Source organism: Coffea arabica, chromosome 11e (genome assembly GCF_036785885.1).
Source record: "Coffea arabica cultivar ET-39 chromosome 11e, Coffea Arabica ET-39 HiFi, whole genome shotgun sequence".
NCBI lineage: Eukaryota > Viridiplantae > Streptophyta > Magnoliopsida > Gentianales > Rubiaceae > Coffea > Coffea arabica.
In genome coordinates, this window is record NC_092331.1 from 14,248,959 (window position 1) to 14,321,047 (window position 72,089).

Here is a 72,089-nt window from a genome sequence, read left to right on the forward strand (position 1 = left end):
CAATAAAGGATCCACTTTTGTGACAACTTTTTTTAGTCACAGAGAAAAGTTGTCACTGATGACCAATTTTCTTGTAGTGTCGCATAAACAAAGGTGCAATGAAAAACTATCGAGACAAACTCATGTGTAACAACCAAATGAAGAAACTGCTCACCAGTTTTTATAACATTCATAGCAAATGAATGTTTCCAACAAACCCAAATTTTGTTGGATATATTAAAAAGGCCTAGATGAAATTCAAGTGTCGTCACAAAATCAGATAGAATAGAAGAGTCAATCATAGGCTCCAGAAGTAATTTCTTTAGTCTATGGGATGTTGCACGACCTGCTACACCTCACACATTCCAGATGAGCACTTTAATCATTAAATCAAAGGAGACGTTATAGCTTGAGAAGCCTCAACAGCTTGTTGAGTAAGAATCGTCCTGGGCCGTCTTAAAAAGCATTTTTTCCTTGCCCGTTTTGTTTGGTATAGCTGTGTTAACATCTCTTGATCAATCAGGTTTTCAAAAGGTGGAATAGGAGCAAGCCTTGCATCTATCTAGACTTTGAATGTGCAAATTAGCTAGTTGATTAGCTAAGGTTAACGGCTTATCCATATCTAAAACCCAGTAAAAAACATAAGTCTATTTGGTAGACAAGTTCTTCTTAGGAAATCGTTTTGCTCGATCGAGTCTACAGTCATCGTAAAAAGAGAGAGAGAGAGGCTGCACATTGCGGTTAACAGCAAGATTAACAACAACCATCTACTCATTTTTCCCCCTACATTTGGTCTTCTGATAAACCAGAAGAGATTGACTAGACTGCAGGAGATTTCAGTGCACAGAAAGGAACCGAAAGAGATTGTTCGTTGCTGCAATTAACAACTGTCACTTGATCACCACTCTTTGGCTGAATGTCCAGCTGATAAACAAGAGAAGTTCAAGTAGACACTATCAGATTTCGGTGCGCAAACATAATTAATAGCATCTACCTGATCATTACCTTCCTGCTGGTTTTGTTCAGTTGATAGACTAGACGAGTTCGGGTGAACTGATCAGGTCTCAGAAGTTCCCGCTGCAATTTCTCTTTCACAATCCATGCCTTATCTTCATGAGCTTTAGATTGGTGTGATGCATTATTTTTTGGAGCCTGATCAACTTTATTCTCCACAACATTACCCGAGCTTTGGTAAGATTCAGATTTATGGCCTAGCTTCTGGCACAATGGACAATAATCTGATAGGTTATCATATTTCACGGTCTGCCAGAATCCTGAAGCTCTATTCCCAATCCAAAGTTTATCTGGTAGGGACTGTCGCAAGTCCACCTTAATGCAAAATCACACTACGTTGGGTTGGTTAAGATAGATTGTTGAAGTGTCAATCTTTAAAGGTTCCCCAATCAGTCTAGCAATCGAAAAAAGGTCCCTTATTAAAGAGATGAAATGAAAGTCATGGAAAAGATACACACGCTGGAGCTAATGGTGATTCGGTCTCTCAGAGAAAGAAGGTGTCTATTTAAAAATGGGTATTACGAGCCCTTGCAAAGACCAGATGCCCCTCAACCAACATCGCAAATAATCCTTTTCAAGCTCGAATTAGATGAGAACATGTCGTGATCTATTAAACCCAGCAAAAAAACCCCTTGAAAACCAATCGCTTGAAATTCTTTCTGGAACGCATCCATACTCGGTCTTCTTTTAGAAACTTCCCAACCAATGAGAAGCAAAAAGGGCTGGAAAGGGCATGAATATCATTTTCAGAGAAAAAAACCCGTTGGTTTACCTTTGTAGGTAGAAGGCTTATGAACTATTAAAGGCTGTTAAGGGGAAAAATTAAAAGCTTTAGAGGCCTTAGGAGCAACACTCTGCAGGTGTTGCGAAACAATGTCTGCAAAAGATTTCTTGGGGAGGAGGGATACAAGCCCTACAACCACAAGTTCGCCATGGAGGAACCCTAGCGATTACAATAGAAACCCTAGCAATTACAACTTCGTGCCTTTGAAGTGATATGTCATTTCTATTTGTAAGTTATAATACATAAATTTTAACTACTTTTCTAGTTGCAATGGCTATCACCCTTCATACTATGCTTTGAGTCTCCATCACCAAAGCAATTTTGTACTACTAACTAAATCGAGAAGAAGGTTGATTGGTCCGATCTGAATTTACCAACACTGGCTTCAGGTTGCATTATTATACCCAAAGGCAAATTCTTCGATGTTGAGCTTTAGTATGCATACGTGTAGTTGGAATTTGAACTCTAATATTGTAATACTTGAAAGTGTGAAATAGTAGTTTAGAAACAAAGATATGCCTTCAAATCACAAGAGTTAGTCCAATAATCAAGAGAGGACTTTAAGAGTTCTCCTCATTAGTAGATTCAGGATTCAAATTTTAGGCATGATAATTGAGGATGGAAAGGGTGAAGGAAGGGATGAAAGATAATAAAACAATGAAAAAGAGATATGCCTTCAATCTTCTTAATACACACAGGGGTTAAGGATGGATAGAAAGTTGAAAGAGTAAACCAACCATCAAAAGATGCTCCATTTCCATACACAAATTCTGTTCACCCTTTACACACAATTGATCATTGTCCCTTATACTAGTCAGTTGAGTTTTCCCTCATTTATAGAATATGATAGCATAAATCCTACTAATTGACAAAAAGAAGAAGAAGAAGAAGAAATTAAAGTTTTACACACTTTTGTTTTTTTTCTAATTAATCATTTTCAAACATATTACTAGTATACACTACACAAAAATGTTGTTTAGTATACAACCAAAACTAAACATCCATAATGTTGGGAAACCCATAAAACATTTAGTTGGAGATTTCAATGGCCTCAACCTCTTGCTTATTCATTTCCTCTATCGACATGGTGATGATAAGCATACCATTCTCCATACTAGCCTTCACCTCACCCATCTTGGCCTTGTCTGGTAGCTTGAACTTGCACAAGAACTTCTCGCTTCTCCTCTCTACCCTATGCCACTTGTCGTTCTTCTCCTCTTGCTCCTGGCTCCTTTCTCCACTAATTGACAACACCCAACCTTCCTTAACTTCTACCTTTCCTTTCCCCTTCTTCAATTTCAAAGATCTGATCTGAAGAAAATAGTGCTTCATTTGCCACGAAAGATGCTTAGAATGAGCGACATTTCTGGAATGCTTGGACTACTTTTTATAAAATTGATGTTAGATTCAAGAAAGCTTATTAAGCTAGCTGCTTGTATCAGGAGCTACAATTGTGACAGGTGCCGAACTTGTGCAATAACAAAAACCTAGCTACCATCAAAGGCAGTCAAGAATCAATTCCACGTACTGGAGTAGGGATTTTGGATGTGCAATGGGTTACTTTATTCACCATGGCTCTGAAAAGTTTGTTTAATCCGATATACCAGAATTGACTAGTTGATAGCAAAATATTAACTCGTAGACAGTGGCAAGTAGGGTTGTCTCCTCAGGAACTGGCGACAATTCGCTCTTTTTCAAGTCAAAGAGAAACAAGGGTATTGAGAATTAAATACTAATGAATTATTAACCAAATTAATCAACTGTGAAAAATAATTAAGAAAGATAATTACTGGAAAAAACTGTAACTAAGGACACACTTCAGAGATGGTTCATGTAACTGATTATTAATTCAAATATAGCTCTAACATTCATTAATAAACAAGTTTTTAATTGCCGATACGATCTGATAATTAGTTTCTCCTTACTGTTTCGATAACCAAGGTACGACTATTGACTATTTCTCTAATCTAGAGATAACCTAGGTATGACCATAGGATTTAATTTCCTGATTGCATTAAAAACTAGAGAAATCTTGCTCTAATCAATAAACATGCTACGAGAGTTTATTTAAATTAGATTATACACTTCCCTGGCACAAATCCAATTATGCCAGTCACTATCGGGATTAGAGCCGGCAAACCATTACGAATTCAACCAATCCAATTAGCAAATAGATTACATGAATAATTAAATATCGCGCACTATTCAATCATACACAATAATCATAGCCACGAAAAGTAGAAAATATACAAATACCAATGAATGAAAGAAGCAATTAAAATAATTTAGATCTCACAGTTATTGTTGAACCAAATCTTCAGTTGTTCCTTGTTTAGAAGTATGAAGTTAGTTCTCCATTAAAAGCATCTGTTGAAACTTTTAACTATTTTCTCTCAAAATCGGTCAAAAAGGAAAAGACAAAGCAAGAACACTCTCTTTTTGGTCCTACCTCTAAGATGATCTGCCGAATTCTCCTTTTTTTTGGCTCTCTCGTAATTGATTGGTCTCCTAATACCAATCAAATTCCTAAGGAGTTTTCTATTACAATTTAATTTCCTAAAAACTCTCCCAATCACTTGAGAATGATTTCGCAAAATCAGGAAGGTCCTGATAGCTATCAAATTAGGAAATTGATTCGGATTTGGAGATTTCCCAATATCAATCCCGACTTTCCGACTTTGAACAGTCAGTTTAGGCGTACTCACATGCAATAATTGGATATTTTTCACTAGAAAATCTTCATCTAAGCACTTTTTGCTCCACCTTCCTACAATTAGCACCAAATGCCAAATATAAGTAAAATCTATCAACTAAAATAATATTTGGTAATCTAAACGAGGGAAACAATCATAAAATTAATGATAGAAATGTAACCTATAAATTTCCCCTACACCTAAACCATGCTTGTTTTCAAGCATGAGAACAACAAATCAAGCAATCAAATTCAAACAATGGCTATTGCTGAAATCTTTTATTGCCATGATACAATTAAAACACATGTCAAGTATTAGTGGCAATTTTCAAGAAATATCTCTCCAATTAGTTTTCAAGATCAGGGACTCTTCCAATTCATGACTAACTAATCTAAGAATATAAAATATTTAACCAGCATCCATTAACAAAACGTTCAACTATTAAGCAAAATTTCAACATTAAAATTCAAGGATCAGCGGGCTAACAATTCATTCAAACACTTCCATATTTTTCACTACTAGCACATATACATTTTTTTTTCTTTTCTCGAATATCCCCACACTTGAGTGTTTTTTTTTTCCAGGGGAAATGCTTAGTCTTTAGCCATTTAAGTGTTTTGACGTGAACTCCGATATTTGCCAAATGAAGGAACCTGGTTACTCAACTTTTATCGTTAAAGGACCATATACTTATAGTTATCGTCACTTTTTGATACGAAAGTCGATATTTGTGGTGAACACTCCCAATTACTAAGCAATGATATCTAGCGTAGTATAGCTAAACATGATTCAAATAAGCACCAAAACTAAAATTAAAGACCACACAAGCCTACTTCATTTCTTAAACATGGAGAACTAAGATTAATAGTTGAATCAATTTGCACAAAAAATGCTAAACAAATATTTACAATACTTAGAAAAGTTAACCAAAAAGTGTAAAAGTTACAAACTCTCAAACATTCACCAAAGAGATATTGTTAAACTTAACCATGTTATACTTAACACCTTAGAATGTAAAATCTTAACAATAGAAAATTTGAGACATCTAATCATTGTTTGTCAGGAACAATCACAAATATGCATAAATATAGGTAAAAATTGGATAAAATTCGACAAAATCAAACAAAAAAAATTCCAACAAAATGCCTACACTTGAACTTTTTCAATATATTATCAATATACTGCTCCCCCCACACTTAAATCTTACATTATCCCTAATGTAAGAGATAAAGAATAGAATATGAAATAAAAAGGACAAAAAAAACTTTCTTGAGCACGTAATGGAGGGTCTCGAACAGCTATGGCATAGGTGGGAATGGTGGTATGAAGCCAATATGGTGGACCTTCACTGCCCCAAACCAAAATCGGAGATGCCAACAGATAGCGGAAATGGAGATGGTTATGGGTGGTGGCAAGCAGCAGTGATGGCGTGCAAGCGGTGATTGGCAGCCGCGTACATTCGCAAAGAGAGGGAGAGATAGCAGCGGCAGCAGGAAAGGAAGAACAGAGGAGGGAGAAGAGAAAGAAAAAGAAAGAAAAAGAGGAGAAAGTGAAAGAAAAGGGCAGCCTCCCTTTTTTTTTTGTTGTTGAACCACTGCGTTCGACATGGGTACGCCTAACTGCCCTCGATTCTTTTGACCAACCCTCTAAAATTAACTTCCTTAAGCGTGACCACCTGACGTGGGCACTCCTAATTATTGGAGTCTTCTGACCAATTCTCGAAAATTAAGTTCCTTAAGCATGACCACTTGACGTGGGCATGCCTAACTAGTGGGTAGTCTTCTGTCCGTCAAATTAAAAATTGCTTCCTTAGGTGTGATCACTAGATGCGGGCACGCTCAACTACTAGATTCCTGCCACAAAAGCAACAAATCACTAAACGCAACTAACACTTAACAAAAACTCCAAGAACATTAGAAAACTAAAACAAAGGGCCTTGGGTTGCCTGCCAAGCAGCGCCTTTCTTTAACGTCTTTGGCTAGACGTTAAACACCACTCCTCAATCTGGATGTAATTCAAATTTTCTTGTATTCAGTGACATTCCTCCGGGATCCAATTAGCTTTTGGGTGCAACCATCTTCTTTAATTTCTTACTCATTTTCACCTTATAAATTGCTTTCATCCCATGATACTTGTTCGCAGCAATTTTGGAGTTACCCCTACAATCGAATTCAGGAAATTCTTGCATTGAGGGATTAGTAGCATGAATTGCAAACACAGAATGAGAGTTAACAGGATGTTTCATTGTATCAAAAATATTAAAGTGGACTATTTCTTTATTAAATTCCAGTGTGAGAGTACCCTTACTAACATCAATCTTAGTGTGGACAGTACTCAAGAATGACCTTTCTAATATAATGAGTGATGGATTTGGAGCACTTCTATCATCCATGTAAAGCACATAAAATTCAGCAGGAAAATTTAATCTATCTACTTGTATTAAAACATCTTCAATTACCCCATTTAGATAGGCAAATGTACGATCAGCTAATTGAATTATTATCCCTATTTCTTTCAAAGGTCCTATTTAGGGAATCATAAATTGATTTAGGCATCACGTTAATAGAAACTCCTAAATCTAGCATTGCATCTCTAATATTATTATTCCCTATTCCACATGAGATTGAGAACATACCTGGATCTCTACATTTTGGAGGTAGCTTCCTTTGCAGCACTGCTGATACGTTCTCTCCTACCACAATTCATTCATCTCCTCTCAACTTTCTTTTATTGACGCACAAACCCTTTAAGAACTTTACGTACTTGGGCACTTGCTTGATCGTGTTCAGTAGAGAAATGTTTATTTGCACTTTGTGAAACACCTCTAGCATCTCCTTCTCCTTGTTTTGTTTTCTCGGCTTCTCCAACCTACTAGAGAAAGGTGGTGGATTAGACTTATGATTCACACGATAGTCAGAAATTATCTTGAGATTTGAATTTTTTCCACTTTTTTTCTCAAATTCTTTTTATATTTGCTCCTCACTCTTATCTTTAGGGACTACTGGCCGAGACCCTTCAACTTCTTTACCACTTCTCAAGGTCATGACACTCACGTTCTTTGGGTTTGCTTCGAATTGAGATGACAACTTCCCAAAAATGTGAGACTCTAAATTGTTGATTGCAGTTGCCATATGGCTTATCAGATTTTCCAGATTTTTCATGCCAAATCTTGTCTCCTGTTGTAATTGAGCAGTACTTTGCTGGAGGGGTGGTACTTTCCGTCAAACTCTTGACTAGATTTTCCAAAGAGTTTCCTCCATTAGAGGATGAGGAATGGGCCTTCGGCTAATATTGAGGCTGGAATCCTAGCAATCTATTCTAACCAAAATTTTGTTGGTGGTTCCCTCCGTAACTCAAGTTCGGATGATCCCTCCAATCCGAGTTATAGGTGTTAGAGTATGGACCATATTGCTTCCTTGGTGCGGGCATGTTGCCAGCTATGTTGATTTGTTCAAGACTCTCCTCTTGGAGCATTGGGCACATATCAGTAGTATATCCTATGTTGGTACATATCCCACAAATCTTAACTTGTTGTGTATTTTCTACAGCCAATTATCGGACAAATGAAATCAGCTCCGACAGTTGCTGCTGAATAGACAAACTTTCCATCTCATTCATTCGACGAGTGGGAATATTATCTCTGGGGCCAAATTGTTGCGAGTTATGCGCCATTTCCTCAATCAACTCCCATGCCTCTTCAGGGATTTTATTCACCAGTGCTCCACCACTTGCGGCCTCAATGATGTTCCTGTTAGAAAAAGTAAGACCCTCATAAAAATATTGAATTAACAACTAGTCACTTACCTAATGTTTGGGATATCTGATGCACAATTTGTTGGACCACTCCCAGTACTCATATAAGGTTTTCCCTGACTGCTACTTAATGATACATATCTCTTTTCTCAAACTAGCAGCTCGGGAGGCGGGAAAGTACTTCTCCAAAAACTTCTTCTTCACTTGAACCCGGGTGGTAATACTTCCTGCCGGCAGGTAGGACAACCAATCCTTGGCCGAGTCCTTGAGAGAGAAAGGAAATGCTCATAATTTAATCTGCTCTTCAGTTATCTCTGGAGGTTTCGTACTTGAGCACACTACTTTAAATTCTTGTAGATGCTGATGAGGCTCTCACATGAAAGACCATGAAAAGAAGGTAAGAAGTGAATTAATCCAAATTTTAATTCAAAAGAAGTATTTTCATTCAGATTAGAGAAGGTAATGCAAAGTGGCTGTTGAGTTAAGTCAGGAGCAGTCAATTCCCTTAGTGTCCTGTTATTTGCTATCATATACTCTTCTTGTTATGAATCGCTTGCAGTATATGACTGTCCTTCTTTGTGTTTCTTGGTCTCTTGTCTTTGTCTACATGCTGTCTTCTCAATCTCAGGGCCGTATATTAATTCACCTGTGCGGGAAGAACGAGACATACACTAGCAAAAATACGATAAAAAATAAAATTGAAATGAAATAAAATTAACTCAAAAAGGAATTAAAAAATCAGGCACCAGTTCTCGACAACGGCGCTAAAAATTGTTAGGTGTCTAGCCTATGCAATAATAAAACTAATTATCATCAAAGACAGTCAACAATCAATTCCAAGTACTGGAGTATGGATTCTAGATGTGCAATGAGTTATTTGATTCATCCTGGTTTCGAAGAATTTGCTTAATCTGATATACCAGAATTGACTAGTTGACAGCAAATTATTAATTCGTAGACAGTGGCAAGTAGGGTCATTGCCTCAGGGACATGGCGACAATTCGCTCTTTTTCAAGTCAAAGAGAAACAGGAGTTTTGAGAATTAAATACTAATGAATTGTTAACCAAATTAATCAACTGTGAAAAATAATTAAGAAAAACAATTAATGGAAAAAACTCTAGCCAAGGACACACTTCATAGATGGTTCATGTAACTGATCATTGATTCAAATATAACTCCAACATTCATTAATAAATAGGTTTTTAATTGCCGATACGATCTGACAATTAGTTTCTCTTTACTATTTCGATAGTCAAGGTACGACCATTGACTATTTCCCTAATTTAGAGATAACCCTACGTACGACCATATGATTTAATTTCCTAATTGCATTAAAAACTAGAGAAACCCAGCTCTAATCAATAAACACGCTACGAGGGTTTATTTAAATTAGATTATACGCTTCCCTGGCACAAATCCAATTATGCCAGTCGCTACCGAGATTAGAGCCGTCAAACAATTATGGATTCAACCACTCTAATTAGCAAATAGATTACGTGAATAATTAAATATCGCGTACTATTCAATCATACACAATAATCATAGCTACGAAAAATAGAAAACATACAAATACTAATGATTAAAAAAAGTAATTAAAATAATTTAGATCACACAGTAATTGGTTAACCCAATCTTCAGCTATTCTTTGTCTAGAAGTATGAAGTTAGTTCTCCATTAATGGAGATCTAGTCATGCGAAAAAGCATCTGTTGAAACTTTTAATTCTTTTCTCTCAAAATCGGTCAAAAGGAAAAAGGCAAAGTAAGAATACTCTCTTTTTGGTCCCACCTCCAAGATGATCTATTGAATTCTCCTTTTTTTTGGCTTCCTCTTAATTAATTGGTTTTCTAATACTAATCAAATTCCTATTACAATTTAATTTCCTAAAAACTCTCCCAATCACTTTAGAATAATCCCACGAAATCAGGAAGGACATGATAGCTATCAAATAAGGAAATTGATTCAGATTTGGAGATCTTCCCATATCAATCCCGACTTTCCGACTTTGAACAGTGAGCTTAGCTGCACCCACGTGCAAAAATTGGATGTTTTCACTAGAAAATCTTCATTTAAGCACTTTTTGCTCCACCTTCCCGCAATTAGCACCAAATACCAAATATAAGTAAAATTTATCAATTACAGTGGTAGCCATTGACTCTTCTGTATGATGCTTTTGATTTTTGGCTTTTTAGTTGAGATCAAATCAATTTACCTCGAAATAAAATACCCAATTATTGTATACTTGCATACTAAAGTAAGGGTTTGATTTGAGATTAATGGATTGATGTTAGTGATTATGACGGGAGATGTGTATATTGTGGACTGAGAAATTGGTTTTAGTAGTCTTAGATATCAATCATGTGGTACTTAGCATTGCTAACTAGTTTTAAGGAACAGAATGAAATTTTTATGATTATGTTGGGTGTGCATTCGGTGCAAATTCGGTAATTCGGTGCAATGAATTCGGTTATTCTACCTGTAAAAATTTAAACCGTTTTCAATTCCGAATTGGGCATGACCGAATTCATTCCGCAACCGATTTCAAATTCGAAAACGGTAATGAATTCGGTTAAACCGAATTCATCTATGATTTATAAATTATTACTGATTTGATCCCCTAAATTTATTCATAATTGAACACATTACTTATGTTCTAATCATTTTGTGGTTTAATTGGCATTTATTTGATCACTTATACCTAGAATCCTTAGTCTATGATTTAAGAAACACATAAAAAGTGATTAATTTAAACTAGAATAAACCTTAGACTATACAATGATTGGTGATAATTTATGAATTTATAATTTACAATGATTAATTATAAGCAATATTAGTTAGTAGTTACAATGAATTTATAATTTGCACTGATTAATAATAAGTAATATTAGTTACAAACTTACAAATTACAATGATTAGTGATAAGTTATTAGTTACAAACTTATAATTTATTTCAAATCAAAATAAAAACTTATTTACTTACACATGTTATTGTGAAAGTCAATACACTAATACATTGATTTGCAATTCACATACATTCACTTACAGTCTTACACTGCTTAGTTGTCTTGTCTATACTTAAAGCCTTAAGATTAGTAAATAGATAATATGAATTTTAACTTATTTGATAACTTATGCCTAAAATCATTAGTCTATGATTTAAGGAACACATAAAAAGCGATTAATTTAAACTAGAATAAACCTTAGACTGTACAATGATTAGTGATAATTTATGAATTTATAATTTACAATGATTAATAATAAGTAATATTAGTTACAAACTTACAAATTACAATGAGTAGTGATAAGTTATATTACTTACAAACTTATAATTTATTTCAAATCAAAATAAAACTTATTTACTTACATACATTATTGTGAAAGTCAATACACTAGTACATTGATTTACAATTCATATGCATTCACTGACACTGCTAATTACTTAGTTGTCTTATCTATACTTAAAGTCTTAAGAATTAAGATTAGTGAATAGATAATATGAATTTTTATGTTAAATATGTAGAGTACACTAATACTTGCAAGTTAGAGATTACGCATTCAAATATTCAATAATTCAAACATGAATGATGTATCAAATTACCAATATCTAAATTTAATTACTAATTACTAATTATGTTTATTGTTTAATATTTAGTATTATACATATATGTGTTAATTATTATCTAATTCTAGTCATGTTACTCATGTATAAAATAATAAGTATTATAGTTATCTTATATTGTTATGTATTACTATATATTGGTATTATTATAGTCATATAACAATTAACAAATACTAAAATAATATATTGTACATTATTATTATTATTATAAGTACATGATATGATGATAAATTGATAATACCATATACTAATTATTATTAATAGCATTTACCTATATAATATAATAAAGTATTAGTAGTATATACTAATACTAAATAGCATTTATCTATATATTATATAATTTTATATACCAATTCGGTAATTCGAATGCGGTAATGCGGTACCCGATTTCAATTACCGAATTTGAATGCGAAATCGGTTATTACCTAATTCATAATCTCATTACCTATTTCATACCATATTAGAATTCGGTGAATTTGGTACGTACCGAATTTGTACCAAATTACCAAATACCCGATTTCAAATTACCGAATCGAATTTGAAATCGGTTATGCATTCGGTAAGAACCGAATTTGCTCACCCCTGTGTTGATGCCAGTAATCTGATGATTGATGTCTAGCAATGGTGAATACATGAAGTATTTCTGAGTATTTGTACATATTAGCTTTCATCAGCCACTGGGATTATTATTTTGTGAAAAGTAACCACTAACGATTTCAATAATGAGTTCATAACTCCTGCCGAAACATTAGTATGAGTATTATGTTTTGCTTCAGCTGAGGAATTTGCCAATTTTCCCAAGAATTGCTAAAGCTTTTCTACAATAATTTTACTGATTTTCTGTCTAGCTTTGTCAAAAAACTGCTAATACCCTATAGTGGTACCACCAGAGACAGTTTTGACTAACTCTGAAAGATTTGACTCGTACAAAAAGGATTACTGGAAAAGATTTTCATTCTGGGTTTAATAAGGGTTTAAGTTATGTCAGGTAATGTTTTCTTTTTCCTTACCCCCCCCCCCAACACACACACACACACACAACAAGTGGACACTTTTTCCTTCTAAGTAAGTTGCTGTAGTAAATTCTATTTCAGTGTTCCCATAGTTACTGCTTGACTTAGTTTATGACTATGACATTTGATATGACATGTTGCTTATGCATTGGCATGATTTCTATTTTGCTGCCAGATACCTGCTAATATTACACTACTACGTGGAAACCATGAAAGCAGACAACTAACCCAGGTCTCTCTCTCTCTCTCTGTCTCTCTCCCAACATGTATGTTTCCAGTTTCCACAATGTAGAAGCATGGATTGCAACCCCTGTTCTTGAACCACATCCATGCAAGATGTCTAGTTGAATTATTGGCTTGAATGTATACCCCCCCCCCTCTTTTCCAAAAAAAAAAAAAAAAGAAAAGGAAAAATCTTTGTTGTTTACTTGAGAGGTTGTTAGTTCTCCAGTGTTATTCATCCTATGACAGTGGATAGATGGAATGAATTCCATTGGTGTCACATGATATGATTTTGTTGTATGTAATCCTGGATCTGCGTGATATTCTTTGGAGTTATGCTCCTTTTGAGCTTTTTAAAGTTCTTGGAAGACAGAAACCTTATATCTGAGGGAGATTATGATTTTTCCCCCCTTTTCTAGTTTTTTATGGTCAATTTCTGAAGTAAAGTCTTATATCTCAGAGAGATTTTGGTTTTTTCCCCCTCTCTTCTAGTTTTTTAGGGTCAATTTCTGAACTAAAGTCATTGAGGAACTTTGGGTACAAATACTAGAACTTTTTGAGAAATTTTTTGGGTTGTCTGGTGTAATTGGCCTGGCACTTTGTTTTGCTTTCTCTGATGAAAAGAGTGATCTTTATTTGGTTAGGATGGTGGCTTCAAGGCTCCAAATAGATGATTAATCATGTTGTGCTTTCTATCCTGATAGCTTGTTCATTAAATTTATCATGGAAAGTGTTTCCTTCGTTGTTAATCTGAGATACATGTTAATTAGTGCTTCTAAAACACGTACACCCTATTTATAGGTATTTCACCTTCCTTTAGTGCAAAGTTCTGAGGACATTCATTTTCCATCTTTATAGGTGTATGGATTCTATGATGAATGCCAGAGAAAGTATGGAAATGCTAATGCACGGCGGTATTGCACTGACGTTTTTGACTATCTAACACCGTCAGCTATTATAGATGGAACAGTAAGCTGGCTGCATCTCTCTCCCTCACTGTCTTTGTGGGGGTCTGCCTGTTACTGCTTAATGTATATTGATTATGATTTCTACTCTACTGAGATGTTTCATGAATCCCAGGTACTATGCGTCCATGGTGGCCTTTCTCCGGACATTAGAACTATTGACCAGGTTTGGGTTCTGCAAACTCATCATACTTATTGTGCATATTTTCCTGCAGCTTCATGCTGCACTAGGCACGTCATGCATCTTTTTTGATGAGAAATATTTTCTTGGTTTTTTAAGCGAGAAAAAAATACTTGGCAATTTGCACGTATAGCACATGATATTTGTGCAACTTTTGTTTTACCATGCTTTGAAGTATATTGGAAATCTTGCTTATTTAGGAAATAAATAACTTTAGTTTGATGATCCACCCCAATCCACAAGAAATAACTACAGAAATTGTTGATAATCCTGTCATATTTTCTGGCTCTTTGTCTTGCTCTATATCATCACGATCCAGTTGTTATCTTATGTAGGATGTTTTGGACATTACTAGGGCATCATTAAGCTGCCAATCCTGCAGAGAACAGAAAGAGAAAATTGTACTGATTATGAAATGGTATATTGTTACATTGTTTGCGATGCATGCCACTTGTACTTTCGTGATAATATGATCAGCAACCCAATAATGATACAGGGCGAAGTCTAGTTATTTTCTGGGCTTGTTCTTCTCTTCATAGACATGTCAACAAGGCGGTGTGTGCTAAAACTCCTTTGGAGAAACAATCACAAGAGACCTTTCATAAATCTACTGAAAGGGAGGATTGTGAAACTCTGCCCCTCTCTTTGTTTTCATAAGGTCCGATTTGTTGGACTGTATTCTTGCATTTATTGGTAAAGGGCTGGTTCAGACCAAATTTACCACCAATCGACTCCAAAATATGAAGTAATTTGGCAATGGAGCAGAAGGTGTTCAATGGGCTTTTTTTCAGTCTTGTGCAATAGTCAAAGATAAATGCTTTCTTTCTCCAGAGCTTGCCCTTGAGTCAACAGCTACAACTTTTTTGTCACTTTTCATACAAAACTAGGAAGTTAATTGCTTTACAGCTTTTCAAGTCCTTTCCTGTTGAAGTTTTTGGTAACCATGGAATTTTAGCAGTCTGTTAATGACATTTTACCTATTCTCTGCTTTGTTTACGTACTTGTAGTACTTTTTTGTGGCATGGGGATTCTTTGGAACTTTTGGACTATAGGATTGCTGATAAACTGATCTTGACAACAGTGGTTGATATTTTTCTCTAATACCTTTTTATTATTGAAGTACGAGTTCCTGAAACTTTTCTCCTTCTCATAACTATTGGTATGGTTAAAGAACTGACATTTTGTTTTGTTATTGGCCTGGCAGATTAGGGTCATCAAAAGGAAATGTGAAATTCCCCATGAAGGGCCCTTCTGTGCCCTCATGTGGAGTGGCCCTGAAGATATTGAAACATGGGCAGTCAGTCCAAGAGGAGCAGGCTGGCTCTTTGGATCCAGGGTTACTTCTGAGGTAAGCCATGTGTGAATGTGTGCACTTTATCATTCATCTTGTGCTAACTGTTTGTCTCTTTCTCCAGTTCAATCATATTAACAAGCTTGACCTAGTTTGTCAGGCCCACCAACTAGTGCAGGAAGGCCTAAAATACATGTTTCAAGACGAAGGACTAGTTACTGTGAGTTCTTTTCTCATTTCTGCCACTGAAATTTTGACTTGATTCTGTAGTTTAGACTACGTCATCCAATATATTTGTGTGCAGGTATGGTCTGCACCAAATTACTCGTCGTGGATATGTAGCGTCAATTTTGAGCTTCAATGAGAATATGGTACCAAATCCAACTTCTTATGCTTGTTTCCACCTCTCTTTTCTCCGTGACTGTCCATTTTAGTGATACATGTTTTTGGTCATAAAATTGGATCAAAGCGGTCATCTTTTCTTTCTAAGATCCATTTTCTTCGACCAAATGCATAGGCAATGAAAAGTGATTTAACTTGTATGTGTAATTTTTTTTCCCAAACAATGCCGAAGTTTCCCCTTTTTTTACATATATTGAACTTTGATTCTCGACTCTAATGAACATAAGTTTGGGAGGGGGGGGGGGGGGGAGGAATATAGAAATTCTGGTGATAATGAACCTTGACTTATGATAGTGGTGAATATTTTGGAGACTTGTTAGAAAGGACTCTGGACAACAGAAATGATATAAGAGGGGAGTAATTTTTCTTCGTTAGAACCAAAGGAGCTATGGAAATTGTTAAAAGGATAAAAGAAATTTGGTGATTTAATGAAGTGGAGCATGATTTATAGAAAGCAGATGTAAAGGCAAAACATGTGATATCACTTTGAATACTTGAATCATACATTTGTTCAAAATTGAGAAAACAAAAAGAGTTGAGAAACATACTCGGACAATAAGAAAAGCTATTTGCATATAGACTATTAGCAGTTGACACATAAATAGACACTTTCTTTGCTTATAACGGGAAGATAGTTTCTGACAATCCCCTGCAATACAACAATCATAGGGGAAAGGGGATACTTTATATTCTGATACAGGATTGCAGGGTAGTTAAAAATCGGACAAGGGGCTGGAGCGGTTGTCAGACAACCGCTTGTAAACTTTTCATGGCCAAGATGTGGTGGGCCCATCATCAACGGCCAAAACGAAATCGAACAAAATGGAGATGAGTGTAGAGGATTGTTGCTTCAATACAAGCTGAACTTTTAACTCCGTTTGGTCTGGCCATTAAGGGTATGAAAAATTCAAAATCAAAATTTGAAAATCAACTTTTGGTACGATCGGCGGGTTTTAAAACTCTTTCAACTTAAAAGATGTGGGAAGAAAATGGCGGTAGTGGATTTTCTCTGAACACAATACATTGTTGCTGTAGCTCCTTTTGTTCTTCTTCTCTCAACAAGCTCCTTCTGTTCTTCTCCTCTCAACAAATTATTTCGCATAACATAGACATAAATTTTTGTCTTCTTTAGCTGGCCATTTTGTGACTCCAACGGGTTTGAAGAAACGAAGTGGCAGAAAAACTAAGAAAGTATTGCGTAGTTGGGTGGACAGGTTTCATAGGCAAAAGAAGAACTCTAAATTGTCTGAGGCAAGCACTCCTGAGATGGTTAGTACCGAATCTTATTTTTTGACTTACATAACAATATCATTTTAATTGACTCTACTATCATAAGCCGACTGAGTTGTTGTATATTCTTCTCTTGTCAGTCATCAGAATCCTATCAACCTATCCAAAGCCAAACATCAAGCAAATGTTTGTCATCGAATAATTCTGTGGTAGTAAGTAGTTATTTTTATATTTTACATAATGTGCATTATAGTTCACTGTTAGTTATTTAGGTGTTACAAATTAATGTTTTACTTGTGCACATTGGTTATGAAGGTGTACATATTAGTGATAGGATATTCATCACATATTATATATTTTTGACACAGTAATATCATATTTTGTACATATTAGTTGGTACACATTACGGCGATCTCTTAATTTAATAGCATTTACATGTTGTTGTTTTATGTGTACAAACTGATATATATGGTGTATACGCATTGATTGATACCATGTACCACTGATTATTTTGTTTTGAAATATCGTTATTGCATTTGGGCACATGATTACACATTTGGATAAAATTTTTTACAAATTATTAATTTATTTGCTCACATTTATTTTTTCAATCGTACAAGTTACAATTATTTATCACCCGTTGTTTAGTTTTAACATCGTGTTATTATTCTGGTACACGGTGTATATTAGTTGGTACACAGTACGGAGATCTCTTCATTTAATAACATTTACATGTTGTTGTTTTTTTTTTTTTTTTTTTTTTTTGACATAGAAATTCTTTTTATTTATTCATGGAAAATATAACCAAATATTCCTCTTACATAATCCTCATTTTTCTAATTGAAGGTATCCCTATTCTGTCCAAACGGATTGCCCCACGAGCCAACCTTGGGAATTTACTGAAAGTATCGTAAACCTCAATTTGTTTATCTGGATGAGATATACCCACATTGGATAAAGCATCAGCAACTGTGTTAGCCTCCCGATAGCAGTGCGTGAATCTAGGTGGATCATCTAATAACTGCCAAATCTGGTTGACGTATCTTCGAATTTTCCACGGACACTGAGTACGACGTTGAATGATCCCAATTAAAACCAATGAATCTGATTGTACACATATGTTTCCAAAACCGTTATGTATACAGATCTGAAGACCAATAAGAAGGGCACAAGCCTCTGCACGGAGACATGTAGTTTCTCCCAGATATGCCGAGAAACCAATCATTGGTAATCCAGTGGAATCCCGGAGTATGCCCCCACCTCCACCTATTCCTGGATTACCCTTAGCACATCCATCAGTGTTAAGAGTATACCTCCCTGTCTCTTTGGTTTCCCAGCGGATACCTTGATATACAACCGTACCCCCAGGTGCCTTTGACCAATCATACAATTGACAAAAGGATTGTAGTCTTATCAATTGTTTAAAATGTATTCCTACCATGGATTGGATTTCTGAGAAGATGGCTTGGCGAATGGCCGAAGATTGCATCTGGACACCCTCAAACAGTGCTTTGTTCCTTGCCTTCCAAATCTGCCAGCAAATTACACTAGGAAGAATACGGCAAATAATCTTTCGTAACTCAGAATCCTGTGAATTCAACCACCAATCTACTATGCGTGCTCGTAGAAAAGATCCTGAGAATTTTATTCCACATAACCCTCCAAAATAATTCCAAAGGAATGACGCAATGTGTCCATTGGAGAATAAATGCTCAATAGACTCCTCGGAAGGCTCAGTACAGCAAAAGCACTTTGACAGCAAATGGAAACCAAATTTACGAAGCTTATCCGGTGTCGGTATTCTCCTCAGAAGTAGTCTCAACATGAAAAATGAAACTTTCAAAGGTATCAGAGAGTGCCAAATGGAAGCAAATACCATAGACGTGGGTCGGGTCTGCCTAATGTCCCCAAAAGCCGAATGTAGAGAGAAATTTCCAGTTGTTGTGGGCATCCAAAAGACTTCAGCTATACTTCCTTCTTCTGGGACCATTTGTTCTGAGATGGAATAAGCAATTTCCTTTGGCAATGTGTGGTATAGAAGATTCAAATCCCAATGGCCGTTGTTTACGAAGTTTCGGAACGTCAAATTTGGGATAACTGGAACCTTTAGAAACAATGCACCACTCCCCAACCAGTTATCGTACCAAAAATGACACGCCCCATATTTGGCCACCCATAATATTGAGAGTTCCACTTGCCGGCTCACATTGAGCATCCTTCGCCAAATTGCCGAATCCGTTGGCCTGAGTTCTACCTGACAAGGGTGCAAATATTTACAATACTTTGCTTTCATGAAGGTCGACCACAGTGATGATTCTGTTCGGAATTTCCACCATAACTTGGAGGAAAAGGATGTGTAGACGTCACATAATCTCCGAAATCCAATTCCCCCTTCCTCAACTGGATAGCACAATTGAGGCCAACGTATCCAATGAAGCTTCGATTCCTCGGGTGAGGATCCCCAGAGGAATGCCGAGCATGCCTTTTCTATAGTTTTAAACACCGAGCTGGGAATCATTGCAGCTGACATTAGGTGAACTGGTATTGATGATAATACATGCTTGATTAGAATAATTTTTCCTCCAAAGGAAAGTAACCTTGATTTCCAAGACAGAATCCTTGCTAGTATTGCGTGACAAACTTCTCCAAAATAAGATGATTTGCATCTTCCAATGTAGAGCGGAAACCCTAAATAGCGTATTGGAAATGACTTGCGGGCAAACCTAGAGATGCGATCAAGCAGCCGTCGTCTTGCCATTGATACAGATGGATGAACCAGATAACAGCTTTTTTGTACATTTAGTAATTGGCCCGAGCATCTTTGATAATCATCTAACACTTTCATGATAGCCTTCAGGGAAAATGAGGATCCATTTGCAAATATAAGAACATCATCCGCAAATGCCAAGTGAGTAATAGACGGGCATCCATATGGAACTTTGAAACTCACAAATCTTGGTTGCATGACAAGATTATTCAGTGCTCTAGATAACACCTCTGCCCCTATAATAAATAATGCTGGTGATAATGGGTCCCCCTGACGGAGTCCTCTCGAAGACTTGAAAAAACCATATGAGGATCCATTTATAATGACGGAAAACCAGACATTAGAAATCATTCGCCAAACCATATCAATGAATCTCTCACCAAAACCGAACCTTCTCAGAACATTGATAATATGACTCCATGCGACTCTGTCATATGCCTTAGACATGTCTAGTTTCATAACCACATTACCACCTCTATTCTTTTTCGCCATACCCGATATCACCTCCTGTGCAAGTAGGAAGTTTTCGGTTATATTGCGACCCTTCACAAATCCTGTCTGCTGGGGAGAAATAATTTTTGGCAATATTCCCGCCACTCTGTCTGCCAAGATCCTTGATAATAACTTGTTGAAGAAGTTACATAGGCTGATGGGTCTAAATTGAGAAAAATCTTGAGGATTTGGCACCTTTGGAATTAGAACAATTGAAGTAGAGGTGATGAAACGAGGTAGCTCTGCTCCACAGAAAAAACTGAGTACCGCCTTGTAGACATCTTGGGCGATTACTTGCCATGCAAAAGTAAAAAATTTTCCCGTGAATCCATCTGGGCCAGCAGCACTTTCTTCATCCATTGCCTTCAGGACTCTAAAAACCTCTTCAATTGAAGGGATTTCTTCCAACTTCACATTATCCTCTCCTGAAATCATAGGTGGAATGAGTTGTAGCATATCTGCAGATGATCCCAAAGAATCTGAGAAAAGTTCAGAGAAATAGGTGGTTGCTTCACTTGCTATATCAGCTTCATTGTCCACCCAAACACCATTGGCTTTTTTTATTCGATGAATCATAGCTTGAGCCCGTCTCTGTCTTACTATCGCATGAAAATACTTTGAATTAGTATCTCCCTGTCGAAGCCATTTTACCCTAGCCTTTTGCCTCCAAAATTGTTCTTCAATTGATAATGCATATCTCAGCTCCGCCTGAGCCTTTTTGAGTTCAATCTGGCACTCCTCCGAATCATCTTGATCTACCACTTCTTCTGCCCGTTGCACCGCCATTTCTGCAGATCGCACATTATCGATCACGTTTCCAAAGTGTTCTTTGTTCCATGTCTGAATGGCTTTTCTTGTTGCCAATAATTTAGAACATAGAGCACGCATCGGAGATCCATTGACATCTTGAGTCCAAGCCTGGCGTATTACCTCCAAGAGTTGTGGTTTAGTTGTCCACACATTCAAAAATCGAAATGGACGCGGCTTAGTATCTGATTGAGCAACAAATGAGAGCTTTAACGGTGAATGGTCAGATGGATGTCTAGCCAAGTGAAGGACAGAAATGTTATAAGAAAGATCCAGACATGCCCCGTTGACTAAGAACCTGTCTAACCTCTTTGAAATCCGAGCTCTACTTCGTCGATTATTTGACCATGTAAAATTGGGTCCTGAGAAGCCTACATCAAATACTCCATGTAGACACCAAATTTTGAATAATTTGTATGTGGCATCTACTTCATGATTTTTATTTTAGATCACTTGCATTTAGGTCATTGTTGTGTGTTTTGCATTTTTAGTTGTTATTTTATTTTAGTTTTATTCATTTTGCCCTTTTAGTTTGTCTATTCATTTTTATTTTGTCATTTCAGGATTTTAATCACTTTTAAGTTTTAGATTTTAGTTTTTAGTTTTTTTTAGTTTTTAAGTTTATAGAGTTTTTAGAAAGAAAAGAAAAAATCATTTTAGTCATTTTGTTTTTATTCAATGCTTTCTTGAAAGAAAAATGAAAATGAAAATGAAAAAAAAGGGAAAAAGGAAATTTGTTCACAAAAATATATTTATTTCTTTAAATGCAACCTTTTTGCACTTTAGTTATTTTTATTAAGTTATTTTGAAAAAAGAAGAGAAAAAAGGAAAAATGAAGAAAATTTGGAAAAATGGACATTTTTGTTGTTTTTATTTATTTATTTAGTTTGTTTTTTTTATTTGTTTTCATTCTTATTATTATTACTTGGTTTTTGGCAATTTGTTATTATTATTATTTATATTTTATCATTTCTGTATTTATTAAGTTTAAAGTTAAAAAAAAAAAAAAAAAAAAAAAGAAGAAACGCGTAGCATGAAGGCTGCGTTTTTGCCGCAGCTTGCAAATGGACTTTGGGGAGCTCCTTGGCTGCAAATTGCAGAAGAAGGACTGAAGGTTTAGGGTGAGGGAGGTGCCATATAAATAGCAAAAGAAAGCTACAGCCGCAAGGCAGGGGGGCATTAACGGGCAAAGAGAAAGAGAGTCTAAGGAGAAAAAGGGAGAAAAATCTGAACCAAAAGAGAGTCGGGGGGGGAGTGAATGAAAATAGAACAAAAAAAGAGAGAGAGCAGGGAGAGTTTGAGAGCTTCCTGAACGGCAAAACAAAAACACAGAAGGCTACGGAGGTTTCTGGAGAGCAAGAGAGTAGGCGGCGGCTGCATAAGGGATAGAGAGGAAATAGAGTAAGTGTGACGGGGAGGGAGGTAAACGGAAAAGAGAAAACAACAAAAGAGGGAGGTGGACGGAAAAAAGAGAGAAAGGTTGACGGTGGAAGAAGAGGGGGTAGAGAGGGACGGCGATAGAAAACAAAAGCTACGGGAAGCTTATGGAGTTGGCGGCTGTGAGGGTTTAGAAACAAAGAAAAACCAAAGGAAGAAGAGGAAGAAAAATCTGGGGGCTTCATCGTGGAGAGGGGCTGACGGAGAGGAAAGTAAAAACAGCAAAAGAAAAGCTAGGAGCTACGGCTGAGTGGAGAGCTGGGGGCGGCGAACAGAAAACCAGAAAAAGAAGAAGAAATTTTCTGCAAAATTTTCGGCAGAATGGGCTGATTTTCGGCACACCTTGCGGCATGATTATTTCCTGTCTGGTTGTGCAATCCGATTGGATATTTGTTTCTGCACCAAGTGGGGAGTAAGGGGAGTATTTCTTGTTCAGAAATTGTTCACAAATAACAATGGGAAGATCGTCAAATCTGACCATCAAGGAGCTGCTCTGCCACCACTGCACAGAACGAAAACGCAGCAGAAACTCTTGTTTTGGCCCAGCAATTCAGGTGATCGTTTCTGAGCCTCTTCCATACTCGTTTACATCCCTTATTGTTTATAGATGGAAACAATTTCTTTTGGCTGAAACTTTCATGAAATTTCAGAAAATCTTGCTTGAGCTTTTCCTTTTCCTTTGAATAAATCGTTTTTTTTGGATTGCTGGAGTCGTGGTTTGCTTAACAATGCTTGACTTGTTTGCTATTCGACTGAGATGTCGCGTGTACGTTGTGAAGCTTAGAGCTAAAGGCCATCAGTGTCTTGCATCTTGTTTAGCCAAAAAGTTTTTCATGTGGATTTGAGTCGCGGCTGCCAAAGTGGCAGCAGGCGCACTTTTGGTTGCTGATTTTTTTATATAGAGCCAATGATCCTAGTTTTCATTTGTTTTGATTTGAGCGGAGATGGACCGAAGATTTTGCATATACTTTGTTTGCCAAAGGCTCGTGAATGAAGTTTGCGAATGAAAATCTGCAGAGAGAGTTCTTGCTGCATTTTTTCCCTTTCTTTTGCTGTTTAGTTCTTGTCGCCCCTGATGGGTATCTCGAATGTTTGGCTGCATCCCTACGACGAGTTCATGTGCATTGGAGTTAGTTTTGATAACTGGAATCCGGCTGACTGGCGAGCTTTTGGCATGATTTAATGTAGAAAGCCGCAGCTGGAATATTGTAAAAGAAAAACCCTGCGGCATTTTTTCCCTTCTTTCTATTGCTGTTTTGCTGTTTAGTTTTACCTCTGGTGGTCAGTTTCATTTATTGTTTTAATCCTGCAATAAGAGTTGCTGTCTTAATCCTGCAATGATGAAATGGTTATGCTTAGATGAAATGTTTTTGATCAATGCTTGGAAATGGAAATGAGAAATGCAGCAAGCTTGCACTTTCCGTTTGCAGAAATCTTCTTGAGTTTGCATGAAAGGTTGCTGGAATTTACATCATCCCATCATAATTTGTTGGCTTGTGGAATTCTGTGTTAGTTTTTAGTTTAATGCCGATGGCTTTGATTGATTGGTGAGATGTTAGTTGCATATTAGGATTGTATTTGAGAAGTTTAGCATGTTGCAGATGAAAGGAACCAGAAAAACAAAGAGATTTACGTAGCATGCATGAAAGCTTTCTGAAATATTACACTTTGACCCCCTAAGTCTCTCCTAATGCCACTATGACCCAATTAATTAAAGAATTTCATCAAATTGGTCCTGGATAATTTTAATCTGTGCAACTTCATTGCTTGTTTGCTTCAATTAACTACCATGCTTAGTTTAAATTACACTTAAGTTATGACTTTAGGGACTTTATGACTAAGTAAGCCTTGTTTTGCCCATTTCTTTTAACTTTTCTTAAATAAAGTGGTGCCTTGACCTTTTTATTATTTTGGAGGGTAATTGAATAATTTCACTTCATTGGGGCGTCAATTCAAGGGAGGTACACTCTATCCCTCATTTGCACTACATTTGACCTTACGTGCTCCTACGTGTTATGTGAATATGCCTGTCTACTTCGCTTTCCTTATCTCCTTGCGTGCATTTACTTACTTTTACTTTTATTTAAGTTTTCATGGGGTATGTGTACACCTCTTGGCTTGTAATAGATAGTGCTCGGAGAGCATCTGGTCCATTTCCGCTTTCCCTTTATGCTTTTATGGGGTATGTGTACACCTCTTGGCTTGTAATAGATAGGGCTCGGAGAGCCTCTTGTCCATTTCCCCTTCCCCTTTATGCTTTTATGGGGTATGTGTACATCTCTTGGCTTGTAATAGATAGGGCTCGGAGAGCATCTGGTCCACTTTCCCTTCCCTTTGGTTGCTTGTTCTTGTTGCTACATGTTTAATTGCTTTATTAGGCTCTTGCATCTAGTCGAGCATGCTAAATGCTATGTGCTATGTGTTTACGAGTATTTTAGCATGTCTACTTGCTTTCATAGCCATGAATGAATGGAATGGATGAATGTACGTTTCCGCTAGTCCAACGCTAGTCGGAATTCATAGAATGGGCTAGTCCAACGCTAGACCCTTAGGGATTTCCCCTCATTAGCATATCATTTGCTTGTTCACCACATATCATGCATTTTTCTTAGTTTTATCACTTGGCATGCTCCTCGAACCCCTTTCCCCTCACTTTAGGACTTGCATCTCATGCTAGTTAGGGTTCATTTGCGTGAAAGTCCCCTTCTGATAAGGGAAACGAGCGAGTGTGGCTACTCGATAGCCTTAGCACGCTAGTTTTGCCTTCTAATCAAAGGGAAAATAAAGTCGAAAAGTTAGGAGTCAACCCCCGTACCCGACTTGTTGCATTCCTCTAGGGTCATACTCTAATTTTTATCACCTACATACTCTCTTAACCACATTTTTTCACATTTCTCAGACCGTACTTATTTTACTACATTTTACCTATCACTTGCTTATTTTCACCTCACAAATGAAATTCCACTTTACCTTATATATCTATTATTTTATTTTTATACACTTACACACGAAAAACATTTGAACTTTATACAATTTCACACAAGCACCTTTATACAATTTCGCACACTTGCACTTACATGTCTTGCATCTTTCATACACTTTCACACTTGCACACATTTGCATTAATCGACCTCTATGAGGTTTTCCTTTGTTGGCCGCCACAATTCATGTGGTTTGGGACCAAAAGCCTCACGAGAGACATCGTAGAATTTAGGATTGCATTTTTCTTTCCGTTTTGCATTCATATAGTCATATCCAACGTGCGAACATACATTGGGTAGAAAATTAGGAAAATTGGCTTAAGTCACGCAACTAGCCTTGGCTAGGTCGAAGGGGTGCCTTGGATTTTTATCCTTGCCTTCCCCTTCGTCAAATGTGACCCCCGATCCCTCTTTTGGTTACGCAGACCCAAAAGTTCTCAAAAAGGGTTTATTTACTTTTTATTCAAAAACAAAATCATTTTTGGGTGACTTGGTACACCCTAACTCTATACCAAGTGGCGACTCCATTTTTGATACAAAAAACCCTTTTGAACTTCACTTGGCCAAATCGTCGCATTCTAAGTCCCATGGCCTTTTACTTTTCATTTTGCACACGTTCACACCACACTTCACACACACATCACAACACAATTCACTACGATTCGAAAAGTGGGGCGCGACAGTTGGCGACTCCACTGGGGACTTCCTAAGTGGGTCCAAGCATTTGACTTAGCCATTCGTTTCCTGTTTCTACCCTTTTATGCATTGCATTTGGATATTAGGGTTGCATTTTTTTATTTTTAGGACTTTTTCGCCTCGCGCGCGTATCAAACTTTTCCCTCACTCACGTATGTGTGATTGGTTGATTGGATGTATGTTTACTTATTTATCTCGCGCTTGCATTGCATTTGGGAGGGGGTGTGTCACCTTTAGAGCCTCGCGTTGGTTCTCAACCCCTTCCCTCAAAATAGGGGAACACTTCATACGTGCACGTTTACTTGCTTTTATCCCATTTTATTTTGTTTTTCGTGGGCGTTTCCCACACCGCCTTGTAGGATTAGGATCGATTGCCTTGGGTAGGCGGCTGGTGTGCTCTGCGCCCATAGCGCTACCTAAGGGATCACTCGAGCCACCGATCAAAGGCCCTGGGAGTGATGACCCTTCGCCTTTAGGTCTGAAGGCTTGGGAGCCGAGACTTATCGAGTCTAGTTGCATTAGTGAGCCCCAGCCTCATGCATCCATGATAGAGTTTGCCTAGGTTGTTAGAGTCAACCTCACCCTTTTAAGCACGTTAGGCACGAGTGAAGGGGTTCCACCCCTTTTACTTGCTTTTATTGTATTTCTTTTCTTAATTGCTCCCAATGTGTTATGTGTACTATCAATTGCACTAACCATTCTTTTGTTTTCCTGGCTTGCATTCATATGCCTTAGCAATAAGAGGCCTCTTTGGCGCTCTTTTAGTGACTCACCCACTAGATGACTCACATGTTTAAATTTCAGTTATTGCATTTGATAAATACATTTCATTTTAGGCCTTTGTCCCCCGATGCATTATTTATACCCTTTAGGCCATGTTTGTCACATGTCTATATCGCTTTAATAAAATGGCATCATGCATAAACCATAGAAAGGGAATGCCACATAGGGAATCCCGTGTTTAGGAATAAGCCACCTTGTGTCTCGGATACTTAATCCAGTGAGACTTGCACGTTTACATTTTGTACCATCCAAAGGGGTAGTGCACAAGGTAAGGTAGGATCCGATCACCTTCATAGAGTGATCTTTGGAATATGAGCATCTAATAATCACTTTTTGGCCATTTTATCAAAATTGGTAAAAATCCCTTGCGCGAAGGACATTAATTTGAAGAAATTCACAAATGATTCCTCCTATTGAGATGATAAATAAATTGAGGCCAAAATTTGATTTTTAGAAGCTCATAGACTAATGCATCTCAATAATTTTGAAATAACCAATGGCCGGACAATTCAACCAATCCATTTTGCCAATTCATTCAATAAATCATTCATTTGACCAATTTACCCTTTTTAGGGTCATTCGGTCGATTTTGAATAAATCATCAAATCTTTTGACCAATCTACCCTTTTTAGGGTCATTCGGTCGATTTTGAATAAATCGTCAATTCATTTGACCATTCTACCCTTTTTAGGGTCTTTTGACCAATTTACCCTTTTTAGGATCACCTGGTCGATTTTTGAATAAATCATCAATTCATTTGACCAATTTACCCTTTTTAGGGTCTTTTGACCAATTTACCCTTTTTAGGGTCATTCGGTCGCTTTTGAATAAATTATCAATTCAATTGACCAAGTTACCCTTTTTAGGGTCTTTTTGACCAATTTACCCTTTTTAGGGTCATCCGGTCGATTTTTGAAAAATCATTCAATTCATTTGACCAATTTACCCTTTTAGGGTGACTTGGTCGATTTTTGCCTAAATCATCAATCTCTCTTTCATTCATTTGACCAGTTTACCTATTTTTAGGGCAATTTGGTCATTTTTAAATAAATCATCAATTTTATCCAATCCATTTGACCCGTTTTTTCCCTTTTTAGGGTTTAAGTCTAAGGGTCACCGAATAAATTAATTGAGACATTCCAATCAGCCCCTTTTACACATTATTTCATGCATCGATCAAAGTAGCAATCCATTCGGACTTTTCCCTCATTTTAGGACAAATGTCACTTTTCATTCCAGTGGGCCAAATTTTTTTTAAATTATTTTTCACTCCATAAGCTGATTGGATCCATCAGGTATTGTATAGTGCTTACCCTAGAGGATCGCATTTTCATGCTAGGCCTACCCTTGGCATAAAAAGGGCTCCCTAATAGGACATGCATCCGATTTTTTTTTGGATAGTTACTAACTCTTGCCTTTTTCTTTTCCTTTATTTTTATTGGAATATCTAAGCAAGGGTTGAATCTAAAGACAATTCCTTTCAAAATTCTCAGGTAATATTTAAACATAGCGTCTCGTCGAAACCCCATCATAACGCGATCCCGTAGTCAAGCCTAAAAGAATCGTGTAGACATGAGTACTCGGCCAGGATCGTCTGATAAGACCGCTGCAACTACCCAGCCGGAAGCCACAAGTCCCGGGATTCAGTTGACTGAATTACTCGCCAAATTTGGGGAAATGGCATCTGAAATGGCAACCCAAAGGAAGTTGATTGATGAGCTAATCAGCAGCGGAGTTCAACCTGAACCTGTACCTGACAGGCAGCCAGAGCCAGAATCATTTGTCATCCCTTCAACTCAAGTCACTGATACTCCATCATTCCCTATTCCACCCGAGGAAACTTTCGCCTATCCCACCACAAATTTGCCATACGCCTACCCTCCTAATCCTTCATCTTTTCTTACTCGCAGGCAAGGCTCACAACCCCAAGCTACTTCAAATATATCACCCAAGCTACATACCTTTTACTACCCTGCTGCTGAACCTTTCCTACCAGACCACACTGTTCAAACCAAGCCAGAAATGGGGGAATCTTCCACTCCCGTTGATATGAAGCTGCTCAAGCGCCTTGACCGCTTTGATGAGTTTATGGGGAAAAGTCAGGGGTTGAACAAGCAAGGAGTTTTGGATTACGATAAGCTTTGCCTTTTGCCGAATGTGCGGTTGCCCGAGAGGTTCAAAACCCCTAAATTTAACAAGTATGGTAGGACGGGTAATGTCTCTGCCCTCGAATCACAGTTGGATGCTTTACAAGGACAAAGGAGTAGTGGGAAAAAGCAACAATTCCAAAAGAAAGAGGGGGAAATTGTTTTTGTCTGGGATCGAAACCGTGTCCCAAGATCCAGGCCTAGACAACACCCTACCTACTCAAACTCCTACCCTTATCATTCGAACCCTCATCCTGTTCATCACCCTAATACCACTCAACCTCGCCCTAAATACACCAACTCGTCTATAGCCCCTTTTCAAATATCTCAGCCTAACTTCCAACAAGTTCAACCCCGACCTCCCTACAATCAACAATTTTCTCCACCAAACAGACCTACCTACAACTATCCCCAACACACTAAAACCTACAATCAAAGCCGTACCCGAACATTCACCAACCTAAGCAGGCCTCTGGACCAATTGTATGAACAATTAAAGGCTGCCGGTAGAATTGGCATAATTCCCCCTCCAACTTACTCTCATGGCGTCCCTGCCGGATACAATCCTCAGTACACTTGCGCCTATCATTCGGGAGCACCCGGCCACCCAACCACTGATTGTAGAGCACTTAAGCACAAGGTGCAAGATATGATTGAAGCAGGAGAGATTGTAATTAGAAGAAAAGAGGCACAAGCGCCAAATGTGGATAGGAACCCCCTGCCAGAATACGATAACACCATTGGGGTTATTATGGACCATACGGAATTTAAGGAGCCTGCTAAAAACTCATCAAGTGAGGCTGAAGTGTTTGGAAATGATGCAGAATTTCCCGATATCCCTGAGGGATCAATTTCTAATTGGACAGCCGAATTTCTACCCATTCAAAAAGGAGTTTCGGTAAACCTAAAGGGGGTTTGTCATTCATGCGAATTCATGAGGAAAAAACTTTTGCATCTGTAATTAGCTAATGAATATATCTTTACTTTTTTTTGCGCATGTAAATATTTTTTAAGTTTTATTTCATTTGCTTTCAATCAAAGGTTTTATGAAAATGCACAAGTCATTCTTGTCAGGTTATTTTGTTTATTCGTTTGTTTATATTTCGGTCATATTGCTTGTTCATTTGTTTGTATATTTGTTTGCTTATTATTCCAAATTCGTTAATTCTTTCAAATGACCAAAGATAAAATTATTTGACCCTTTGGATATCACTTTTCTGGAATTCAATAATGGCAATCTCTATCTCACTCACGACTTGAGAATTTTGGAACCCAAATTTCAAAGCGAGAGTGATAATGAGAAAGTATTTGATTCTTTTTCAAAAAAATCTTGAACAAAACGAGGAGAAATTCGAACCAAACCAAGAAGCCACAGCAATTGTTCACTTTGGCACTGAGAATAAGGTCAAAGGACATAAATCAGCATTCGTTTGAACAAAAGCAAAAAAGGAGATGATTAAGAGTTTGACTATGTGTCAAGGTGTACAGATGGTTGGAGGCAGTCTCGTTTGCAGTAGCAGAAATTCTATCTTTGCACATTCTAATGGGAGTTCAGCCGAGAATGCCGTTTGTCATGAAATGTTACAAACACGCCTGGCCTGAGCCTACGACGAGAAGTTTCATCAGCATACATTTTGAGGAAGGCGACAAAGCACTCAAGTAAACTTCGCCAATACAAGACGAAGGCAGAGACAAATTCGCCCAAAATCAGAAAGGGCCGTTCGTTGTCCAAAAGGTATTACCTGGCGGAATACTCATTTTGGCGGAGATGGATGGTCAACCATTCCCTCAACCCATCAAATCAGATATGTGCAAGAAGATTTTCATTTTGATCATGCAAATTTTCCTTAGAAATTCATGCAAATGGCGAAATGCAAGTCAGGCCCTCTTCTTTTACATTTAAAGCATTTTATCCCTACTTGTCCCCTTTGAGCCATCAGAATTGACAAATTTTCGTTTGGCAGCCCCTGAGAATTGCCAACCCCACACTGGGGCAAATTCATTTTGAAAAGAGATGATCGGAAAGAAAAGAGAACCCCACACTGGGGCAAATTTAGTTTTTGAAGAAAAATGCAAAAGTGAAAAATGCAATGAAAAGCACAAAGAGAAGAATTCAATTAAACTGGGGCAAATTTCCTCAGTTTTGTTCAAAATTTGGAGATGATCTCAAAATGATGCAATCTCAGGTTATTTCACACCTCTCATCAAATTCGCTTTCAAGCCTCAACTTTTCTTGAAAACACCCCACCTGACCTCATTACAAAAGCCCAAAGTCCTGGCTTTCGTCACCTGTTGTATTTCTATTGGAAAGTTTGCTAATCAACTGGCAAGTGATGTCCATAATGCCTTCGCCTAATCTTACAAGGGAAGTGCATTTTACTGATGCCAGCAATCTTCAACTTACATTTTTGAGTCGATTATGGACGAGCTCTTCCATTGCTTACTTAGGTGAAGGCCCGAAAGGGCACCTCAAAAAAAGAAAGAAAAACAACAGAAAAAAAAAACAAAAAAACAAACGAAACAAAACAAAACAAAAACAAAAAGGGTGGGGGCAACCTTGGTGAAAACCCGAAAGGGCGCCAAGGCAAGTTTTTTGCAACGAGCAAGCACGAGGAGGAACAGCTGGTGACTTGGTTCATTTGGATTTCTTCTTATTTTTGTCATACTTCTGCCAATATTAAATTCCAGAACAAAGATATCCAAAGATTTGAATATGACATCTGTTGGCCAAAACTGTGTCGCTTTGTAAAAATTTTCTTTTCCAAATACATTCTTATAAAATTCATCTGTCCTCATTTGCTTGTATTCATGGCATTTTGTAGGATTAATCATGGTTGGATGTGTTTTACATTCTTTGGCATTCCTGCATAACATAGGAAATCATTTTGCATTGATTTTTCATGCATCATTCTTTTACCATTGGATTCGGATGAATGATAAACCCTAAGGTTTGTGCAAGAGTATGGGATTCAATCATCTTTTAAAGTGAGTAAAATGCAACCAAGCTGCTACATGGATTTGGTGACATGGTAAATGCGCATTTTATTGGTCTCCGGAATCGAAAGGTTTCAATCAAAATTGCAAATTCAACCAAGGCAAATGCCGCAGCAAAAGTTGGCAAAGGCATCAAAAGACTCATGTTTACACGATTCTCAAGGCAAGCCGGATCGAACGATGGTGGCAAGTCCATTATTTCTTCTTGTCTTGCAGGAACATTGCATTTACAAACACAAACAACCACACTTCTTTTAGCACCTGAATCGACGTCAGAAAAGTTCCCCAGTAAGCAAAGACGGAGTGATAATTTGGCAAAGATTGGGTCATAAGGAACAACATCAGCTATCGTTCTAGCCATAGAGATCCAAATCTCCCTCTTGGTACAAAAGTTTGAATTACTCTCAGATAAGAACTCAATTCATTGTTTAAAAATCCCGTGGGTCTATCCCAATTTTAAATTTCTGTCCGGGTCTATCCCGTGGGTCTATCCCAATTTTAAATTTCTGTTCGGGTCTATCCCGTGGGTCTATCCCAATTTTAAATTTCTGTCCGGGTCTATCCCGTGGGTCTATCCCAATTTTAAATCTCTGTCCGGGTCTATCCCGTGGGTCTATCCCAATTTAAATTTCTGTTCGGGTCTATCCCGTGAGTCTATCCCAATTTAAATTTCTGTCCGGGTCTATCCCGTGGGTCTATCCCAAATTTACATTTCTGTCCGGGTCTATCCCGTGGGTCTATATCAATTTTAAATTTCTGTCCGGGTCTATCCCGTGGGTCTATCCCAAATTTAAATTTCTGTCCGGGTCTATCCCGTGGGTCTATCCCAATTTTAAATTTCTGTCCGGGTCTATCCCGTGGGTCTATCCCAAAGTTAAATTTCTGTCCGGGTCTATCCCGTGGGTCTATCCCAATTTTAAATTTCTGTCCGGGTCTATCCCGTGGGTCTATCCCAAAGTTAAATTTCTGTCCGGGTCTATCCCGTGGGTCTATCCCAATTTTAAATTTCTGTCCGGGTCTATCCCGTGGGTCTATCCCAAATTTACATTCCAGTCCGGGTCTATTCCGTGGGTCTATCCCAATTTTACATTTCTGTTCGGGTCTATCCCATTTTTTTTTTTTTTACATTCATGTTCGGGTCAGTCCCATTTTTTAGAATTCTTGTTCGTTGGAATCATTTTGCAGCCCCATAACACAGGTAAGTATTTGGTGTCTACTTCTTTGTCCCAAGTTTTTTCAAAACTCAGACAAAGAGGGGCAAACTGTAGACACCAAATTTTGAATAATTTGTATGTGGCATCTACTTCATGATTTTTATTTTAGATCGCTTGCATTTAGGTCATTGTTGTGTGTTTTGCATTTTTAGTTGTTATTTTATTTTAGTTTTATTCATTTTGCCCTTTTAGTTTGTCTATTCATTTTTATTTTGTCATTTCAGGATTTTAATCACTTTTAAGTTTTAGATTTTAGTTTTTAGTTTTTTTTAGTTTTTAAGTTTATAGAGTTTTTAGAAAGAAAAGAAAAAATCATTTTAGTCATTTTGTTTTTATTCAATGCTTTCTTGAAAGAAAAATGAAAATGAAAATGAAAAAAAAGGGAAAAAGGAAATTTGTTCACAAAAATATATTTATTTCTTTAAATGCAACCTTTTTGCACTTTAGTTATTTTTATTAAGTTATTTTGAAAAAAGAAGAGAAAAAAGGAAAAATGAAGAAAATTTGGAAAAATGGACATTTTTGTTGTTTTTATTTATTTATTTAGTTTGTTTTTTTTATTTGTTTTCATTCTTATTATTATTACTTGGTTTTTGGCAATTTGTTATTATTATTATTTATATTTTATCATTTCTGTATTTATTAAGTTTAAAGTTAAAAAAAAAAAAAAAAAAAAAAAGAAGAAACGCGTAGCATGAAGGCTGCGTTTTTGCCGCAGCTTGCAAATGGACTTTGGGGAGCTCCTTGGCTGCAAATTGCAGAAGAAGGACTGAAGGTTTAGGGTGAGGGAGGTGCCATATAAATAGCAAAAGAAAGCTACAGCCGCAAGGCAGGGGGGCATTAACGGGCAAAGAGAAAGAGAGTCTAAGGAGAAAAAGGGAGAAAAATCTGAACCAAAAGAGAGTCGGGGGGGGGGAGTGAATGAAAATAGAACAAAAAAAGAGAGAGAGCAGGGAGAGTTTGAGAGCTTCCTGAACGGCAAAACAAAAACACAGAAGGCTACGGAGGTTTCTGGAGAGCAAGAGAGTAGGCGGCGGCTGCATAAGGGATAGAGAGGAAATAGAGTAAGTGTGACGGGGAGGGAGGTAAACGGAAAAGAGAAAACAACAAAAGAGGGAGGTGGACGGAAAAAAGAGAGAAAGGTTGACGGTGGAAGAAGAGGGGGTAGAGAGGGACGGCGATAGAAAACAAAAGCTACGGGAAGCTTATGGAGTTGGCGGCTGTGAGGGTTTAGAAACAAAGAAAAACCAAAGGAAGAAGAGGAAGAAAAATCTGGGGGCTTCATCGTGGAGAGGGGCTGACGGAGAGGAAAGTAAAAACAGCAAAAGAAAAGCTAGGAGCTACGGCTGAGTGGAGAGCTGGGGGCGGCGAACAGAAAACCAGAAAAAGAAGAAGAAATTTTCTGCAAAATTTTCGGCAGAATGGGCTGATTTTCGGCACACCTTGCGGCATGATTATTTCCTGTCTGGTTGTGCAATCCGATTGGATATTTGTTTCTGCACGAAGTGGGGAGTAAGGGGAGGATTTCTTGTTCAGAAATTGTTCACAAATAACAATGGGAAGATCGTCAAATCTGACCACCAAGGAGCTGCTCTGCCACCACTGCACAGAACGAAAACGCAGCAGAAACTCTTGTTTTGGCCCAGCAATTCAGGTGATCGTTTCTGAGCCTCTTCCATACTCGTTTACATCCCTTATTGTTTATAGATGGAAACAATTTCTTTTGGCTGAAACTTTCATGAAATTTCAGAAAATCTTGCTTGAGCTTTTCCTTTTCCTTTGAATAAATCGTTTTTTTTGGATTGCTGGAGTCGTGGTTTGCTTAACAATGCTTGACTTGTTTGCTATTCGACTGAGATGTCGCGTGTACGTTGTGAAGCTTAGAGCTAAAGGCCATCAGTGTCTTGCATCTTGTTTAGCCAAAAAGTTTTTCATGTGGATTTGAGTCGCGGCTGCCAAAGTGGCAGCAGGCGCACTTTTGGTTGCTGATTTTTTTATATAGAGCCAATGATCCTAGTTTTCATTTGTTTTGATTTGAGCGGAGATGGACCGAAGATTTTGCATATACTTTGTTTGCCAAAGGCTCGTGCATGAAGTTTGCGAATGAAAATCTGCAGAGAGAGTTCTTGCTGCATTTTTTCCCTTTCTTTTGCTGTTTAGTTCTTGTCGCCCCTGATGGGTATCTCGAATGTTTGGCTGCATCCCTACGACGAGTTCATGTGCATTGGAGTTAGTTTTGATAACTGGAATCCGGCTGACTGGCGAGCTTTTGGCATGATTTAATGTAGAAAGCCGCAGCTGGAATATTGTAAAAGAAAAACCCTGCGGCATTTTTTCCCTTCTTTCTATTGCTGTTTTGCTGTTTAGTTTTACCTCTGGTGGTCAGTTTCATTTATTGTTTTAATCCTGCAATAAGAGTTGCTGTCTTAATCCTGCAATGATGAAATGGTTATGCTTAGATGAAATGTTTTTGATCAATGCTTGGAAATGGAAATGAGAAATGCAGCAAGCTTGCACTTTCCGTTTGCAGAAATCTTCTTGAGTTTGCATGAAAGGTTGCTGGAATTTACATCATCCCATCATAATTTGTTGGCTTTGTGGAATTCTGTGTTAGTTTTTAGTTTAATGCCGATGGCTTTGATTGATTGGTGAGATGTTAGTTGCATATTAGGATTGTATTTGAGAAGTTTAGCATGTTGCAGATGAAAGGAACCAGAAAAACAAAGAGATTTACGTAGCATGCATGAAAGCTTTCTGAAATATTACACTTTGACCCCCTAAGTCTCTCCTAATGCCACTATGACCCAATTAATTAAAGAATTTCATCAAATTGGTCCTGGATAATTTTAATCTGTGCAACTTCATTGCTTGTTTGCTTCAATTAACTACCATGCTTAGTTTAAATTGCACTTAAGTTATGACTTTAGGGACTTTATGACTAAGTAAGCCTTGTTTTGCCCATTTCTTTTAACTTTTCTTAAATAAAGTGGTGCCTTGACCTTTTTATTATTTTGGAGGGTAATTGAATAATTTCACTTCATTGGGGCGTCAATTCAAGGGAGGTACACTCTATCCCTCATTTGCACTACATTTGACCTTACGTGCTCCTACGTGTTATGTGAATATGCCTGTCTACTTCGCTTTCCTTATCTCCTTGCGTGCATTTACTTACTTTTACTTTTATTTAAGTTTTCATGGGGTATGTGTACACCTCTTGGCTTGTAATAGATAGTGCTCGGAGAGCATCTGGTCCATTTCCCCTTTCCCTTTATGCTTTTATGGGGTATGTGTACACCTCTTGGCTTGTAATAGATAGGGCTCGGAGAGCCTCTTGTCCATTTCCCCTTCCCCTTTATGCTTTTATGGGGTATGTGTACACCTCTTGGCTTGTAATAGATAGGGCTCGGAGAGCATCTGGTCCACTTTCCCTTCCCTTTGGTTGCTTGTTCTTGTTGCTACATGTTTAATTGCTTTATTAGGCTCTTGCATCTAGTCGAGCATGCTAAATGCTATGTGCTATGTGTTTACGAGTATTTTAGCATGTCTACTTGCTTTCATAGCCATGAATGAATGGAATGGATGAATGTACGTTTCCGCTAGTCCAACGCTAGTCGGAATTCATAGAATGGGCTAGTCCAACGCTAGACCCTTAGGGATTTCCCCTCATTAGCATATCATTTGCTTGTTCACCACATATCATGCATTTTTCTTAGTTTTATCACTTGGCATGCTCCTCGAACCCCTTTCCCCTCACTTTAGGACTTGCATCTCATGCTAGTTAGGGTTCATTTGCGTGAAAGTCCCCTTCTGATAAGGGAAACGAGCGAGTGTGGCTACTCGATAGCCTTAGCACGCTAGTTTTGCCTTCTAATCAAAGGGAAAATAAAGTCGAAAAGTTAGGAGTCAACCCCCGTACCCGACTTGTTGCATTCCTCTAGGGTCATACTCTAATTTTTATCACCTACATACTCTTTTAACCACATTTTTTCACATTTCTCAGACCGTACTTATTTTACTACATTTTACCTATCACTTGCTTATTTTCACCTCACAAATGAAATTCCACTTTACCTTATATATCTATTATTTTATTTTTATACACTTACACACGAAAAACATTTGAACTTTATACAATTTCACACAAGCACCTTTATACAATTTCGCACACTTGCACTTACATGTCTTGCATCTTTCATACACTTTCACACTTGCACACATTTGCATTAATCGACCTCTATGAGGTTTTCCTTTGTTGGCCGCCACAATTCATGTGGTTTGGGACCAAAAGCCTCACGAGAGACATCGTAGAATTTAGGATTGCATTTTTCTTTCCGTTTTGCATTCATATAGTCATATCCAACGTGCGAACATACATTGGGTAGAAAATTAGGAAAATTGGCTTAAGTCACGCAACTAGCCTTGGCTAGGTCGAAGGGGTGCCTTGGATTTTTATCCTTGCCTTCCCCTTCGTCAAATGTGACCCCCGATCCCTCTTTTGGTTACGCAGACCCAAAAGTTCTCAAAAAGGGTTTATTTACTTTTTATTCAAAAACAAAATCATTTTTGGGTGACTTGGTACACCCTAACTCTATACCAAGTGGCGACTCCATTTTTGATACAAAAAACCCTTTTGAACTTCACTTGGCCAAATCGTCGCATTCTAAGTCCCATGGCCTTTTACTTTTCATTTTGCACACGTTCACACCACAATTCACACACACATCACAACACAATTCACTACGATTCGAAAAGTGGGGCGCGACACTCCAGCCTCCTCCATGAAAGACAGAAATTCCACTCCTTCTGTTATAGCAAATGGACGACCTCCCCTTTTTTCATGAGGTGCCACAATAACATTAAAATCACCCCCAATACACCAAGGAAGAAAACTAGGCTTATCAGCTAACAATGAGGACCATAACTCACGCCTCTCGTCAACTGAGCATTTTGCATGAACAAAGGACAAAATTATTGGAGAAGGAATTAGGGGACTTTGTACATGTAGAGAAATATGCTGATCCGAATTACCAACAATCGAGCAAAGAAAAGGATTATTGTAGAACACCCAAATATCACTTGAACAATTAACAAGCACGTAATCAAATAATAGACGTAGACGAATGGTTTGTATTTTAGATACGTCTAACTTTGGCTCACAAATCACAACAAATTGGAGATGATGTGTCCGTACTAAATTGATTAATCTTCGTAGATTAGGTGCTTTAGCTACTCCTCTAATATTCCAAAAAATGCCATTAATCATGAGAAAGAACCTGGAATGAGTTTTTGGATGATGTCTCTGACCGTGAGCGCAAAATTCTGTCGGTTTGCAGATTAGCCCTCAAACCTTTTGTCCTTTTTTGTTTGGGATTACGGTCAGCCCCCCCTGATTGATCAATACTTGAAGAAGGACCTGATGATTCAGGCAAATTTTCTTGTGGGACACCCGGTCTGGGAGACAAATTTCCTGCAACAGTTGGTGAATTAACCTCCACTATCCCATGCTCTGTAGGACCGAAATTCTCCACTCCTCGCAACTCAACATAGAGATGCTCCAAAGAGTTATTGTCGGCCATGGACTGAAGTTTCTCTTTTGATGCTTCAGACGATGTAGCTTGGGTCCCTTCATCATTTCCATGGACCTGTTCTGAATGCTTTTGCATTAACAATTGTTCCCCAACAAGTGCTTGCTCCCTCATATGAGCCGTATTCAAATTCCCTTGCACATCATATGTTGTCGGCTTGGATGCAGCAACTATCACCACTTGGTGATCAGTATTTAGATGATGAAGAGAATTTTTGTCGGCCTTACTCTGAAGTTTGTCTGTGGGATTTATATTAGTTTCAAAACGGGTCCCTTGGTATTCATTCCCGTGGACCTTTTCCAGCTGGTTTTCCATTTCCCTTCGTTCCTCACGAACTGGCAGCTCCATTGCAAGATCATTTTGTGGTTGTTCAAATCCAGCAGAGGACGACAACTTAGTTACTCCAAGCTGAATTAGGTGATCATCAGGCTTACTAACTTCTTGAACCTTTGTGGCAGTACAAACTTCCTCCACCACTGCACCTTTTAGTTTTTCAGCATAATTGCCCATCTCAGTACGCTGCACTTCCTCGGAATCAGTCACTGCACCTTTGTTGTTTTATATGTACAAACTGATATATATGTTGTATGCATTGATTGATATCATGTACCACTGGTTACTTTATTTTGAAATATGAATAATTCCATTTGGACACATGATTATACATTTGGATAAAAAATTTTACACATTATTAATTTATTTGCTCACATTTATTTTTTCAATCATACAAGTTACAATTATTTATCACCGGTTGTTTAGTTTTAATATCGTGTTATTATTCTGGTACACAGTACGGAGATCTCTTGATTTAATAGCATTTACATGTTGTTGTTTTATGTGTACAAACTGATATATATGTTGTACGCATTGATTGATATCATGTACCACTGGTTACTTTGTTTTGAAATATGAATAATTTCATTTGGACACATGATTACACATTTGGATAAAATTTTTTACACATTATTAATTTATTTGCTCACATTTATTTTTTCAATCGTACAAGTTACAATTATTTATCACCCGTTGTTTAGTTTTAACATCGTGTTATTATTCTGGTACATGGTGTATTTTATCTTGTACACTACAAACCATATCATTTGAAACCTATTGCATAGTTACTTCAATCTAATGCATTAGTTATGTCTTATATTTATAGTAGCCCATAAGTTTGTAGTATAACTTTACAATTTATTCATTTATGGTCATGTATGTACTGAATTTTGATTTTTGTTTAGATTACTTTTGGTTGATTTTTGTTTACATATTGTTAATTCAGTTGAACACATTGTTATATATTATGTACACATTTGCATCATAATTTTCGTTCGACCTAACATCTTAAATTTTGGACACAATGTGTATTTAATTTTTACAAATTTGTTAGTTTGCTGTTATACACAGTGTTAGCATGACTTTGCAACTAATGTAATGTGCTACTTGTGATAATAGTTGTGAGGACTCGCAAATTCCTTGTGTTTTTCTTCAAAAATACCCTTTTATTTGAAAAATTATTATTTAGCAAAGGCCACTACCCAAATATTTCACATTAAGTGTAGATAGACCTAGAAAATAGGGTTTTACGCTTCGGTTTTAAGTTTGGAGCAAAATTTGGGTTTTCGCGATTTTTCGCCGGATGAATTTTCGGTACAGAGTAAGAATTAATTTGGGGATTAAAAGTGACTTTTAAGTGAGAAATAATATGTGACTAGTGGCAATGATATAAGGTTAGTGAATGGGAAGTGAAAAATCTAGTACGTGAGTTTTTAAGAAAAACGGCGCGATCCGGCGGGTCCCGCGCATTACCGGTTGAACGCACCACTTGACCACCACTTTCTTACCCTACAAGCTCATTGATAATTGAGCAAAATATCTTCTTATATTACAGCTAAGGGAACCGAAATTGGTGGCTTATAAGCAAGGGAAAGAAAGAGAAAAATGAGTGGCCAAGATTAGGCCAAGTGTTGGGCAATTTGTGGACATCATTAGTTCTAATCTTTTGGCTTTATTATAAGATAAACTTAGCCTCATTTCTCTTCATATTTCTGCCTAAGAGCCGAGAGGGAGAGGGAAGAAAACACCAAGGGAAATTTCTTCATTTCATCTTCAAATCCAACAATTTAGTGAGAAAATAAACAAAGTAAACCGATTAAACTTGTTCCTAAGTGACTAGGTGGTGATTTGTGGTAAGCTTTGGAAGGAGGAAGCTTGGGCTACTCTTTGTGATCTCTATTCAAGGTAAGAGAGTTTATCTCTCCAAGTTTTACTTCTAATCTTGTTAAATTAAGCCTAGTAACTTGATTTTATGGTGAGATTATGGATGATGAGCATGTTTTAGTAGTTTTCCCCAATTTATTTGATGCACTAGGGCTTATGGAAATTCTGCCCAAATGGTTGTATGATGTTTATATGATGCAATTGAGGTTTCATATGGTGTTGTGGTAGTGATTGGACCAAGAAATTAAGGAAAGATTCACTAGAAACTCAAAATTTCCAAAATCTGGAAAATGGTTCTAACATTCTGTCCGAATTTTTATCTATATGTTAGAGGCTGTTTTGGCCTTAGATCAAAGAATAAAAGTTGTAGAGAATGGAATTTTATAGGTGCCTACAAAATTTCAGCTCAATCGGAGCAACGCAGGACGTGAAAAGTCCAAAATACCCCTACTGTTCTAAGTATTTCCCAGCAGTCCGTTTCTTCAGTTCAGTCCAGTTTATCACGATTTTTGACCAGGATCCATTCTGATTTAGCTCTGGGCCGAAACATTAAAGTTGTAGTGTTCTGAAGTAGCTTTAAAATGCCTCAAAGAAGACCTGATTCGGACTTGTGTGGACTGAGTTATGACCATTATAGTGTTCTGCATTTAAACAGCCGACGAATTGGTTTCTGGTTTAGTAATTCGAGAATTTGACCAAGTTACATTAGAAACTGGACTTAGTGATATTCATGAACATTGTAGCCCTGAGTCTTAGCTTCGAAACGCCATAGGTTTCGTCTTAATCCGATAAGCGTAACCTCAGATAAGTTATTTCCGCTTTTATACGTCAAATCTGTCTTTTGGCTATATGGAATTTCTGCACTTGCTATTGATGTGAATCTTACTATTATGATATTGTGAGCCTATGGAATGGCTCTTGACATAAATTGCTGATATGTATGATGTTGGGTGGTGTTGAAGAAAAATAATGAAGCCTAAATGGCTGGAAAATTAGGTAAACACAAAGGGCATGCTGCCCAAATTTACGCTCGAAGACTAGAGAACTACTTGCAACTCGAGTATGGGTTAAGAGTGATTACTGCTTGAACCATCTAGGGTACTTGAGTCTGCGTGTTCCGAGGTATATAAGTAAGGACTTGGCCGAACTTGTACCCTTGGGAAATGAAATAATGATTGCTCGAAGTACGTTTTCCTTGTACTCTCGACTCACCTGACAACTTCAAGTATAAATGTTACAAAGCTTTATCGTTTAAAAAGCGAGCAAGTGTTTCATGACTACTGTCCAAGTGAATTTCAATTTCTTGATTCTTATTGAACGAAACGTCTAAGTTTCGAACTCTAGTCATGTTTCAAAGTTCTCAAATTGAGTTTTATCGCAGATTTGGACTCCGAACTCGGAGTATAACCTGAAAGTGACCAGTAAAAGCACTATATCTTTTGGTGAGTGCTTTCAAATACTGAATTGAACTTGATACTTGTGCTTGATACGTGCCAATATGATTACATGTCACATGCGTGAATTGTTAGGGCAAGAGTGTACTTTATCGCACTTGCCCTTACATGATATACACTTGTTTATTGTTGCAATTGACTTGACATACTTGTTATGATGCGCGCACTTCCTGGAATTCCAGATACCCTGTGGCGAGTTACTCTAGTCGGGCCGGCAGGGGCTTGGTCGATTGGGTAACGAGCCCTGGGTCTCTTGCTTTGTCGAGTGGAGTGATATCTTCTCGACTAATCGGTATACTCGAGTATTACCACCCGTGTTTATTGAGGATTTTGGGCCCAGCTGGGGGTTTGAACGGTGGACGGAGAGTCGTGTAAGTGGTGTTCTACTGGATTGGTTACTTACTTGAAAGTTGACGGAGTGTCAACTACTACGGGATCAAGCTTCTGGTAATGCCATGGGAATTTGGCTCCTGAGAGTCATCCGTATCCTTATACTTTGGAGTGATTATTGTTTTTTGGATTATTGTTTCTTTTGAAAAATCTCTACATTCGCTCATTTTAAGATTGCTACTTGACATGTTACTGTTCACATTTATGAACTCTTTATACTCGTTACTTTGCTATATCGAAAACTCGTACTTATAAATAATGGTCAATTTGCTATTTGGAACCTCACTGGGCTTTTAGCTCATTCCACTCCATTTGTTTTCCTTTCAGGGGTACGAGCGAGGTGTGAGATATGTAAAGTCTAGCATAGACTAGTTGTTTGATTTTTTTGACTTGTACTCGCGCTATTTCTCGGATGGAACATGTTGTACTGGGATTGTATACGTTTTGAACTAGTTTGATGTATTAAGACTTTGTACCTTGATTCCTATCAATGTAAATTATAAGCTTGAATTGTGAATGTTATTTATGATTCATGGATGTGTGTACATGACTCGATTGAGATAGTGAGTGAGTCCTGGCGAGAGCTGGGCAGGCGGTCCGCCGAACCCTTTGGTACGCCTTAGGGGGAGGTGGGGTCGTCACAATAGTCATTCAGTGAATCAAATTTTGGATCATCCCCAGTTATTCACTCAGATATGTAGTCTTGTAGGATGGTAAGTCAGATATTGCACTTGTGTGGATAATCAAGATTTTGGATAAATTTACAGTATCTTATTCAGTACAATACTTAATGGTAGCCCGGTGAAGTTGGAATCACTCCTCAAATACTGAGTGCTCATAATATCCGTATTCAAGATCGTAACAATCTCCCACTTTTGCTTTCCAACGATCCTGTGAGCAAGACAAAGTACACAAGTTTCACCAAATTCTTAATGGTCAGTAATTCTTTAAAAAGCTCATTATTTACAGTTATTATTTAGAGCTATTCTAACCTTGTTACAAGACTATTGTAGGGCATGCTTTTATGAACACTGAACTTTTGATTTAAATAAGTTATTGCTTGTTTCAATGATTGTCAGACCCCCATTGTGGCCTCTGTGGAAAGGTCAAAGAGCAGGACTCTCATGCAATTAAGCGATGAAGAAGTGCAACTACCTACAATATAAATGGGTAGAAGCTAATTGCCTTCCATGAATATGTATGCTAAACTGATGTATCTTGTGACCCTTTTGGAACTGGATTGGAACAATGTAATACTAAAATGATTGTTTTACTTTTATATTAGATAGTAGTTTGAGAATTGCAATCAATGCAGAATAGTTTTACACCTTTTACTTCTATTCAATTGATTACAAGAAGTTATATATTCATCGTGGTGTCCCAACCCTGTTTGCCGCAAACAAAAAGTGAAGCATGTCCCAACAATAATGAACTTTGCTCCCAACACAAAATTCTATATGTCCCACTAGTAGTAAAAACTTCATAACTAATGAACTTTGCTCCCAACAGTAATCCCAAAAGGAGATAATTCTACACAATACAAGTACAAAATTCTATGCAACACAACTCATAAATTACTAAATATTTGTCAATCATTTATTACAACAGGCTTTTTCGTCGGGGAGGGATATTTAACAACTCAATGATGGATTCGGCCCATTCGTTATGCTCGGTTGCAACCAATATAGACACATATTGCACTCGATACTTCCACATGTTATCCTATCCAAACATTGAAATAATCAGCACCACATGTTATACATTAGTCATCATAAAAATAATTGCTACCAAAAAATTTCTATAAATCAAAATAATATATATACCTCCGTAATGCGTATGCCTAATCTTCCATTCCAGTGCTCCAGAAATTTCATTATGAGCACACCACAATCATAGCTGAAACACGAGGTATACATTGTCGTGACAACCAGATTGTAGGACATACAAGTTTTACCTTACCATCCTAATAATATAACTTAGTATTTAGTTATATTTCTAGATACAATATAAATAAACTCTTATTTACAGGACATATACCTATTGTGTGGAGACTGTTGAGGCACATCTGCGACTTGCAATACAAATCTCTCGAAATCCACTAACTATTCATCGTGTTGTTGGAGCAAGCAAGCACCCACATGCAAAAATAACAAATAATCTCTTGAATTCATCCCCGACCTCCATGAATATTAGCTCATCTTCTATATCATGCTAATTATACTTCTTCTTCCTAGGATAATGTGGTTCGCTATCAATTCCACCATCTCCAGTATCTTCAACCGGCACTGGCCCCTCACCTGGAATTCCAAGAGCCTTTGCTATATATTCTGACGTTACAGGCAGTACACGTCCACCTTCAAGTTGTATGTATGAGTGAGTTGGATTGAAATTATTCACCAACCACATGCATATCATACTTGGAGAGATAACGTATTCCAAAAATAATTGTCTGAGTTTTGATTTTTTTTCACAACACACTAAATAGTCTGAAAAACAGCCTCCAATGTCGACAAAACTAAAACTATTTTTAACTTAATTATGGCATTTAAATTTATTCAGTTCAAAGACACGTATATGTATAAAAATATAGTGTTATCCTTCTTAGTTGATATTTCATTACTAGGAAATGAAAATTCAAAACTCAATATGTAATGCAACACTTAACTCCAAAAAATAATAAAATAAAAATCATACCTCAAATTTTGGTATGTTCCTCTTTGTTCCACCTTCAAATCCAAGTACAGGCAAAAATGCCAAGGTTGGTCCTTTAATGTCCACAAGAAAGTTCTGCCATGACAGTTATGGTCAAAAACTAAGTGCTTAAAGCGGATAAGTAACAGTGAGGCCATCAAATGTATACATGCATCTAAAGTTTGTATACCTGTATGATTGCGTTTTAGTAGATACAAGTTGTGGAATCATACCATGTTATAGATATACAAGCGTCACTAGTTATGGTCTCAAGAAATGATTTGGACACGGCACCCTCTTATTTATCAGATTGTTTCTCTAGATGTTTGTAGAAGCAAAATTTTTCTGATTGTGATCATAATATGTGGCAGGAAACCAGGAGAAGAATCTTTCGGGAAAGAGGAAATAAACAGAATTGCCTGATGATTATGAACCTAAAACTGGATGTGTTTTGGCTCATTAGCTTATTTTCTCGTAAAACAAAACTTCTACAACAAGTTTAGGGAAGAGAGGAAAGAGTAAATTTCACTGACAAGATAAATGCAGGTTTAATGAAAGCCAAACAAAAGAAATATGGAGTGCTTACATCTGATCCAGAATCTACCACAATCCCAAGAGCTGTATCTCCAGCGCACGGTACATACTACGAAAAAGAGTGCTCAAATGAAATTCAAAATGTTTTTATGACAAACACAAGAAAGTGTTCTTAGACAAGAATCTAAAAGCAAACAGTTTCTTAAATTGAACATCATATCCTGTCCTGGTAACAGTAAAATTAAGTGGAAAGTTAAAGATTCAAGAGTGTCATCTTTTAGTATTTGTATTCTACAAATAAACTGTCAGCTGAAAATCTCATACCAAGCACTTGTAGATATCATTTAGAAAATAAAAAGGCAAGTACGAAAAGTGGATGGAAAAAGAAAAAAGGAAACACTAAGAACATTGAGTTCATTAGCAATGACTTCTTCAGTGGGATAGCCATTGGGGGTAAAACTAGAGACATCAAACTCTGACACTAGACATATAGCTAGTTTACCAACTTAAGAACCCAATTATCAGCTAAGACATTAGATGTATCATCTTCACTAAATGTAACCATTATCATAGTGCATTATGAACCAGAACACACTTATAAAGAAGAGAAAGGGATTGCAATGATTGCCAAAACAAAAAAAAAACTTACAATTAGCTTGAACAGAATATAATGCAAAACTGAACAAAACAGGATCATATTTTTGTTGACAGTTTCTCAGCTTTTCCTTTCGTTCTTCTAATATTGCAGGTTCTTTGGACTGATTACTAGATTTTCAATAACTTCGTAATTAAATAAATTCATTAAAATCGAAATTAAACCACAACAACTTAGGTAGCAAAAAATTGACATTAAAAATTGAAAAATTCAATCAACATAATTGAGAGGGGTAAAGAAAAATCCTAGTGAAAACGGAGATATTACAGAGAAATTACTAGTTTGTTACAAGATAAAAATAAAAAATCAGGAAGAAGACATTACAAACCTGTAATTTCTCTTTAACAACGAAATTATTACTGATTACGAACTAGTAACAACGAAATTACTAGTTCGTAATCTAGTAACAACGAAATTACTAACTAGTAACAACGAAATTACGAACTAGTAACAACGAAATTACGAACTAGTAACAACGAAATTACTAGTTCGTAATCTAGTAACAATGAAATTACAGAGACATTACGAACCTCCTCAAAAGGTTTGTAAGCAGGAAGAAGACACAAAAAATAAGTACTAAACTAACTAAGCTTGCAACCTAAAGAAGAAAAATAAAAAAAGGTAACTTTTTCACAAGCATAATTTCAACAATTTTGTCCTGCCCAGCTGAGCTACCCAGCTCGAAATAAACTAAGCTCCAAAATTTCTTCAATCCATCCCACGAAAACTAATGTGAAACTTCAAGACTCACCAAAATAAGAAATTAACTCAAAAATCCCAGAAAATTTTGACCCTAATGAATTAAAAAAATGTCAAAAAATGAAGAGTATCAATGTTGCGGATAAACATTACAAGGGCAACATAGGAGCAGAGAGTATAAAAGATCCCATCTTGCCTTGGATTATGCAGTTTCTCCTCCTCCAAAAAACACCGTGGGTCTTCTTTAGGAGGAATTCAGGCAGTTGTTTTGGAAATTAACAGACAATGGGAGTGAAATGGGAGTGATTTTGTGGAGTGAAATGACAGTTCTTTTATGGAGTGATCTTTTGCATTAGCAGAGGGAAAAGGGTTTGGGAAATAGGGAAAATGAAATGGGGATTTTTGATACAAAAGGAACTTTTCATTAATAATTTGGGCGGGATAAATTTGACGCCGTTTGACGATGATGCTCCATCTGTTTCTATAATTTTTATTTTTTTATTTGCCACTGAAGAAAACGACGCCGTTTTCTTCAGCTGATATAACTTTGCGACGTGACTTTGTTTTGGCCGTTGATGATGGACCAAAACATCTTGGCCATGAAAAGTTTATAAGCGGTTGTCTGACAACCGCTCCAGCCCCTTGTCCTTAAAAATCGGCCCCTGGTAGAACCCACTACCCAGTATGAGCAGCATAGGCAGGGGGAGATTTTGCTGTTTTAATAATAAAAAATTGTGTTACTATCATCAAATCACTGTTTAGATTGTTGTTTCTATCTGATGCTTTTTTTAACTGGTCAAAACTTAATGAGCTTCTCGTTTTTCTCCACAACTGTTCTTGATTTGTGTTTCCAGGAGAGAGAAGTGAAGTTCTTCACTGAAACTGAGGAAAACAACCAAATGAGAGGACCCAGGACAGGAGTACCTCACTTCTTGTAGTTGGATACTAGTGCTTGGTCTATTGATAATGAGAATATTTTTAAGAGGTGGTGGTGTGATTTTCCCGGTGGGGATTACGAAGAAATGGTAAGAATGTTTCTCAAGTGGCGCTGAGTACAAGCTCAGAAGACGGCTGCGCACCTAGGTGATTATTAGGCCGAAATTGCATTTGCATAGTTTGTGTTGTGTATTAGAGATGCTTGGAGATTGTTACTTTTTGATCTTTATAATTAAAAAATATGTAAGATGATTGGTACGTTGTTTCCATATGTGAGCTAGACTAATTGTTTGCCGTTGTGGCTTAGACAAATAGTTTTCCAAAGCTTTGGTTTTAGGCTGGTGGTAAGTTGCCTATAGGAGAGCAATAATTTCTTCTTCAGTGACCAATGTTTTGTTGTTGATCTTATCATTTTGAGAGGATCTATATCTGGACTTAATTTCTGTAAAGTTTCGATTGATCTTTTTTATTTATTTTTTCTTCCCCTGTTTGGTGTCTATATATTTGCATGTGCATTTTCCTTAACTGGAACTTTTCTTTGTTCCTTTTTAGTTAAGTTTGCAGTTTCTATCCTGCGGCTGCAGATACACAATAAATAAACAATTTTAATTGTCTACAGGTACATTTTTCTTAGGGGTGAGCAAAATTACTCACTAACCTGAAAATCAGCCGTATTAATCCGATCCATAAATTAGGATATTTAATCTATATTATTTGATTGGGTCTAAAGAGGATTGAGTACTTACTTAAATGTGCGGAGGGTTATGGTCACATAATTAAAAATTCGTGGGTACACGATCTGCTTTGTGTGTGTGTGTATATATATATATATATATATATATATATATATATATATATATATATATTATTTTTATATACATTATAAAATAATATTTTTAGACCTGAATAAGCAATTTCATTGAATAAATTGCATTATAAATATGAAAGATTATAGTTTATTTACAAGATTCATTTGTAGAAGTATGATCGTATATTTTATAGAAAAGAGTTTAATTAATGTGGAACATATATTTAAAAAAATGTGTTATTTATTTCAAACTTTTATTGATTTTGAATTCTTTTGATTTTTTTCCTTTTTCTTGTATTTTCTTCACATGTTTGTTTCTTGGTGTGAGACTTTTTTTGAGAAAAAAATCTTTATTAAATGTTAGATGAATGTGTAAAATATAAAATTAAATTAGTATAAGTCATATTTTAAAAAATTTAAATGATAAATGGACCGGAGCGAATATCCGTTGACCCGTTTCATCGGATACTCGGTACCCTATAATCGGGTTCCTGTTAATATACGGAACGGATAAGGGTCAGAAAATGGTTGACCCGCAAGGTGCGTATTGGATCAATATGGTGGACGAGGCGGGTATCCAATCCACGTTCACCCTAGTTTTTCTCGCCAATTTTATTGTATTTTATGGTCAGCCAAACCTTTCCTGTCATCATATATATTAAGAAGTGAGGGTAGAGAAAGAAACCTAATTGTTTCTTTGTTTGAAAACTCAAATTAAGAAGTATGAACAAGAAAGAAAATAAGGTAACCCACATGTGATAACCCGTTGGCTTGTTCAAGCTGTTCAGGTAACAAAGCCAAAGATTCACTTGTTTCTTAGCTCTGTTGAAGAGCATGAACTAGAAAATTAAAGGGTAGTAGGTTACGCCTGGGGACTCTTGTCGCTAGTGAGGAGTTTGAATCCAGGCCAGTCAAATATAGAGAGATGATATGCACTATCATGTTGGAACGAAAATGCATTAATCCCTGCCAATAGCAATATTTTTCGGAGGGGGTGGGGGGTGTTTGGAGAGGGCTCAGAGTTAATTATAGAATTCATGGTTACTCAATAAAATTTGCTTCAAAAGTTTGATTAGTATTGCTTTTTATACACTAAAAGAAAAGGGGGATCAATTACGTACAAAATGTCTCAAGATATTCTTAGCTATAAGATTACTAAATTATTAATTCAAAAGAAACAACCTCAACTAAAGTTTTAGTTGATTATAGAAAGTTACATAATATCATTGTATGGAGACACATAGAGAATCTTGTCCAAAAAGATTGTAAAGGAGAATTCAACAATTTAAATTACATTTTCTTAAAATTGGAGTAATTGGCCACTTGAACATAACCCGCCCATATCGAGGCAACACTTTTTTTTTTGAATCTTCCTCAAATTAGTGATGTTCTTAGATGTTAGAGAAAAGAAATTCAACATGAAATTTTCAAGTCTTGAGATTGTTAATAATTTATTAAAATTTTAGGACAAGTGGTGTAATTTGTATTCTACTTTCGAGATAGATCATAGTATTCTTGATGAACTATTTTGAAACGTAGTATGCAAACAAATAACTGACAAAATAAAATATTTACTTATAAATGTGAGTGTGTTTCTTTTGCTTCCGCTTTTTATTTTTTATTTTTATTTTTTCTGAAAAAGCCATTTGAGATGTACTCTCTCATAAGTTATTAAATAAACTTTTGAGGTTAAAAATAAAATTCACTACAGGACATAGAAAAGTAAATGAGAACACCACAAACAGAATTTATCTCATAAAACTTGGAATTTACTATTTTAAAGAACATGAAAATAGCAATTTTTTGTTTGTATGGGGGGGTATTCTAAAAAATGAATAAACTTTTAGGTCATCTGAATTTTATTCCTAAAAGTTTGACTATTGAAGTTCTCCGTTTGGATTAGCTTTTTTTGGGGGTATTTTTGAGAAATTTTATTGTAACAGAGTTTTTAGAGTATATTTTGGAATATTTAAGGGTAGTAGAGTTTTTAAAATATATTTTGGGATTTTTTTGAATATTTAAAAAATTTAGACTACTTTTTAGACTACTTTTTAGAGTATTTTTTAAAATTTTTTTATAGTATTTGAAAAACTAGTTTTTGAAAAAATAGTGAATCCAAACTGATTACTTTAGTGTTTACCTACAATACCTTGCGCAAAGCAAAGATCAAATTCTTGAGAAAATATAATGAGTTTAACCACTTAATCCAATGATTGTTCTTGCTGAAACTTTTAATTTCAAAGCTGAGGAAAAAAAAAGATAAAAAGATAAAGGGAAGAGGTAGAGTACAAAATTCAATCCAATATAAAAGTAAATGATGTCTAATCCAAATTACCACGTCCTTCAATTGTATATTAATCAAATTTCCATAAATTTCAATAAAACCCACCCCTCATAATATAGTAAATCACTGCCGAGCCTCATTATAACCCTAGGCTAGTTTGGGAGTTTATGATAAAAAAGAAAAGAAGAGCAATGGAATGATAAGTTATTAAAGAAAATAAAAGAAGGGAAAGGAGAAGAAATTTTGATATTATTTGAGAGTTTTTAGAAGGAAACGATTCTGGATATACATATCAATAAAGTTTCGTGAGGATAAAATGGACAATTTGAAAGAAAGTTCTGTAAGCTTCCCATGCGTTTTCCTTTGCCTTACGCCCCTTTTTGGTCGGAAAAAGATCTACAAATTCATTTCCCTTTACTTTTCGCACTTGAGATGCTTCAAAATCCGTTCGTTCCATTTCTTTTCCGTCTCACTTGTAGGTCCCAAACATAACGTTTCCCTCCTTTTTGTTTTCTTCTCTCTCTTTTTTTTTGTTTTCGCTGAAATCTCACCTTCTTTAATTATTTTTCCACTTTTTTCTCAAAGAATTTTCAACTTCGTACCTCTCCGCACATAATTTATTCAGACGCTATACTTCTTCAATTGCCTTCCTCTCCCTTATGGCTGTTATCTCTAGTATCATTCTCATTTTTTTTTTCCTATTTTCGAAACAGCTCTAAATTCTAGGTTTTACGTTCAATTCGTGTAAGGATCGAAGACAACCTAAGAGGGGGTGAATTAGATTGATTATAAAACTAATCAAGTTATGGGCACTTTTTGCTCAATATAAAATTTACCCTCTTTTTCTAAATAATCACCCAATGAATCAATCAATAAAGGAACAATATCATTTTAGAGAAGTAGAAGAGATATACAATTTAAGAATCACAAGTTAATAATCAATAAATAAGAAAAGAAGAGTTGCAAACCAATTGACTACCAAGCTCCTCTTGAGCTCGAAATTCAATTCACAAAACAAATTTCTTCAAATTGATGAAATACAACCAATCTTGTGTATAAAAGAAGGCTCACTTAAGGGTGGGCAAAATTATCCACTAATCCGAAAACCCGTCATATCCGATCCGATCCGATCCGAAAATTAGGATATCCGATTTTTATTATTTGATGTGGACGGGTTAGGGTCACATAATTAAAAACCCGCGGGTACTCGATCCGCCCAGCATATATATATTTTTTATTTTTATTTTTATTTTTATACACACACTATAAATTAATAAGTTAGAACTAAATAAATAATTTTATTGAACAAATTACATTACAAATATGAGATATTATAATTTATTTACAAGATTCATTTGTAGAGGCCATGATCTTGTATTTTATAGAAAAAAGTTTAATTAATATGGAACATATATATTAAAAATTGTGCTATTTATTTCAAACTTTTATTGATTTTGAATTCTTTTAATTTTTTTTCTTTGTCTTATATTCTCTTCACATGCTTGTTTCTTGGTGGGAAACCTTTGTTTAGAAAAAAAATTTATTAAATCTTAGATGAATGTATAAAATATAAAATTAAATCGATATAAATTATTTTTTTAAAAAATTAAATGATAAATGGGTCAGGGCGGGTACCCGCTGACCGACCCTATCTCAGCGAGTACCCGATTATAGAGTACCCGCTGATATACGGGGCGGGTAAGGGTCAGAAAATGGCTGACCCGTAAGGTGAGGGTCGGGTCAGTCAAATGGTGAATGGGGCGGATATCCAACCCGTGTCCATCCCTAAACTCACTTCCTCCTTGCCCCAAGTCTCGCTCGGTCAAATTAAAAAATTTTACTATCCTTCAGGACAACCCTTACAGAGCTACACTATTGAAGTATTCACTCACAAATGAAAAGTTTACAATGAATTTCACACTATCAAGACTACAAATCTTTCTTGGAGAGTGTTTTCTCACTAAAACTATTCTAGATCTTTTGTATCTTCAGTGTGCAAAAGTTATTTGAAATTTCTAACCATACTCTATTTATAGGAGACCAAGAAAGTGCTTCATTAATACTTTCAACAGATAGAAAGTAGTTGAAAAATCAACTAGCCGTTGGGAGTATCGGACGTCCGATACATCCGAAACATGCGTCCGACAGCAGACAATGAGTTTAAAAATCTTCTTCAATTCTATCGGACGTCCGGTGCTTGTGTCCGAAAGCAGATGATAAATTTGAAAAATTTTCTTCAGTTCTTTCGGACGTCCGATACCTCCAACGCTTTGCATTCGAAGTGCCACATTGTTTATCGGACGTCCGGTGCTCTAATGTTTTGTACCCGAATGAGGTCAGTGAGTTAGAGTGAGTATCTTAATTCCTTCGAACGTCCGATCCTATCTTCATAAGCGTCCGACAGCTTTCAACTTCTTTTATCTCTTTTGATTACTCTTGATCTTTGATTCAGGTTGCTTCATAACTGAAAGTATTTCTTAAAAAAATATTAGTATCATCCAATTATTTTATAAATATCAAAAGATAGGGATCAAGATTGACATTTTCCCCCTTTTTGATGATGACAAAACAATGGATGGAAAGAAGGAGATAAAGAAAATTAAGCATAAACTCCCCCTCACTCATCGCATCCAAAATTATATAGAACTAACATATAATATCATCAAATGAACTCCCCTTACTCATAGCATCCCAAACTAGCATCAATTTAGTAATTCTCCCCCTTTTTGTCATCATAAACGTAGAGAGTAATTGTCATAAAAAAATAACAGCAGTGGCAACCATCATCAGCCAATAACAGAAAAATAATATCAAAAGATACAAAAACTATCAAATGAACATCAAATGAACATCAATGAGACCAACATTCATATCAACCAACATCCATTAATCATTAAAAAGTATCAAGTAAAACTCAGTTCAAAATATCAGAAACATCAAAAGAACATTATGAACAGAAATCTGACCATTCTTATCAACATCTCCTACTCCAATTTTTTGCTTTCATATCATCTCCAAATGTCACTTTGCTACTTGAATTTGGCTTGAATTTGATGAATTGTGATGGATCACCGGTTAAGTGTTTTGAACATTCACTGTCTATGAACCACATTGATTCCTTAATGATGTTCACCAGATTCACTCTTGAGAATTAGTATCATGTCTAACTACTCACATGCATTTCATACTTCTTCTCATGTTTTTCCTCATATAGCAATTGCTTTTCATGTGATCTTTTTTACAACAAAAACTACACTTAACCAACGAGTTATTTGCATAAACAGATTTAATAAATCTTATTTGTCTTCTCTTATAAATGATAAATTCGTTAGCACTAGAATTGAATCTTTCTCATGAATGCCAAAATGAGATTTTGATTCACTCCTTTGAAAATAATTTTGTTTCTTGTGTTGAAACAATTCATTTAGATAATTCATTCTTTTTTTCAAGTCACTTTGTTCCATTTTGAATAATTCACAAAACTTTATTTTTCTATCAACCTCAAAGTGTAAAACAGTTTCACTCTTTTTAAAAAATCATTTTCAGTTTTCAGTTTTTTGTTTTTTTTGAAAAAGACGTGCATTGTTATGAAGAAAAAGGTCAATTTTATGTTTTAATTTCTTATTTCTAACATAAGATTTTTTCAAACTATCATACAATTTTATAATGAAATATTCAAGATCATCATCAGTTTCATCATCACTTTCAATTTGAGAGTTAGAAGTTGTTACCCCGGTGACCCGGCCGTCGAACTGGTCGACCCGGTGACCCGGCCATGAAACCGGGTCGCATTACTAGTTAGATTGGAGTTGCAAAGAACCTGCCTTGACCCGCTCGACCCGGACGGTTGAACCATAGAACCGCTAAAACTGGCGATTTTTGATAAACTCGATGGGTTTTGACAATTTTTTTGAAGTTACCGTTTTACCCAATTTTTTATTTTGACCATTCACACTACATGGGTATTATCATCTTTTTGCCACATTTTTAGCCAATTAGAAGAGAAAATCAGAAAAATTGAAGAGGGACTCGGGCATTCCGCGTTCGGCCGTCATTGGGGATTTAGGCATTTAGGGATTCTTTTCTTCTTTGTTTCTCTGAGAAGTGAGAACCAATTGAGAACTTCTTGAGCATTTAGGGATTCGGCTGTTGTTTTGTCAGCAGCTTAATTTTTCTTTCCTTTGCTTTGCTAGTTGCTCTGAGAGTCTGAGGCAAGCAATTGGAAGTTCGAAGTTCGAAGTTCAAGCTTCGAAGTGGAACTCCAGAATTCTTCCAGGAAGCTACCGCTGCCGAAGCTGCCACTGCCACCGAAGCTGCCATTGAAGGCTTGAAGCTTTGTTTGTTGCCGGTAAGCCAGTAAAGCCTTGCAGCTGGGCACACACCACGGCACCAGTGAATCAAGTAAGTAATTTTTAGGCTTTTAGCTATAGTCAATTTTAGAGTTCAGCTTCCCTGCGCATCAATGGTGATATTATAATTGTAATGAATGGTGATAGCTTCCCTGTAGCTTCCCTGCCCATTTAGGGATTCGGCTATTGTTAATCTTATCTAGATCTATCATTGGGTCCCCTAATAGCATTAATTTGACTATCCATTCGAGCTGAATCGGGAAGAAAACAAATTGCAGTAGGATGAAGTTCTTGCATTGAGGAGTTGGCTGGTTTTAATCATTCGTGTATTTGACAAAGGTGAAAGTGCCACGTACGGGAGTCAGGCTTGTCTTTGTGGACTAAATAGTAAATCCTGCAATGCCAAGTTGACAAAATGTTAGTACGATATCATTGCTAAAGCTAAAGACTTGCTGGTAGAAGGCACGATATCATTGCTAAAGATTTCAAGAAATCATATTGGACCAAATTTGGAGCAGTTAATTGTTCTGCAGTCCTTAGCTATTAATAAATGATAACATCACTTATTAATCATAAGCATCCAAAGCATAATTTTTGCTCTAGCTCTGTGGGAAGAATGGTGCAAATTCTTCAGTATAATTGTGTAACACTGGTTGGTTCACTTCTGTTGATTCAGTTGTACAGCTGTTGGAAAGAGTAAGTTCACTATCTTCAAAACTTTGAGTTCATGAAAAATATGTTGTGAACCAGGTCTATGTATGTATACTGTTAATTACTGATGCTAGGTGCATTAGAGACAGATACACACTCATAGGCCCAGATTTTTAATGTGGTGATACGTGATTGGTGCGGAGCCAGCTTTATGTTCTCTCAAATTCTTGTTCCTTTGGCTTTTTTATATTTGTTTAAATGTTGCACTTTATTTCTGTGGATCAGAGATAGATTTTGAGCTGCATATAAATTGCCTGCACTTTTTGTTTAAATGATTGATTTTACATTTTCAACAAGGTGGTTTGCAACTGGAATTAGGACAGAGACATCTTTCTCTTCAACTACTTTTGCCGGCCTTAACCAATTATGGAACTTGTATTAAGACCACATAACAGAATGGCTTACAAATGAATCAAGTTACAGTTGCTGTTGAACTGCTATTCATTTGATTCTTCTTGTGGCATATATTTTTGGAATGCACAGCTGTAAGTGGACAGATGTTAATATACTCCAAGCTGCCAGCTTAAGTAGTTGTGGTATTTTTTCTCTAGCTCTGTGGCAACATACAGATGTAATTTACTGATTTTGGTTTGAATTCATGAATTGTTGATCACATATGGTTATGGATTATGTGTGTGAAATGAACTATGAACATGTTATAACTTGTTAAGATTTAAGAATTTCTGTACAATATTATAATTTACATGTTTTTTTAGTTATATTATATATATATTATTATATATTATGACCCCACGGTTCAACCAGTGACCCACTGGTTGAACCATTGACCCGTTAACCCAGTCCTCTTGCCGGGTTAATGTCCGGGTTGGTTTTAATAACTACGCCTGAAAGGAAAACGGGTCGAATTCGGGTCAATCCGTGGGTGACCTGATATGACCCGATAACCCGTTTACGAATTAAAAATAATTTAATAAACATAAAAATTATTTTATCTAACTAAACTAAGTTATTTTTTTTTTTTTGCAAAGACATTAATCACTTAATCCTAAATGAATTTATTTAACATGTATGAAGTTGAAATTATTATATTTGGACAAATAATGTATTATATTATTTTTTTACTTTTATAATGTTTTAATTTATTTTGTATTTGGTTTGGGATAAAACACTTTTACGGTGTTTTAATTTATTTTGGATTTGGTTTGGAATGATTTATTTAAAATTTTATTACTTGATTATGTAATTAGTCTTATGCGAAATTAGTTTTATTAGAAATTATAGTGGTAAATTAATAAATTAAAATTAAGTTTCAGGTCATTTCGGGTCAACCCCTGCCAACTCGCCAACCTGAAATTTTCGGGTTCGAGTCAGGTATCCTGATCCGTTTGGATTGACGGGTCAGGTTCGGGTCAACAAATTTTTTGTTATATCTGAGTCTCAACCGACCCACCATCCGATTTGGACCCGGTTGCCGTTTTACATAGAGCCCTATGAAGAATAGCGAATTAGATAGAAAAGCCAACATTTTTTTTCTTTCCTTTTATAAAACACTCCATTGTTGTTTCGCAAATTCTTTCACTTATTTAGCCTATTTTAGACTCCACAGGAGATAATGATGACGGAGGAAGATGATGATTATGTTGAGTACATCCCAGTTGCAAAGAGGAGGGCATTAGAAGCCCAGAAAATATTGCAACGGAAAGGTAAATCTTCTACCCTGGAAGAAGAGGAAGCTGAAAAATTGAAGCTTGTAGAAGCAAAGCCTAGTTTGCTAGTAAAGGCCTCACAGTTGAAAAAAGAACAACCTGAAATTAGCCCTACTGAACAAATGGTACAGCAGGAGAAAGAGATGATCGAGCATCTCTCTGATCGCAAAACTTTGATGTCTGTTCGGGAGTTGGCTAAAGGGATTACTTACACAGAACCATTGTTTACAGGGTGGAAACCGCCGTTGAATATAAGGAGACTGTCTAAGAAAGTGTGTGATGCAATAAGGAAGCAGTGGCATATTATTGTGGATGGCGAAGATATTCCTCCACCAATTAAGAATTTTAAGGATTTGAGATTTCCTGACCCGATTTTGAAGAAGCTGAAAGCGAAGGGGATTGTGCAACCAACCCCTATTCAGGTTCAAGGTCTTCCTGTTATATTAGCAGGAAGGGATATGATAGGCATAGCATTTACAGGTTCTGGTAAGACACTGGTGTTTGTTTTGCCACTGATCATGGTGGCACTTCAAGAAGAAATAATGATGCCAATTGCTCCTGGAGAAGGGCCATTTGGTTTAATTGTCTGTCCATCACGAGAACTTGCAAGACAAACTTATGAAGTTGTGGAGCAGTTTCTTGCACCCATGAGGGAGTACGGTTATCCAGAGTTAAGGCCATTGCTTTGCATTGGTGGAGTTGACATGAAGTCTCAGTTGGAGGTTGTGAAGAAAGGAGTTCACATTGTGGTTGCTACGCCAGGGAGACTCAAAGATATGCTTGCAAAGAAGAAAATGAATCTTGACAGTTGCAGGTAACTTTGTTCTCCTTGGACTTAACTAGTTGTATGTTGTGCTTGGTATTTTTTGCTCTCTCTGTTTGCCTTGTGAATCACATTTTATGAAGCTGTTTTCTTTCTAAGTACCAAGCTAATATTATCTGTATTTTTTGTGTTATATTTGGCACCAAATATAATTGGTGTCTGTTTTTAGTCCTTGTGATGACGACTGGTTCTGTGAGAAGCATATGCTCTTTAATGTCATCTATTAGTTTTTGATTTGCATGATACTTTGCCATGTTAGAGGTCAAGCTTAAGTGTTGAGAGGATTTGTGATCTCGGTGTTCTATTGGAAAATAGAAGAGCATAATTTCTTTTCAGATATTGTTATGTATGAATGCATGCTTTGGTTAAATGTAGAATGTGTAGACATCAATTGGACATACAACCATTAGGACTTTCTAGACTTTCTAGTCCATTCCCTTCTGATTCTCCCACCCCACTTATCATCACTTGCAATGATATCATTGAAATCCCCTGCAATGATCCACTTGTCCCCCCACAATTTGCTTCTTTCCTTAATAACTTTCCAATGTTCCTTTCTACTAAGAGCATCACAGCTAGCGTACAAACCTATAAACCACCAGTCTTGTTGTGACTCCTGGTCATTCAGATGAGCTTCTAAGGTGAAAGCTGATTGGAGTACCTGTACCATTTTAACTTCCCTTCTCCACATCAAAGCCATACCACCTGATCTGTTCATAGCTTCCACTACTATACTCTCCTCAAAACTTAGTTTCTTCCTAACATTCTCTATAAACCTTGCTTTGTTCTTAGTCTCACTAAGGAAAATCATATTTGGGGAGAGGAGGTTATTAGCCTCCTTCAGCTGGGGAATTGTCAAGGGGCTCCCTGCACCTTGGCAATTCCACACCAGCACTCTCATATTCCTTGGGGAGGCCAGGTTAGGCTGGCCTCTACCCCCTCAGATATGATCTCTTCACCTCCTATTCCTTCACTCTGCTTATTCCTCTTTAAGTTCAGCTCAGTCATCTCAATATCCTCCATATCCATCTCTATCTGGCTACTCTTTCTCTTTCCTTGAGTTTCCAACATCACACTATTTCCGTTCAGCTCTCTCAAAGGTCGTCTGGCTCTAACTTGTGGTTTATACTGCCTCTTTCCTCCCTTGACCTGCTTGATATTTGGTTCTTGCTTCTGTTCTCCAGTATCCATTTCCATTTGTACTGTTTCTTCTCTATCCTCTATCTCCTTATTCTCCTTTACCTTCACTAGTTGCCCTTGGCTCTCATCCCCTTGTTGCTTAAGGTTATCCTGAACTGTTACCTCCCCTCTACATTGCTTTTTACTCTCCTTTTCAACCCCTTCAATAGGTGTGATCCTTCCATTTCCTCCTGGGATTTTTAGTTCTAGTAGGCCTCTTGCCATACTCCCGGATTCACCTTCCCTCTTACCTTTTTCTTGGTTCCTTTCCTGCATTGTTGGCTCGTATGTCCCCTGGTAAGGTGGTGTAGTTCTAAAAGCCCCGTCATCTTCCTCTATCCTTTCAGTCCATTTGTTTATCACCAGGATTTGATTATCCAAAATCCAAGGCCCTTCCCCTAAGATCCTTTCCCGCTCATTTTCAGATGATAAGAAAAATTGAAAAAGGTTGGGACCAAGTTCAACAATCTTCAGTTCCTTTGGGTCCCCCCAAGCAGTGTTAACCAAATTTTTTACTCCCACAAAATTAGCCACTTTTTCCCCAACTATTTTCCCTACCAAGCTTGCCTGACATTCTCTTATTGCAGTATTCACATCTCCAAGATCCAAAGCTGCTCCACCTAACTCCTCCTCAGACAGGGCATACTTCCTTAATATGTCTGACAGCTCTTCCGCCATCGCATTCAGAGGAAATACTTATGGATTGTCACACTGATATCCTAACTAAACTAAACAACAACCCAAAGCTTAACAGAGAAGAAAAGGAAAAGAAGAAAAATTCCCAAAGAAGCTGCTTGTAGGAAGCTAAAAACTAATATACCTGAATTAATGCACCTTCTTAGTCTGCAAGGAATTGTAGTAAATTGGATTTAAAGCTACCTGGCTCATGCATTAATTGGTGGCCTGGATACTCAGCTAGTTGGAAGTGATCCACCTCTTTGTTCCACTACCAGGAGCTAACTTGTCCACATTTCTTCTCGTAACTTTTGGTGCTCCTTACTTTAATGCGTATTTATTTCTGGTTCAGCTATGATGCCTCCTTTTCGCTTGTCTGAACTGGTTTTAACTTTCAGTGAGAAAACAAAGGTTTAGTATCTCTAAGAATCCCTCCTTGTTAGCAGATTAGATACTTTTGCTAGCAAATGCCTGGTTCAAGCGCAAATTTTTGGAGCCAATCTCTAGATTTTTGAAAGTTTGAACTCTCATGAACAGAGAGAAAGAAGCTCTCTTCCCGAGAGAGAAAAGTTTGAACTCTCACATGGAGAGAAAAGTTTTGTATGTCAGCAGTTCTTATTGGTATTCACTATGTTGCAAAAGTTTCTATTCTGAATCCAAGTGATGAATTAAATGATAGTAAAAAGAATGTTTATGTTGTAGTGTTGTTACTTTTTTTTTTTTTACAAAAAGCTTGTTTCTTGAAATAATGGACTGCTTAGGAAGAGTATATGTTGATATCATCATTATCTACACGAGATGCTACTGCTAGTATCTGGATTTGGAGGTAAATACACAATATAAAGCTACAATATGATCTTCAAAATTGGTATAGATAATGTATTCTGGACATCATTGGAGAATTACTGGGAACTGGAAGAAAGATTTGAAACCAAAATTTCTGTGTCATTAAAAAAACTATTTTGGTATAATACAGCAGCATTTGACCTGTGAAAACAGAAAAAGGGGTCCTACTTCAGGTAGTGGTCATCTGAGAGCTGATAATTAGGTAGAGTTGTTAATCCACCTGACGGAAGAAGCCTTTCTGCCTAAAAAGGAATGATCCGTTGGGTTTGGGATTGCTCTCTCCGCCAATCTATTCAATGCTGGAATTAGACCTGAGTCGGCCGGAAGAAGAGGCGCGGGGGGTGGGGGGGGGGAGCTCTCTGTTCCTGGTTCTCCAATTTGAAAATATCTATAAAAAGTTAGTAAGTAATCAATAGACAATAACATAATACTGGTGCAAGTAGTTGGAGTTGGAATTTGACCAACATGTAATCCTTCAGCAGCTTTAAACTATTTAACTAAAACTTCTACCTGATGTTTTAGACACTGGTGGCTGCATATGATTTTAGAAGATCCATGAGCTAACTAATATGATGTTTTTCTTGATTTCTGGAGAATTTACATTTTCATGTCTGTCAAGGTAGTATACCTGTTGCTTGCAACTCCAATGGATCTTAGAGGTGTCTAACGACAAAAACTAGGTGTATGGCAGCTGAAACTTGTACTTATTGCTACGTTTATAACTGATGGTGTGTATGGTTGAAGAATGAGTTCAACTGACATTGATGTGGGGTGCTGGTGGTTAAGCAAATATAACTTTCTTATTTTTTGGGTTTGGTGAGTGGGACATAGTGATAGGTGCATTCGTTCTAGTTGTGCTGATTTAGGATCTAAGTTTCTTGAAAGAGTAGAATTCATAATTTCAAATGGGTGTAGTTTTTGCTCTTTGGATCTGTGCTATTTATTCGGATGGCACTTAAACTAGTAAGAACATATAGAGTTATGTTTTACACCATTGTTAGCTGCTTCTTTCTACTTTTCTATTCTCTTAAATATTGGACCTCAAACTTACCACTTTGTTTCTTATGCAGGTATTTAACATTAGATGAAGCAGATAGGTTGGTGGATTTGGGTTTTGAAGATGACATAAGAGAAGTCTTTGATCACTTTAAAGCTCAGCGTCAAACTCTTTTGTTTTCTGCCACAATGCCCACAAAGATCCAAAAGTTTGCAAGAAGCGCATTGGTTAAACCCGTTGTGGTTAATGTGGGAAGGGCTGGAGCGGCAAACCTTGATGTGATTCAAGAGGTGGAGTATGTTAAGCAAGAGGCAAAGATTGTTTACCTCCTTGAGTGCTTGCAGAAGACACCTCCTCCTGTTCTGATATTCTGTGAGAATAAAGCTGACGTTGATGACATTCACGAATATCTTCTGTTAAAGGGTGTTGAAGCAGTTGCAATTCATGGAGGAAAAGATCAAGAAGAGAGAGAATATGCTATCAAGTCCTTTAAAGAAGGCAAGAAAGATGTGTTGGTTGCCACTGATGTTGCCTCAAAGGGTTTGGACTTTCCAGATATTCAGCACGTGATTAATTACGACATGCCAGCAGAAATAGAAAATTACGTTCACAGGATTGGTCGTACTGGAAGATGTGGGAAAACAGGAATTGCAACGACATTTATCAACAAAAATCAGAGTGAAACTACACTTCTAGATTTGAAGCATTTGCTGCAGGAGGCAAAACAGAGAATACCTCCAGTGCTGGCAGAATTGAATGATCCAATGGAGGATGTTGATGCAATCACAAATGCTAGTGGAGTCAAAGGCTGTGCTTACTGTGGCGGACTTGGTCATCGGATCCGTGATTGTCCCAAGTTGGAACATCAAAGGAGCACACAAATAGCAAGTTCAAGAAGAGACTACTATGGATCTGGGGGCTATCGCGGGGAAATTTGAGTTTTTTCCTTTGGATTGTGCCAATGAGTTTGTAAATGGAAACTGTTTGAAGGTAGAATATATTTTGTTATAGCTGTTAACGTAATGATGCATCACAATTTTTCTTATCTTTTTTGCGATAAATATTGTGGAAGCCCTGGACATAGGTGCGTCTTTATTTCCTTTTCCTTTTATTGTCAAATGGTAGAAGAGCATGTTGCAAATCCGATGAGGGAAAATATTTGGGAACGGTTATGCACGCGCCCTCCCTTACATGGTGTCACGGACAATTATATGCTGTTCTTGTACGGTTGAGCGCTACGTTCCTTGGGTGTAAAATGTCACTTGTTTATGACGCGCGAGGTAAGGCCACTAGGTATTCAGCTGGTCTCATTCCTGACTCCCTGATGAAGATCATCTCCGAATTGGACGCGGGGCTGGAGCGGTTGTCAGAACAACCGCTCCGGAAGGTGTAACACCATTTGTACATGGTGTAACATCATCTGTACAATGTGTAACAATTGAACAACAGCGAGTAAAATAAAACACCATTTTTGTGGGTCCCACACGGCGTGAAAATCGAGTTACAAGACGTGATCTGAGCCGCACAAAATTTTTTAGCTTCATCCAGGCCATCAACTGCCTGGGACGGTTGTCTCTGACAACCGTCCAGGCCCCTCGTCCCTCCGAATTATGGGGCATGCTGAACTTGGGCGGGTTTGCTCTGCTGCGGAATATGTGCCTACAGTTTCATGGTGTGAACTTTATGCGAAACACATCTTTTAGGCGCATTATGAGAGGTACTCTGATGATTATGCGAAACACATCTTTTAGAATGAAATTTTTATGATTATGTTGATGCCAGTGGCGGAGCTAGAAAAAAATCTTAGTAAGAGCAAAAATAACGCTAAAATTTTTTATCTACTCTTTTTCTAGTTTTTTAAGCAAAAAATAAATAAATTCACCAACAAGTACAAATGATACGTATATTCTATGAAAAACATAAAAAGACAAAATCAAAATTATTAATGTAATAATAATTTTATTTAAAAAATAAACTAAACTATTTACAATTGCTCACAACGAGTTTTCATATTTTGATAACGGTTTATAATTTTCTCATTTTGAACTTCACGAAGTCTATTTTTCTCAATATAAGTAACTAAACTAAATTTTGTGACCCATTCTTTCACATCTTTTCTAAAAAAACTCTGGGGCACATTTAAAATTATGTCAAAATTGTATAAGTATTATAAGAATTTAAGGGGGACATTGGGAGCCCGTGCCCCCACCTTAAATCCGCCCCTGGTTGATGCCAGTACTCTGATGATTGATGTCTAGCAATTGTGAATACATGCAATATTTCTGAGTATTTGTACATATTAGCTTTCATCAGCCATTGGGATTATTATTTTGTGAAAAGTAACTGCTAACGATTTCAATAATGAGTTCATAACTCGTGCCGAAACATTAGTTTGAGTATTATGTTTAGCTTCAGCTGAGGAATTTGCCAATTTTCCCAAGAATTGCTAAAGCTTTTCTACAATAATTTTACTGATTTTCTGTCTAGCTTTGTCAAAAAACTGCTAATACCCTAAAGTGGTACCACCAGAGACAGTTTTGACTAACTCTGAAAGATTTGACTCATACGAAAAGGATTACTGGAAAAGTCATAGACAAGATTTTTCATTCTGGGTTTAATAAGAGTTTGAGTTATGTCAGGTAATGTTTTCTTTTTCCTTCACGAACAGCCCCGCCTCCCAAGTGGACACTTTCTCCTTCTAAGTAAGTTGCTGTAGTAAATTCTTCTATTTCAGTGTTCCCGTAGTTACTGCTTGACTTAGTTTTTGACTATGACATGTTACTTATGCATTGGCATGATTTCTATTTTGCTGCCAGATACCCTGCTACTATTACACTACTACGTGGAAACCATGAAAGCAGACAACTAACCCAGGTCTCTCTCTCTCAACATGTATGTTTCCACAATCTAGAAGCATGGATGAAGGAATGGTCTGTTTTCTTCATTCCTCCCCTCTTTTCTGTTACCGACTTCAGTAAATTATTTAATTAAAGAAGGAGATCAAAACTATATATATACGCTTTCAATTAACTACCTTGATTTTGATGAACTCCAAGGCTTTGGGTTTTATAGTTCCATCAGTTCACAATAGTCCGAGGAAAAACTGTATTTTGACCTGGTAATAAGCAAGTGCAGTCATGCCTCACGCCATCATGATTTTATCATTAACACATATGTACTAAATGTGTAGGGGTGTGGCAAGACCGTTCCATTTTTTGTGATGTGGCAAAACGTTATTGGACAATTTGTGGTCGTCCTTGGACGTGATAACTGCACGTGTTTGTGCCAAAAAAAATTCCGAATGGAAATGTTGTTATTATATTTTTTAAAAGAATGCTACATTTTTTTTATTTGTTAATTTATTATAATAACTATTTGCCTTCACTTTCGTTGTATCCTATTGGACCGCTTTGGCATTTGTCTTTCCCCTTTTCCCAGGTGCATTGGGACTTGATTGTGGTCATTGTAATAATCCAGTTTGGTTGAAGGACAATTGTATTACAATTTTGCCCTCCTATCGCATTTTTCTTACCCATAACAAGAAATTGGTTTTGGTTTTACGGTGTTCTTCATCTTCTTCGTGCTCATGTCAAGAGGTAAAATTCTATTTACCCTTGGGTTGTATTTGTAAAAAAACATAATTCCATTACTGTTGGCGGCTATTGAAAGGAGTTTCTTGATTTGACTGTAGCACTTTCTTTGCTCTGTCCAACCCATCGCTGCCGGTAAAGCCATGCATTGTTGCCCGGATTTTCTGCTTATGCTAACGGTTAGTGATGTGTTTACTCTTTGCATTCCTTTTTTGTGTCATTGTTTATAGCACGACATCCTATCTTCTCTCTTACATGATTGTCTTTGGCAGTTGCTTTGCTCAGTTCTTATTTTCTTACATGATTGTCTTTGGCAGTTGCTTTGCTCAGTTCTTATTTTCTCTTTTATTGCTCTGTTCCTTCGAAGCCTCTTCTTGGTTTTGCCCTTCTTGATACAGATCGGTCAGGTGAGCTTTTTCTTTCACTGAACTATCTCATCTATAATGCTGTTTATTCCATCTTATTCTGTTCTTCAGTTGGAAGAACAATTGATACATCGTGTCCTGAGCTTGTGAGCAAAAGATCAATTTGTGCAGCTCCAAAACCATCAGGACGTTCAAGTACTACAGAACTTGCGTCACTTTTGATACTATCTCCCGATAGTGTCCTAGCATTGCTCAGATTTTGAGTTCCAAAAAGTTTTTGCTCTTCTTGATACAGATTGGTCAGGTGAGCTTTTTCTTTTACTGAACTATCTCATCTATAATGCTGTTTTTTGGTCGGTCATTCGTGGACTAACTCAGCTTTACTTTGTTTATGGGTGTTTTGTATTTTGCCGTTGCATTAAGGTAAGCCTATTTTAAATTTCCTGTCTTCTTTGAGTCTTTATTCTTGTGTTCTAACTTTTTCCCCCGTTTCCCATTTACATTTTGCATGCAACTTTCTTCGTCTGTGGTTGCTGTAAGGAACTTTCTTTCTTTGTCATATTCTCTTACATATCAGCAGCTTGTATTGTTTCAGGTTAGCTGATCATTCTCTCTCTCTCTTTTTTTTTATAGCTTTTTGCTCTACCAGTTTTTTGTTTCTTCGCCATCTTCTATTATATACTCTGCAACCTGTTTTTTTTTTGCTGTAGGTTACATGTTCGTTCTTTTTTCCCCCTTTTTACTTTTTGTTTTGGCAGTTTTTGTTTCTTCTTAAACTGCTGGAAAAGGATATGAGTTTGTCCGAGAATTGTTCCAGAGTTCTTATTGATATCGTTCGTCAGCCGACTTCGCAGGAAGTAAAGTAAGTTTGATTCTCAATTTTTGAAATTGACAAGCTTTTTAATTAATATTTGGCGCTCTTTTCTGTTATATTCAAAATTATGTCATTCCTTTTGGAGTTTTTGTGATGTGAAAAGCTAAGTGCACGCTTATTTCTAACATGTTTGCAAAATGATTACTGAATTTTGGTGAATTTGGAGTTTTAATTGAGAAAAAGCTTCGAAATTGATCGAAATTCAATTTGCCAGACCAGCGTAGCATTGGGCTGAGAGATGCTACTCCAAAGAAGAAGAAGCAATGTAATTGCAAAAACTCAAGATGCTTGAAGTTGTAAGTACAATTTGCCTCATTTTTAAGCTTTTTTTTGCATTGCATTGCATTGCAATTAGCATGTTTATCTTTTGCTTTTGCCACACAGTAGCATCTTATACTTCAATCTTGTTATAAAGAGTACTTCAACTATATGAGAGATAAAGATGAGTATTTTTTGCTATTTTTTAGTATTACCTACTTTCTTTTTTTTTCCGAAACGTTAGAAGACTTGCATTGGTCTAAGCAGAATTTGAGAAGTGGAGAAGCGTGTGTAGGTGCAATGGGGTAAGAACTTCTGTAATTGAGTTTTATAAGAGTCCCATAGGTCTTCTCTCATGCTTCATGTCCTTCAGTCTGAAGTGCTCAGTTTTGGCATTATGCTTGAAATTGATAGACAGAGATTTATTTCAAAATTCCGCAACTTACCTACTCCATTTTGTGTTCAGAGTAGTCTTTTAAGGTACAACTGGGGAATCCTTATAATTTTCCCTTGGTACCCTGTATTTCATATGCATTATTATAATTAGCCAATTTATTATTACAGTTACTCATTAACTTTTTGTATCTGTAACATTATTCATAAACTATGTTATCCTTATTTATTAATACTAATGAATTTCCTTTATTCTCTGTGGTTAATCAATAAACATGGTTTGATAAATAAAAATACTAAAAAATGGTAAAAATCAATTACAAATTGAACTTTACATCCACTAACAATTTCCTTTTAACGAACATTTACCTTGTTATCCATCTTAGCACTAGTTCACCGACTTCATATATAGCTATCTTTTATTTTACCAAAAAATTTTACATTGAAATATGGTAGCATGCGTTTCTAAACCAACAAAATTTTCACAATATATTTTACCATTATCCACCATTTCATATGCAATTTATGAAATCATCACTTTCTACTTTATGGATCAAGCTTTAGATATAAACGGAATCAACATCAACAACTGACAAGCCATTTCTACTGCTTTTCCATTTATAACTTTTAATGCTTGGACCATTCTACCATTTTCAGCTATCATGTATACCACTCTCCTTAATTTTCCATATCCACCTCAACAACCGCAAATAACACACACACCCAGTCCATCGATTGTGAGTGGTGTGTGTGCGTAGCTCATAAATTTCTCAGTGTGGCCTGAAAGTTAGCATGCCTTTTGGGTTGGGCTGTGAGTTTCGCTTATGGGCTGGGTGTGTGTGTTATTTGCGGTTGTTGAGGGGGGGTATACCACTCTCCTACATTTGTCCCTTTCTTACTTTCAATTTTCATTGTATGATTTCAGCCTATTTCACTTCCACACCCAACTCTCATCTTAATCATTCCATATTTATCTTAATCTAAACTTAATAGCCTATATAGTTTACATGCTTCTTCTTACTCTAACATCACACCAACTCTCAATAACCAATACAAGTTAGGGCATAATTACATTGATCCACCGCGCGTAGCGCGGAGACCACCTCCTAGTAGAAAACAAAGTGGGATTTGAACCATAAGGTCCGTCCATTCTCATCAATCTCGAAAGTTCCGTGTTGTGGGTATTCGGCCAAAATTGCAGGAAAGTGTGAAGGGTATAATAGGTATATCTAGTGAAAGTTAGTGATAAAAACTTATTTTTCGTGAGAAATATGCACCTTTCCAGTGCGTTTAATACAAACGTCTTACATTTGACGCTTTCCATCGACTTTTCAGAATAATTCAAATCATGGGATACCGATGCATATGATATGAAATTACAGGGGGCTTTTCTGTATGATAGCTATACCACGAGGCTTTTCTGTTTTTAACCCTATAACAAAACAGTACTGGTACTTCTTGCTTTTGGAAAAGACTTCAATTAGTTTGGGATACTGATGCGAGACATTTGGAGGCTGAAACAGATTCTTAAATGGGTGTTCACTTAATATAGATAGTAGATCATGCAACCGAGGAGTCTTATTACTACAATTTGATTTCGTAGATTAAAGAATTGAGAAGCCGTAATTGGAGATATGTTATAAGTCATTTATGGCAGGAGTTCATGTGCCGATTTCTTGCAAAAGCCTAGTAGCGAAATGCAAATAGGAACGCCATCTTCTTCTAAACACACAAAATATATGGTTATAAATCATGTTTAGCTGAAGATTCTATAGGTGTAACCCAAAGCAGAACTAGAACTATGTAATTCGGCTTCGGCCTCCAACTGACCTAAAGAAAAAAAAAAACACAAATACTCCCTTTGTCCCGATATTAGAGTTATTTTTTGAGAATCCAACTTTTTATGGAGGCATAGTAATCATTATGCTTAGATGAGGTGGCATTGATAAATTTATATATGTATCTTTTGAATTCAAAATATTATCTTGATAGATGTGTATGGGGATTTCAAAAAATTGCTTTTTAAATGACAAAATTGAAAAACATGTGTTAAATTTGAAATGATGACACTTATTTTGGAACATCAATAAACTGAAAACATTGCAAGAACAATAGAATGGAGGGAGTACTTCTTTGGACGCTGTCTCACTCATAGTTTTTAGTCAAAAAAAAAAACAAAAATGACAACCTTACTTTGGTTTCCCGGAGTAGTCAAGATTCCCCATGTTGCTAAAGTGAATCTGGTAAAAATTAAACAACTATGGCCTTCAAGTGCTCATAACTTGTTGCTTTAATTAACTATATTTTTATCATTTAGAGCAACAATTCTATGTCAAGCCGAGTTGCGTGACTAATTAACCAGCTTTCTATGGATAAAAGCAGCTTTGTATCAGCAACTTTTAAACGGATGAATTCAATTTTTTTTTTATCAGCAACGATACATCTGTATAACCTATTCCATCTTAATCTAGAGAGGAGAGGGAGTCTAAGGAGGCTGTGGTAAGAGACTAGTGGGTATACAGACCCAACTAGATCAAGGGACTGCTCTGACACAACTCTTAAATTTTTTTCACTACAAATGAAATTTGAACCGTCACCTACAGGGATGGCAACGGGGCGGGGTTGGGGCGGGGGACCCCTCCCCCGTCCCCCGCCCCGTTGCCTATTAGTTCCCCCCGTCCCCCGCCCCGTCCCCCGCCTCCTGCTCCCCCCGCCCCGCCCCGCCCCCGCCCCGCCTTGCCCCGCTTCCCCCGCGGGTGCCCCCGCGGGGTTAATAAAATTTTATTATATAATTTTATTATAATTAAATTTTAATAAATAATCAAGTACTAAAATATTAACACATCACCAAATTATTATTCATTGTAATTTTACAATTGAAACTCATAAAAACAATCAAACATAAGTTATTTGAATACAATCCAATATGATGAAATAAATATAACTAAAATAGTCAAGTTTTCACTTTTAGTACAAATGCAATCACTAATTCATTATTGTGTTTGTGCTTTTTTTTGAGAAAAAAGTGTTATTCTATTAAGTGTAATTAGAAATTTAGTATAAATGTATTAGTAAATTTAGTATAACTAATTAATAAATTCTATTAGTAGACATGTAGAATTATTCATATAATTGATAATATCAATTATATTACATAAACTAATATACATTATATAATACATCTAACTAATAATATCATTATCATAAGTTTATAACTAATTAACTTACATATTATATATAATTATATATATATTTATATATATATATATATATATATATTTTTTGCGGGGGGCGGGGCGGGGGATGGGGCGGGGGTATACTCCCCCGCCCCCCGCCCCGTTTCTAAGCGGGGGGAAAAAATTCCCCCCCGCCCCCGCCCCACCCCCCCGCCCCCGCCCCACCCCCCCGCCCCAACCCCCGCCCCGAGAGCCCCCCGCGGGGCGGGTGCCCGCGGGCACCCGCCCCCATTGCCATCCCTACTCACCTACAGTCCAAGGAGGGACTTAAGCCCCTCCCTAATGGCCACTGAGCCTGATGGCTACAGATCAAGGATGAATTCAAGCTTTATCCTTCACAAGTTGCTCCTCAAAAAGTAGCAACTCAGCATATTGACCATGTACAACTTTTGCTTGCCGAATTAACTCC

General features: G+C 36.8%; 3 protein-coding genes and 2 long non-coding RNA genes across 10 annotated transcripts; 4 read left to right on the plus strand and 1 right to left on the minus strand.

Annotated features, from left to right (window-relative positions):
- Window positions 1-12,392: 12,392 nt before the first annotated feature.
- On the plus strand, window positions 12,393-15,878 carry LOC113718084 (phytochrome-associated serine/threonine-protein phosphatase-like). The gene is made up of 7 exons (XM_072071915.1): window positions 12,393-12,401; window positions 13,031-13,087; window positions 13,936-14,046; window positions 14,158-14,208; window positions 15,428-15,571; window positions 15,639-15,734; window positions 15,819-15,878. Exons 1-7 carry the CDS (start codon window positions 12,393-12,395, stop codon window positions 15,876-15,878), a joined length of 528 nt encoding a protein of 175 aa, XP_071928016.1.
- Window positions 15,879-17,963: 2,085 nt separating this feature from the next.
- Window positions 17,964-39,559, minus strand: LOC140021146 (uncharacterized). Its single transcript, XM_072071917.1, has 2 exons — window positions 38,812-39,559; window positions 17,964-21,583 (listed from the first exon to the last, which is right to left on the minus strand). The coding sequence occupies exons 1-2, from the start codon at window positions 39,557-39,559 to the stop codon at window positions 17,964-17,966; spliced, it is 4,368 nt and encodes a 1,455-aa protein (XP_071928018.1).
- Window positions 39,560-40,702: 1,143 nt separating this feature from the next.
- LOC140021761 (uncharacterized) lies at window positions 40,703-43,655 on the plus strand. The gene is made up of 3 exons (XR_011825731.1): window positions 40,703-41,287; window positions 42,648-42,708; window positions 43,438-43,655. It is a non-coding gene; the product is annotated as an uncharacterized lncRNA (long non-coding RNA).
- Window positions 43,656-55,697: 12,042 nt separating this feature from the next.
- On the plus strand, window positions 55,698-64,059 carry LOC113719286 (DEAD-box ATP-dependent RNA helicase 35). Of its 3 annotated transcripts, XM_072072310.1 has the most exons (4): window positions 55,698-55,821; window positions 55,911-56,118; window positions 58,336-59,258; window positions 63,038-64,059. In XM_072072310.1, exons 3-4 carry the CDS (start codon window positions 58,351-58,353, stop codon window positions 63,900-63,902), a joined length of 1,773 nt encoding a protein of 590 aa, XP_071928411.1. In that variant the 5' UTR covers window positions 55,698-55,821; window positions 55,911-56,118; window positions 58,336-58,350; the 3' UTR covers window positions 63,903-64,059. The 3 variants fall into 3 exon arrangements, with proteins under 3 accessions (XP_071928411.1, XP_027100294.1, XP_027100295.1); XM_027244493.2 differs by having other exon boundaries at window positions 55,711-56,118; XM_027244494.2 differs by having other exon boundaries at window positions 55,711-56,118; window positions 58,345-59,258.
- Window positions 64,060-66,436: 2,377 nt separating this feature from the next.
- On the plus strand, window positions 66,437-68,599 carry LOC140021714 (uncharacterized). Of its 4 annotated transcripts, none has more exons than XR_011825659.1 (5): window positions 66,437-66,560; window positions 66,656-67,223; window positions 67,343-67,781; window positions 68,008-68,089; window positions 68,296-68,599. It is a non-coding gene; the product is annotated as an uncharacterized lncRNA (long non-coding RNA). The 4 variants fall into 4 exon arrangements; XR_011825661.1 differs by having other exon boundaries at window positions 66,656-66,961; window positions 67,031-67,781; XR_011825660.1 differs by having other exon boundaries at window positions 66,656-66,733; window positions 66,872-67,781.
- Window positions 68,600-72,089: the final 3,490 nt, after the last annotated feature.

Bases quoted from the DNA above. Each gene is read 5' to 3' on its own strand.
- LOC113719286 (XM_072072310.1), top strand. From the start codon at position 58,351: ATGATGACGGAGGAAGATGATGATTATGTTGAGTACATCCCAGTTGCA. The intron at 59,259-63,037 runs GTAACTTTGTTC...TTTCTTATGCAG, and splicing joins ATGAATCTTGACAGTTGCAG to GTATTTAACATTAGATGAAG.
- LOC140021146 (XM_072071917.1), bottom strand. From the start codon at position 39,559: ATGGGCAATTATGCTGAAAAACTAAAAGGTGCAGTGGTGGAGGAAGTT. The intron at 21,584-38,811 runs GTTTGAGGGCTA...TATTTGATGTAG, and splicing joins CAAACAAAAAAGGACAAAAG to GCTTCTCAGGACCCAATTTT.
- LOC113718084 (XM_072071915.1), top strand. The intron at 13,088-13,935 runs GTCTCTCTCTCT...CCATCTTTATAG, and splicing joins AAAGCAGACAACTAACCCAG to GTGTATGGATTCTATGATGA. The intron at 14,209-15,427 runs GTTTGGGTTCTG...TTGGCCTGGCAG, and splicing joins ACATTAGAACTATTGACCAG to ATTAGGGTCATCAAAAGGAA.